The sequence below is a fragment of the Centroberyx gerrardi genome, chromosome 20 (genome assembly GCF_048128805.1).
Source record: "Centroberyx gerrardi isolate f3 chromosome 20, fCenGer3.hap1.cur.20231027, whole genome shotgun sequence".
NCBI lineage: Eukaryota > Metazoa > Chordata > Actinopteri > Beryciformes > Berycidae > Centroberyx > Centroberyx gerrardi.
The window spans coordinates 15,896,932-15,957,879 of NC_136016.1; the positions used below are offsets into that span (position 1 = coordinate 15,896,932).

General features: G+C 40.7%; 6 protein-coding genes across 10 annotated transcripts; 1 reads left to right on the forward strand and 5 right to left on the reverse strand.

Moving 5' to 3' along the window:
- Window positions 1-1,875: 1,875 nt before the first annotated feature.
- Window positions 1,876-15,802, forward strand: LOC139913207 (MAGUK p55 subfamily member 3-like). Of its 3 annotated transcripts, none has more exons than XM_071901173.2 (19): window positions 1,876-1,912; window positions 4,015-4,133; window positions 4,860-4,937; window positions 5,163-5,243; window positions 5,947-6,084; window positions 7,424-7,505; window positions 8,145-8,230; window positions 8,344-8,418; window positions 8,607-8,803; window positions 9,117-9,181; window positions 10,165-10,182; window positions 10,713-10,754; window positions 12,239-12,310; window positions 12,609-12,767; window positions 13,351-13,431; window positions 13,918-14,011; window positions 14,400-14,508; window positions 15,072-15,191; window positions 15,623-15,802. In XM_071901173.2, the coding sequence occupies exons 1-19, from the start codon at window positions 1,876-1,878 to the stop codon at window positions 15,800-15,802; spliced, it is 1,833 nt and encodes a 610-aa protein (XP_071757274.1). The 3 variants fall into 3 exon arrangements, with proteins under 3 accessions (XP_071757274.1, XP_071757275.1, XP_071757276.1); XM_071901174.2 differs by having other exon boundaries at window positions 12,245-12,310; XM_071901175.2 differs by lacking the exon at window positions 12,239-12,310.
- A 777-nt stretch (window positions 15,803-16,579) lies between these two features.
- Window positions 16,580-20,705, reverse strand: psmc5 (proteasome 26S subunit, ATPase 5). Its single transcript, XM_071901168.2, has 12 exons — window positions 20,650-20,705; window positions 19,846-19,917; window positions 19,678-19,747; window positions 19,464-19,561; window positions 19,300-19,356; window positions 18,701-18,931; window positions 18,373-18,499; window positions 18,062-18,252; window positions 17,580-17,678; window positions 17,284-17,394; window positions 17,088-17,174; window positions 16,580-16,770 (listed from the first exon to the last, which is right to left on the reverse strand). The coding sequence occupies exons 1-12, from the start codon at window positions 20,671-20,673 to the stop codon at window positions 16,717-16,719; spliced, it is 1,221 nt and encodes a 406-aa protein (XP_071757269.1). The 5' UTR covers window positions 20,674-20,705; the 3' UTR covers window positions 16,580-16,716.
- Window positions 20,706-22,823: 2,118 nt separating this feature from the next.
- smarcd2 (SWI/SNF related BAF chromatin remodeling complex subunit D2) lies at window positions 22,824-32,176 on the reverse strand. 2 transcript variants are annotated; one of them, XM_071901171.1, is made up of 13 exons: window positions 31,612-32,176; window positions 30,287-30,501; window positions 28,831-28,873; window positions 28,599-28,721; window positions 28,115-28,234; window positions 27,319-27,414; window positions 26,508-26,609; window positions 25,964-26,125; window positions 25,577-25,674; window positions 24,650-24,785; window positions 24,372-24,494; window positions 23,501-23,602; window positions 22,824-22,980 (listed from the first exon to the last, which is right to left on the reverse strand). In XM_071901171.1, exons 1-13 carry the CDS (start codon window positions 31,762-31,764, stop codon window positions 22,927-22,929), a joined length of 1,527 nt encoding a protein of 508 aa, XP_071757272.1. In that variant the 5' UTR covers window positions 31,765-32,176; the 3' UTR covers window positions 22,824-22,926. The 2 variants fall into 2 exon arrangements, with proteins under 2 accessions (XP_071757272.1, XP_071757270.1); XM_071901169.1 differs by having other exon boundaries at window positions 24,650-24,788.
- Window positions 32,177-33,231: 1,055 nt separating this feature from the next.
- Window positions 33,232-38,285, reverse strand: atxn7l3b (ataxin 7 like 3b). Of its 2 annotated transcripts, XM_071901176.2 has the most exons (9): window positions 38,152-38,282; window positions 37,535-37,592; window positions 37,298-37,421; window positions 36,957-37,089; window positions 36,478-36,649; window positions 35,948-36,048; window positions 35,788-35,810; window positions 35,335-35,380; window positions 33,232-34,254 (listed from the first exon to the last, which is right to left on the reverse strand). In XM_071901176.2, the coding sequence occupies exons 3-9, from the start codon at window positions 37,346-37,348 to the stop codon at window positions 34,175-34,177; spliced, it is 606 nt and encodes a 201-aa protein (XP_071757277.1). In that variant the 5' UTR covers window positions 37,349-37,421; window positions 37,535-37,592; window positions 38,152-38,282; the 3' UTR covers window positions 33,232-34,174. The 2 variants fall into 2 exon arrangements, with proteins under 2 accessions (XP_071757277.1, XP_071757279.1); XM_071901178.2 differs by lacking the exon at window positions 37,535-37,592 and having other exon boundaries at window positions 38,152-38,285.
- A 234-nt stretch (window positions 38,286-38,519) lies between these two features.
- On the reverse strand, window positions 38,520-45,272 carry LOC139913198 (upstream-binding factor 1-like protein 1). Its single transcript, XM_078290858.1, has 17 exons — window positions 44,902-45,272; window positions 44,486-44,661; window positions 43,957-44,028; window positions 43,468-43,611; window positions 43,295-43,359; window positions 43,064-43,175; window positions 42,674-42,771; window positions 42,082-42,223; window positions 41,796-41,837; window positions 41,643-41,711; window positions 40,805-40,863; window positions 40,452-40,641; window positions 40,303-40,350; window positions 40,119-40,190; window positions 39,954-40,025; window positions 39,151-39,225; window positions 38,520-39,051 (listed from the first exon to the last, which is right to left on the reverse strand). The coding sequence occupies exons 1-17, from the start codon at window positions 44,927-44,929 to the stop codon at window positions 39,010-39,012; spliced, it is 1,506 nt and encodes a 501-aa protein (XP_078146984.1). The 5' UTR covers window positions 44,930-45,272; the 3' UTR covers window positions 38,520-39,009.
- Window positions 45,273-46,135: 863 nt separating this feature from the next.
- Window positions 46,136-56,929, reverse strand: slc4a1b (solute carrier family 4 member 1b (Diego blood group)). The gene is made up of 18 exons (XM_071901161.2): window positions 56,854-56,929; window positions 55,084-55,130; window positions 53,875-54,055; window positions 53,341-53,476; window positions 52,861-52,933; window positions 52,201-52,243; window positions 51,905-52,089; window positions 50,950-51,160; window positions 50,303-50,506; window positions 50,036-50,184; window positions 49,564-49,758; window positions 49,071-49,319; window positions 48,763-48,852; window positions 48,450-48,616; window positions 48,088-48,329; window positions 47,731-47,900; window positions 47,171-47,344; window positions 46,136-46,990 (listed from the first exon to the last, which is right to left on the reverse strand). Exons 3-18 carry the CDS (start codon window positions 54,029-54,031, stop codon window positions 46,910-46,912), a joined length of 2,526 nt encoding a protein of 841 aa, XP_071757262.2. The 5' UTR covers window positions 54,032-54,055; window positions 55,084-55,130; window positions 56,854-56,929; the 3' UTR covers window positions 46,136-46,909.
- Window positions 56,930-60,948: the final 4,019 nt, after the last annotated feature.

Here is a 60,948-nt window from a genome sequence, read left to right on the forward strand (position 1 = left end):
ACCTGCTCTACCTGCAGTATATCTGCCATTTTGTTGTTGTTGTTGTTGTTGTTGTTTTTTGTTTTCATATGCCTTAAATTGGCCTTTCAAAGAGTTACTGAGACAGATGATCACTAACGCTGTTCATGACTTAATATAAATCATAAATCATCAAACTCAGCATTCTGAAATGCACTTATACGCTGGACTTTTGGATTGTTAGTTTGTTAAAGGTCTGTTGTAAATGTGAAATCAACCATATAAGACTTTTGTACTCATGTCTTAGAGGTGTTTTTTGTGAAATATATATATAATTATATATATATAATATATATAATATATATAATTCTGGTGCACTAATGTACCTTCTGGGCCCAAGTTCATGCACACTTGCACTGCCAGCTCCAGGCATGGATTCCCCAAAGCATCTTAGCACTGTTCATCATCTTAGCATTTAGCATTGCTGTCATCTTACTAAGTTCATAGATAAGCACTGAAAGCACAGCTAATTGCTTGTAATGCAACCAGTCTTTCTTTGTGGCTCTTGGCATTTCAGTGTTATCAGTTCTTAATGTTTTACACTGCGTTGGCAGTGGTGACGTCCACATATGGCTCAAAAACATCACACAGGCTTACAAAAACACACATTAGATATTTGATTTATGTGCAGTGACAATTTAAAAACATAGCTTTGTCTTTACTGGTGTTGTATGAGAAGGGTAAGAAGTGCAGTGTATCCATTGTTGGGACATGGGATGGGCAAACCTCAATCTAACACCGCTCAAGGGCAATGGCTTGCAGTGGCACAGATATGATCTTGGGCTTTTGAAAAACCTGCCTTGATCAATATATAATAGATGGTCACAAAAACTCTTGTATTGATATCAGACTGAAGCAAAACAACTCAATATTCTGTATACCAAGCCAGTGAAGTGAATAATGTGAGACAACTCTGATACAATTCATTCAATCTCATCTCTAAGCCACTTGAATTGACTGTTACCATCGTCATGGGAACAAACAAGATGAAGGATCCTATTGGACAGCGGTGGTCAGCATCGCCCGCACGTTCTTCTGTTTCTGGGTTGACAGTGACGCGTTTTGAGATGAAATTGGTGCCTTACGCCTCAGTAGTGACAGAAACCATTACCTAGGATTAATTATGTGGAGGCTTCACCGCAGTAATGGGGTGGATTCATCACTGTCAGAGGGGTTACAGCATGGCTGGTTGGTTGCCCTATAAAAATGTAAATACAGTTTGCAGCCATTTAAATGAGAAATGATATACTTTGCTAAGTGAGTTCTGGTTTAGTGAAACATATCTGTATTACTTCACTGTACTCAATCTGATGTCTTTAGTCTCTGGCTCCATCAGAGGCACAGAAATCTGATTTTTATGGTGTAGATCTGATTTCCATGGCTGTCTGAATGAGAGAAACCCCACGGAATCAGATTTCCTGTTGACATTATTACAAGAAGATCGGATCTGCTGTTCGTTGATGTGTGTAATAATAATAATAACAATAATAATAATATTCTTTATGTCAAAAAGGCTTGATTTACCCAGGCAGAAAAGATGTAAATTATAACTCGTTCATCTTCTCATGACTGTTTGAACCCACATGGAAAATCATTTCTCTTGGTTTAGATACCCATGAGAAATATCACTTACAGTATGTGTCTCAGTGGGTTTAACTCTATACTGCACACAAAAAGCACTGTTATTTTTTCAAGCCTTTATAGAGTGTATGGAATCATTTTCACTCCCTGTTGTGTGTCTGATTTGACAGCTTGGTCGTAGCTGAGGCCAGGAGGAGGAGCGGGAGGAGAGGAGTCGCCCTCTTTATTTCCCTTCCTCTCCTGTTCATCCCATCTGGCCCCTCCAGTCTCCTCTAAATGATTGAAGCCATGCCCATCGTGTCCGCAAGCACAGGTACAGTCATGCTCTCTGATGTATTATATATGTTTCAGATCCATAATGCATGTGCTAATACATCAATCATGCATAATTGATGCTGTAACTTTGGGTTTTTGTGTATGATCGGTAAGGAATGTTTATACTGTGAATGAAAAAACACACTCTGAGTTCATATGTATCCCACTGCCATGTGTACCATACAGTGAGATAAAAATAACAAGTTCAAAGATGACAACAGTGAGGTTACTGCAAGTTTTCATGTGGGATAGACCATCATTTTTTAAAGTTGGCTTGGACCAGCAAACTGACATCGAAGCAACCTAGAATCAATGTTGGTTTAATGTTAGTTTCACTGAATTAACACTGCAACCTGATATGATTCACCATCTTGTTGCTTGACACTGATGCAACATTGAAAACAGACACAAAAATCAACATATTTTGGATTAAATTTCAATTTTGTTTTTGGTTGATCTATCATTGAAATCTAATACTAAGCAGCATTTGTTTGCCAATTGATCTAACAGTGATACAACTTTGAAAATGGACTGAAAACAGACACAAAACTTTTTTGGTTGATCTTACACTGAATCAATCCTGCTTTATGAACAGCTTTATCTATTTTTATGGTGACATGCCAGCAGAACACCATGACAATTTCAGCTCTTCTTAGTCTGGAAAGTCAAGGCTAAGTGGTGCTGCAACTGACATGATTTTTGACATGACAAGGTCAGAAAAAATACTTTCAACAGGACACGGACTCAAAAATTGTATTAGGAAGTCAAATTCACAAAAGTACACAAAATACACAAAATTCAGTGGACACACAAATACATTGAAGTTATTTATAAACAAACAGATAATGAAATCCTTTTCCTCAGGCTGAAGTGTTGGGTTCAGCTGCTCTGAGTTTTCCTTCTCACCATGTTTGTTGTCTGAAAACATCTGAAGAACAAACCCAACCAGAGAGAGAAAGGACCATTTTTCATTCTCAATTGGAATAGGAATAACATACTTTTCATTCTATTATTGCACTTCATTAAGCAACTGTCACAAAAATGTGTAAATTGTCACTGGCGCTGACTGAGAAATGGCTTGTTAGTATCAGTATTCAGTTTTCATCTTTGGCTGTAACTCTGTGCATCTGTTACGATCCATTCCCATTTGTGAGTGTGTGTGTGTGTGTGTGTGTGTGTGTGTGTGACTGCACTTCTAGACAGGCGGAAATTAGAGAGCAAACTACTCTAACAAACAAACGCAACCATATGCCTTTTAAATGGGAAATGTTTTGAGTTTCTGGAAGGTTTCAGGCTTTTATTTTGACAGTAACAGATGGATTTGGTTTCTGTTGAGCCTGGCGAGGCTTGGACTTGAATCAGACCTGAACAAACCTTGACGATATACTGACTTATCTCTTTGTCACAAGTGCAGTTGCATACCAAAACTTGATCTATCTATCTAACATTTCCAGATTGAAGAAGAAGAAGAAGAAAAAATAATACATGTGCAGTATTTTACAATATATTCTTTGCACTGTCAGTGTCTAACCCTTCTCTACACCACATAGAATCAACAGTGTGCCAAAATTATTCAGACCAAATGCATTTGACTCAGAGTGTCCCATTAAAATCCCTTTTAAAGAGGAATAACTGCACACAAAATAGACAGTACATTGTACATGGTTAATAGATATGGAAAGAGTGAAATTTTCATTGCAAGGGCACATTGGTTTCAGTAGTGATGACACTTTTCTAATGCTAGAAACAGTAGCTCATTTTTTGGTTTGTGCTGGAGCAAGGAGCAAATGTGTCACCAATGACAATGTGTCAACTAGTACAACGGAAATATTTTGCTATATTACCATGTAAGCTGTTGGAGCTCACATAAAACAATTGTGAATGTAAACACAAATAATATACTCAGCATGTGCTTCTTGTAAGTGTCCATTTAACATTTCACTTAGCCGTTTCTTAACTTTAACCTTTAAATTACTTGCGAAGGAATGTTGTCCTGGTGAGATCATATATTGGCGTTTTCATATACCCAGTTTGAGTGTGTTAAACAGGTGATTTATGGATTATTGTTGTAAACAAATGGATTGTTTTGTGTGATTGCAGGGCTGCATGAGACTCTGGCTCTGCTCACCTCTCAGCTCCACCCTGATGCCAACCATAAAGAGGACCTGGTCTTCCTCAAAGATGTCTTCAGCGAGAAAAGCCTCAGTTACCTCATGAAGGTACAGCAGCTTTGTTTGAATAATAGTGGCAACTTGTGTGAGCTGGTGGCTAGACTGTGATTTGACAGAGTGCCGGAGTCCAGCAAAGATTAAGTCTTTTTGAATCCATTGTGTAAGGAGGATGATACATTAGACAATTTTAAGGGAAATGTGGGTGGGCAATATTCCTCAGAACATCTATACATACTGTATTTCCTTGCAAAAAAATGTTCCCATAAAGCCACTAGAAGGTGCAAACCTCCACCAATGCTGAATTCTCCAACTTGCAAAGCCTTCATAATGGTTTATGTTTGGTTAGCATTTGTCTTCTGGGTTTGATTTTCCAACAAAATAACATGTGAAAGCTATGCTGTTTAGCAGGTGACTCAGAAGTCCCGGATGTCAGACTTTCCCACCAGCATGTGAACGCAGCATAATAGTCATGGCTAAAAAGCGATAATCGTCTAATGGTGGAAATCCCAGATCACCACCAAAATGTAAACAACTGATTCTTGGACCTGGTTTTCTGTCCACCACATTTCATCCAAATCTTTTTGTTACTTTTTGAGATATCTTGCAAACCAACAGACAAACGGGCAGCAGTGAAAACAGAACCTTCTTCCAACTTTGTTGGTGGAGGTAATAATGCTGAGTTGTGCTGTGCATCACCATCCTAACTGTGTGTGTGTGTGTGTGTGTGTGTGTGTGTGTGTGTGTGTGCATTCATGTGTGCCTGTTATGTCCCAGATCCATGAGAAACTGAAGCAGTATGAAAAACAGAGTCCGACTCCAGTTCTACACAGCGCCTCCTGTCTGGCAGAGGATGTAAGTGCAACAAACCTTTCAACAGATTTTATTTTTTCAATATCAAAACAAATATAAATATTAAATATGATCATAAAGAAATACATACATACATATATACATGAGAAAAAAAGAAAAAATAATATATATATTTTTTTTAATATTGATTTTTTCCTTTATTGGAAGAAGTGGTACAGCATAGACACAGCTATAAATATTTTTATTAATGGTTTTCTGAATCGCCAGCTGGCAGAAGAGCTTCAGAGTGGAGTGATGGAGGATGATGAGAGGGAACTGCTGCTCCTGCTGAGCACTCCTCACCTGAAGGTACACACACACACACACACACACACACACACACACACACACACACACACACACACACTCTGTCTCTCTCCCTTAGTGCAACATATTGAACACACACACACAAGCTGACAAATGCTTGCCAATGCCGTTTCCCTTTCTACCCGCACACACACTGATCTCTTGAACATCGGAGCCTCTCACTCCTTTTCTGAACCGTCTTATTTTCCCTCTAAGATGATGATCATCCATTACATAATACCAGCCTCGGCGCTGCTGTCTGTAACCCCGCCCCGCCCCTCAGACGCAGACATTCCTGCCTAATCACACTTATCAAGTGATTATGTTCAATTTATTGGCTTTGTGGGGAGTGGGAAGGGATGTCGGCTTGTGACACTTACACAGCAATTTCTTAAATGGGAGCGCCCAGCGGGGACGTTCTCTCTCTCTCTGTCACTTCTCTGCATTTCTCAGTCTTTTTCTGCTTTTTGACCCCCCCTTCCCCTTCCCATGGCTTTCCATGGTGTCTAATGCTATTCACTTTTCTTGCTCTCTTTCTGTCTTTTGTCTGTGTGTGGTCCTGTTTCTCTCTCAGACTCACTCTGACCGTTCTTACTGCATTTTCCATCTCAGTGTTCAGTGTCTTCACATGCCAAGTCAGTCAGCCTGTTAAATTGTATCTGTGTGTGTGTGTGTGTGTGTGTGTGTGCATGTGTGTCCTCTGCAGGCCGTGCTGTCAGCTCATGACACGGTGGCCCAGAAGAACTTTGACCCGGTGCTGCCGCCGCTGCCGGAGGAGCTGGACTACGACCTGGAAGAGGAGTCGGTGAAGATCGTCCGCCTGGTGAAGAACAAGGAGCCCTTGGTGAGAACTGGCATCACACCTGAGAAAAACGACTGGGAAACCAACGACCAACTGGGAAAACAAATAACTAACGCTCTCCCCTCCCTCGACAACTACTGTCGCTGCGCCCTCAAGCGAGGCTTTTAACCCCATTTGCTTCAATAGAGCTGCTTTGAGGCCAACTAGGATCCCAGGTGTGAATGCATGTAACTGTGTCATCGTGAAGCAGGGTGATGCTAAAATAAGAGCATCCATGCTCAGCAAAAACCCCTCGAGCAAAGGACAAAAAATACATTCGCAGTTAACAAGAAACAAATGTTGAGTGGGACCAGAGAGGAAAAGTAAAGACCTGTTTCCTCCTTCACACATATGTTAAAATGTCCATTTTCTCACTTTGATTGCAAGCTCTAATTTCTTTTTCTGAATTCTTACAATATAGAAAAGCATAATAACTTTTATATATTTGGATGATGCTATTGGGGAACAAATGCAAAGCCATTAAAATCACCTCAAGCTCAACCACTGAAATACTAGCTATGAAACTTTCAAATGGTCATGCAGTTGTTTTACAACAGCAGCAAAAAACATATGTTAAAAGGCAAAATATCTGCTATATAGCTTATTAAAAGTACAATTAGAACCGAGTGATAGAATGGGAGCTTTAAAAGCTTAATGCCATACAACCTCCTGTTTTATCCTTCCAATTCCTTTCACAATCTCTCTGAAAAACAAAGTGTTTGATTTATCTCATCTTGCAAGTGATACTGCCGCTTCTGAGTCTGCTGAACTGTCAATCACACTGCATGGAGATCAAATATTTTAAACCTTATTCAAATATATGGAATGTTTGGTCTCAAACCTTTTAAGGATTTAGTAAAAGAAATCTTCTCTGGAAATAATCACCGGTTGATGCTGGAGCACAGCAACAATAGCTGAAATGGGAGAGGAACAGACAACAAATTGATGGAGAGCAAACCAGTGTAGAAAAACACTGATTAAAAGAAGGAAAGTGGGTTGCACAGCTGTTGCTACGATACAGAAATATGAAATGTAATCGCAAAATTTCAACAGAATAGCAGCCTTTGTCAGGGGAAAAAAAACATAGCTCACCAAGCTTAAGTACCAGTGGGGAGGTGAGCCTGAGGATCAAGTATCAAAAACCCCTGTCATACAGAGATTTGGCATACTTTATAAATTGGTCCGTATCTTTCAATTCTGTTTACATTGAGCTGCAAAAGCCACCAACCTGCACACTTGGAGCAGGTGGCAGCCACAAACAGTCTGCCAGAGGATTGTGTTAGTGGACTGAAGGTTAGGTATGAACTAAAAAGCCGGTTTATTGGTTGGTCTCTTCCACCAGGGAGCGACTATTCGAAGAGACGAGGTGACAGGCGCTGTGATCGTGGCCAGAATCATGAGGGGAGGAGCAGCTGACCGCAGCGGTGAGAGCAACAACACCTACACACATTACACACTGCATACGTACACACACACACACACACACACACACACACACACACACACACTCTCATGTCAAATATATGCTTTTATTTCCTCTAAAAAAGAAACAAATGAAGAATAACCTGGCTCATCACCCAGCTATCCAATTAAACATCACATTATTTGACAAAGGGCCTTAAGCCATTTCTCTGACTCTTAACTCCTAAAATGAATTCATCTCTGCTCTAAGATATTGAATGGGAACAAAGAAAATGCCCTTCCCACCACACCGGACTTTCTTATCAATACTGACATGCTGATAGAGAGGAGAGGAGATTACGTTGTTGTGTGACCCCACTAAAATGGAAGTAGTTCAACACAACTGTCAACGGAGATGAAATCCTTGAGATTAGTGCCATGAGATTGCATCTTGGGAGATTACAAACAGGGGTTTGCTCGTGCCCGTTGCCATGGCGATATCATGGACTTTATGGCGATGCAAAATTATGTCTGTTTTGTTCATATCTGGGGTTTATATTTGGAAAATACTCTCAAAATACTCTTATTGGCATTACACATACTGGGATATTCATTTGTGTGTGTGTGTGTGTGTGTGTGTGTGTGTGTGTGTGTGTTTCCAGGTCTGGTGCATGTGGGGGATGAGCTTCGAGAGGTCAATGGAAATCTGATAATACACAAAAGGCCAGATGAAATTAGTCAGATTCTGGTAAAAGAAGCATTTACATCTATTGAATTGCAATGTAGTATCAAACTGGTTCAGATACTGTGTGATTATTCACTGATGACTAGTTGATGGTGGATGATGATGTTTTTGACCAGTCCCAGTCACAAGGCTCCATCACCCTCAAAATCATCCCGGCCGTCGGAGAAGACGACAGACTGAAGGAAAGCAGGGTGAGTTCTCCAACATGAAAAGGGAAAAAGGATTCTATTTAATTCTTGATATTTTGAATAATTTTCCAGATGAAAACTCTGGTATTGGTTCTAATGGCTGACTTGCACCTTTACCAACTGTAGATCTCTCATCATGAACAGCAGGATTTATCTCTCGATAGTTATTGGAGTTACTGTATCTGCGTCAGGTCTACCTTCGGGCTCTGTTCGACTACATGCCCTTCGAGGACAAGGCCACGCCCTGCCAGGAGGCGGGACTTCCTTTCAAGAGGGGGGACATCCTCCAGGTGGTGAGCCAGGACGACGCCACCTGGTGGCAGGCCAAGAGAGTGGGAGACTGTAACCTGCGCGCCGCACTCATCCCCTCCACACAGTTCCAGGAGAGGTAGCCAGGCCTATCCGCTTTCAATTGAAGAATGTGTCAATAATAAATTAGCCAATAATAAGGACGACTTAAGCATCTAAGAATTATTACAGAAAACAAGCTTAGAAATTGCGTTTTAAAAAGTGTGATTCTCAGTTGTAATAAAGCATTTTGTCATGATGCAGTTAGTCACAGACATGATACCCAGGTTGACAGGCACATGATTGGATTTCACAGTTGTAACATCAAGACTCACAGACACATTTAGAGTGTTTTCCCAAACAAATCAAAAATAATAAATTCTCTTTGATCTTTTCATTCATTTTTTCCCCAGGCGCCTGAGGTACAGGATGAAAATGGGCTCCTTCCCTGCTGCAGTGTCCCCTAAAACTCCCACATGTACGTTTATTTTACCTTGGCATGTTAGTAAGGGATCTTACCATCTTTACTTATCACAAATTGTACTCCATTATCTATAAGCATGGATGTACATGAAGCTGTTATTCTTGGATCTATACCACTTGTATTGCACATCTAATCTAATCTAGCAAAGGAGACACAGAAAAAGAGATTACAAACAGAGAGCAGGGAATCTGAAATTAATCTCTAAAATACGTAATCCATCGTTTCATTCGCACATCCAATTTTGAGGTAAAATGAAAACAAAGTGGTTGGGCAAACAAAGGGTGGCAGCCCAGCCGGCTGTCTCCTTGTATCTGCCTGCTTCAAGTGACCTTTTGCTATTCGATAATCTGCCCATGAAAAGATGTGTGGATTCTGCATATCTGCCTGATGACAATATCATTCTATACCTTTCTCTGTGTAGATGCTGAGATGCATAAAAAACAAGATGAAATACTTGTTGAAGTAGTTCCTCTAGATACTAGCATTTGGGGGGGAAGGCTAAAAATGTTTTGTTCATTAAATTGCAATTGGCTTATATTTGTTTGAAGATTAATTTTAGTCAAACATTTTTGTCATTGTTGTTTTGTGGAGTATGGATGTGGTATTTGTAAAGGTGTTACACTGAATGCACAAAATATTAGGGACACTTTCTTTTTTCATGAAGTACATGGATGAGGTGAATCCAGGTAAAAGCCATTATCCCTTATTGATTTCTCCTATTAAATCTACACTAATCACAAAGGAGGAGATGTAGATAAAGAGAAGCAGACGAGTTAGAGAAGGATTTTTAAGCTTTGGGACAGCTGAGATGTGGATTGAGCAAAAGGGGCTGCAACTCGATATCAGGAAGACGTCCCTTATATTTTGTACATCAGTGTATAATACTTCATAATCTTCTACACCCACAGCACCATGTTTGTAATATTCTGTCACTCTCTACAGTGATACTCTGTCATTCCTTGCATTGCTAACCTCAGATGATCGGGCTGACAGAGGTAGGTGGACTGATGTGAAGGGAAAACAAAGCTCTTATCCCAACACGGCATGCACTAACAATGTGTTTTAATGCTTAAGAATTTCTCAGTGAAATTCTATTGTCACACTTTATTTAGGTAGTCCAATGATGATACTCAACTTCTTACCAAGTGACTGTAATGTGTCACTAAAAAGTCGATTCAAGTGATATTCTACATCGACTTTTTGCCACTTTGCAACACTGGACTATCCAAATAAAGTGTTACCAATGAACACCCCATCTTTCACACACTATCTGAATGGTGTCCACGGAACTTTCCCCCACAATTAACCCTTTGTTGACTTTAATTGCCTTTGTGGCCACAACCCCCCATCTGACCCTCACTGTTACCACACTTACCTGTTGTGTTCTAACATCAAAGCCCTCTAACCTCTAACCTCAAATCCTCGACTGCCAGACTGCTCAGCGTCCGACCTGCCTCTCCTCCCTCCCTCCCTCCCTCCCTCCCTCCTCTTACCCTATCTTCTCTTCTTGCTTGCCGCCCTACAGAAGACTGTGACAGTGAGGGCACTCTGAATGGACAGGACATAGGTGAGGAGGCATGATGAATGAGAAATTTAGGAATCACCTCTGCACTGCATCTCCGCTAATCTACGCACTAAACCATCCCTTGTTTTTAACATTAACAAGATATTCCTTTTAGGGGAAGGGCTGTAGCAGGGTGAGAGGGTAAATCCTTCTTGTTTTGTCCTGCTTCGTTTATCAGTTTTGTTTGGATTTCATTTTGGAAAGCAGGAGGCTAGTGTCAGCTGAACAAGTCCAATTAATCACAGTTTGAAGCATAAAGGGTTACTTCACCAATAGTTAAAACAACACCAGATGTAACCTGACTCAGCAACTGTTAAAAGCAGATGGAAAACCATACAGTGAAGAGAGAGGTAGACTGTTCACCTACCTGACGTTGTCTTCGTAGTCCAGTGATCAGTCTCACCATTTTGTTGGACAGGCTTCCTGGCTGCTCTTAACACTGTGACCGTGCTTCTGTGGGTTTTGTGTGACATGTTGTGGCTCAAAGCATTTCTCTGGGCCATTTTTGACTTGGACCATATTTTCCCATCTTTTCCCATCATACTGAACGATTCTGACCAAAATCTCGTCAACTGTTTCTCTATAGAGCTACTTGGCGTCTTGCTTGCCAGGGTGTGTGGCTCTCTAATACAGTCCTACAGGGCCAATGGACTCTCACAAAAGTCAACCCCAAAAGCATCCAAAGCGTGTTTTTGTCAACATATTGACTGAATTGATGTCAGTAAAAAGATGTAAATGGAAATTATCTCAAGTCCTGCCTTTCTCATACAGTTTTGAGCACTTCCAGCAGCCAGCTGCTGGTACCTGCCTTTCTACATGCACCACTGTGTAAAGTAGTGCAAAATAAATAGCGAAAGTTGTCAAGTCATGGATAAACTTAAAATTAAATAAACATGTCTCATTACAGAGTGAGCATCAGTATTTGAGGGCCATGTACACTGGCAAGCAATTAGTAAGTAGTTCTATAGTGAAGCAATTTCGGTTTGAATTGATCGGTATGATGGAAAATGATTGGAAAATAGGGTCCAAGTTGAAAATGGCCGGAGTTATGCTTTAACAGTTGCTAATTCTTCTACATTTTTAGATTGAGTTCAGTTTGAAATAGTCAGGAATTGATCATGAAAATAATGAAAAATGTAATGGCATCGTTGGTGATGTGTTATGGGTGTTTTTACCCCCTCTCACTGTATAGAAAAGCTCAGCACTCTTTGCACTATATCTACGGGTCTGTGTGTTTCTAGCAGGCTCTGGTGCAAAATGCTACAGCCACTGAGCTTCTCACAAGGTCTTCATGGCACCTCATGGCCGCTCATTTATGTTTCATTATGCTTCACAAATGACCTGTCTTCATGCTACATGCTACAGGTTCTTTGTTTTTGGCAAAGAGGTTCTTGCATCGGTAGACACAGCATGCATGGCTTCCAAGCTCACCTGCTTCTATGCTGTTGATGAGATATGAGCTGGTTGAATAAATGGTCTAATACGAGCTGTAGTCTCTCCCAAGAGTAAGGCAGCCCCTGCCTTCTGTGGCCATGCTTTCTCATGGGATTTTTACTCAGGTACTCTTACTGATTTCTACTGGTGTTGTTCAGTGTGTCTTTGTTGTTTGGTGTGGCTTTTTGTCTGCAATGACATTGATCAGGATTTCAATTTTAATCAGAGAGGCCAAGATATAATCCGTGATTTAAAAGTGAGGGAATTTTCAGTACCTTTAGTTAGCTATTTTTCAGTTCCAACTTCAAGGTTTCAAAGTGGCAGTGTGGGTGTCAGGTATCAGCAGTAGACTTTTCAGAGAGTTTGTTTTGTGTGTGGATCTCTGTCTGTCCGCCTCACCTGTCTGTCTGTCTTTGACCACAGCCGGCCTGCGCAGAAGTTTCCGCCTCAAGAAAGATCGGCAGGGTTCACCGGGAGAACCTCGCACTCCGGACGCCAACCAGGCAGACTTTCTGATTTATGAGGAAGTAACACAATATCTGCCACGCCGCGGTGAGAGGCCCCGCCTCATAGTATTGATAGGTAGGTCCATTACGGCTTTAAAGAGACTATGCTTTTACTCTTAAAACAGCAGTTTGGTATTTGCTATTAAAGCTACACTTGGCAAGATTTTTATGTAAAAATACACTCATCTTGTCAGCTTAAATCACAAAATGGGGCTGCAATAGAAAAGAGAATCCCATCCCTTCTAATTGAGACCCAGTAGATTCGCCCAATTTGCCCAAATTAAATTTTATGCAGAATGGCATAAAACTAGTAAAAATTTGGCTTTTTTCACATCTGGCTTCTACAAGACTTCTTACCAGAGATTTCTTGGGGTGTGTAAATGTTCAGAGTCTGGCTTCAACTCTATCTTTGGACTGACAATCTGGATTGAAATCTAGGCTTCAGTATGAAATCTCTGGAGCTAGTGGGCCAGAGCTAGAAGTTTGGTTCTGCCTGTTTACACGACTATCTCCAGTTAGAAGTTGCTGAAGAGCCAGATGTGGAAAAAAGACCACAGAGCCTACAATCAGGTAGTACTATTTTTAGGAGAGACCTCAACCTGCATACATATTTGTTTCTTGCGTAACTGTGTATTCTATGACTGTCTGTCTGGCCCCAGGTTCCCTCGGGGCTCGCATCACTGAGCTCAAACAGAAGGTGATCACTGAGAACCCTCGGCGTTACGGTGTGGCCGTGCCTCGTGAGTCCTTTCTTTACATTTCCCCCCTGGCTCTTATTTCTTTACCTTGTACTTCTCTATCATATGCTGTCATTGTAGGGACGCAGGCTGCAGACATTATTATCCCCTCTGGGTTTGAGCATCAGTAATGTAAATGTAAATATCATCTCTTACACACCCACAGCTAGCTACGGTGTGGCAATATATGCAACGACCTTGACCTTTTCTGCTTTTCACCAGAAACAAGTATAGAGTAGATGTGTCACTCATGATTGCACATGGCTTGTAAGCACAGCCTTGATGATTTGCTGTCTGGGAGTGGGAAAGACCATATTGCACACAAAGCCTACAAGGCGATTCCTTTGCCTGAAGTTCAGCATTGACTTTGCACAGCATTCATGCCAGGGGACAAAGTAACAAACAAACATCCTCAACTCCTATGATCCAATCCAAATACATCAAAACATTCAGTTATTCATTTTTTTCTTTCCTTGGTGCGGCCCGCAGACACCACTCGATCCAGGAAGAGCCACGAGAGAGAGGGAGTGGAGTACCACTTCATTACTAAAGCAGCCTTCGAGGCAGACATCCAGAATAACAGGCGAGTGCTCAGACTGGATATTATAGTGGTGATCAAGCCATAAAATGCATCAAATAGTTCACTTTTTATTCTACAATGATTCAGAAATATAAGGAGCACAAGAATGTGGCCTATCAATGAGGATTAATTGAAGCCTTCAGTAAAAAAAAGGCCTGTTTTGAAATTGTTGGAGTAGTTGAACTTGACTTTAGTCACTTCAGACCCATATCACTTGAATTATGAATGTTAAACATCACTTTCATAGCCAAGTCCATAACCTTTACTATTAACCTCTACACTCAAATAACCTATAGCCTACTTAATGAGATTGAAAAACATCACTCATCTGAAAAGTTAAAGCAGGCTTTTACAGTTCTTCATCTGAACTATTCATGATGTATTTCTGCAGATTTATCGAGTATGGGGAGTATAAGGACAACCTGTACGGCACCAGTCTGGAGTCCATCCACAGTGTTTTAGATCGAAACAAAGTGTGTCTGGTGGACGTACAGCCAGAGGTTAGTATCATAACCAGCTGAGGGGCGCTTTTAATCCCACTGTCTAGACTCAAGAGTAAAGGTGATTTTTTCCACCAGGGCAAAAGCACAATAGGCAAAAATTCAACAAAGTGTCATCTTTTTAAATAACTTCCAATTTTACTGACTTGCTTTTAATTGTTTTGTTTTTTTCCCCCCACTTTTTATTCTAGTGTTGTTTATGTTCATTTTATGTATTTATTTTTTATTTTTAACAACCTTTCTTTTGAATGTCTTTCTCATTTTTATTCCGTTCTCATATATTTTACTATTTTTTTTTATAGATTATTGTAAAGCACTTTATAAACTCTGCTTTTTTATAAGTGCTAAATTAAGTCTTATCATCATCATTATTGACAGTTTAGTTCCACAGTACATACTGATACACTTGGTTCAAATACAACAGGACTTCATACAGTGCAAACAGTAGACTGTACATTTCACATTACATGTATCCCTAAAAATACGTTGTATTTTGTAGCATTTGCTGTTCTGCCTGGTTGGTGGTTTGGGTTATTAATGATGGGTTTTCTCCCCACCTTCAGGCGTTGAAGACTCTACGCACCGCTGAGTACAAGCCATATGTTATCTTCGTGAGACCTCGGATCCATAATAGTCAATGCAAAAAGCTCGGCTCCTCCTCATCACTTAGTGTAGGGATCACGGTGAGTTGCATAAGAAAACTGCCCACACCAAAATTGGCCTTCTTGGCAAATATGAACACACACACACAATACAGAATGTCTTGTTTGTGCAGTATTTGCTATGCACCTGCTAGTTAATGGTGCTAATTATTTAAACCATTATTGGCTTTATATTCACACAGACCTTGCACAAATACTAGTAATTTGAAATAATTGTTTCACATACTCTAAATTGTCATCTATTCATAAATATCTCTCTACTCCAAAATTAGATACTGGATCAATGTACTTGAAACTTAAGACTTTTCACAAGCAGTTACACCCACACATTTTCCCAAACTTGTTATCAATTCACATACAAATAATTCCCATCAGTGCATACACTCTGGACAGTGTAGTAGCATCTAAAACACTGCTCTAAATCAACATCCCTCCCTCCTGCTGCTGACTAGGAGGAGGACCTGCAGGAGATGATGCAGTCGTCGGAGCGGGTGGACGAGCGCTACGGCCATTGGGTGGACTACGTCCTGGTGAAGGAGGACCCAGTCAGTGCCTTAGCAGAGCTCCAGGCCGTGCTGCAGAGGGTGGAGGTCGAGTCCCACTGGGTGCCTGTGTGTTGGGTCAGGACCTAGCCCGGTCATTTACTTGAGCTCGATTGGTTCAAGTTGTAACGGCGTACTACTATGGAGCGCAGTGTGAGGAGGACAGATAAAACTGTGGGGATCCTCTGGAGGTTCTGATGGTTTGGGTGATCCAGTGTTCACTGCCATAGTATACAACCATCCCACCAATACAGGTGTGTGTGTGTGTGATATTTGGAGTGGAGTCAGTACCATAAAAGAACACTGATTTGCACTGACTGAGGTTTGAGAGCCGCATTTTCATCCATCTGAATATCAGGCAAGCTTGTCCATTTTAGACTGTTCAGTGTGAAATGAGTGGGGTAGTTACACAGACAATGTGCTGAAGTAAATATATCTAAACTGTACAAATCGTAATTGGCAGTGTAACGGCTCTTAAAGGGCATGTAGTACATGCATGCAGGACAAAGGTCCTAAAACTAACTTAGTCTAAGAGTTGTACTCAGTATGGCAAATAATTTAAAATATCCAGTATATTGTATCATCTATAATGGAACAGTAAAGTGCCATATCAAACAATATGTAAAACTCACGATAGATCTAATCAGAAAATGAAACTGAATAAATCTGCAGACTATCTGTTCATGCTGGAGACTATGCTTATGTTTATATTACCAAAACATGAATTCTGGCAATGACAAAATTCCCTTGAATAAAGAGAAAGTGAGCAATGTTCACATTTTGAATTTCTCTTCTATCTGCAGGCACTGTCATTTTGCTATTTGAAGGTATTTGATTTTGGAAAAAAGGGTCACCACGCATCCAATATAATTTGGAGAAACCATTTACTTTAGAATGACTTTTATGCAACAATTACAAACCAACCATAAACAAAAGAAGAAAAATATACATATGTGTGTTTGCAGGGGTGTGTCCGCATTGTGTGCAAGAAAACACAAGGCTTTTTACTTCCAGAGCTTCTTGATGGACATGTTCTTCTCGCTGTCTTTCTGCATCACCTGATGAAGATAACAAGGAAAAAGGTTATGGGAAAATAGTAGTAGAAATGTTCATTATCAAACTACAATAAGATTGAAACTATACATTATTGCACGATGGGTGGGGAGTGAAGATTATGTATTCTAAATATAGAAAGGTGTGATGTGGAGCTAAGCCAAACGGTTAAGTGTTTTTCAGAATGATGTAGGTGGGTGGAAACAGAGCCATTGGTTTAGAAAAGCTATGGAAAAAACTGCTGAGCCAACTGGAAGCCCATACACCAGAAGTGCCTGGATACAGAGCCGTGACAGGCTAGAGAACTAATGGTCATACTAACCTTTGCCACGGCCATCTCGAAATCCTCCTGGGTGACGTGAACTCTCCTCTCTCTCAGAGCGTACATCCCTGACTCTGTGCAAACACCCTGACAACACACACAAGGTAACAAGGTGAAAAGAAAGGCCTGCTGTATACTTACTACCTAATTGGTACCATGCAGTGAGATCATTTTAACTAGTGCCCTAGCCTCTCACCTTAACCTCAGCACCCGAGGCTCCAGGCATCAGCTCGGCGATCTTCCTCAGGTTAATGCCGCGTGTCAGGTTCATCTTCCTGGAGTGGATCTTCAGGATGTCCAAACGGGCCTAGTGGTGGAAAAATGAGCTCAAAGTTGAATCCAAAAAGCCAGAGTGCCACAATAACTAAACTTTGTAAGGAAATTTGTAACTTTTCTATTGAACTGGCATAAACAATACATGAATAAACAACGATCTTGAAGGCTGCAAGGAAACTGAGCAGTGCTTAGTGCAAATTTGGGGACAGTAACTACCTCCTCATTGGGAGGGGGAAACTCAATCTTCCTGTCGATCCTGCCTGGCCTGAGCAGAGCCGAGTCCAGGATGTCGATACGGTTGGTGGCCATGATGACCTTGGAGGGAGAGACAGAGAATATTTTAGTCAACTGATTATTCAAGAACACAGAACACACTGCAATAGCTGTAGAATAGTTTTTATGTTCAACTTGCTTAAGCATCTTCAGTATCATAGACTACCTGGGCAATCTGCCAGTAATTATGTACACATACATGTAGAATAAGTAGAACCAATAATTGGGGCAGGGGTTGCCCTTTGCAAACCACATTAAAATATGTGTAATAAATATCTGCTTAGATCACTATATACTGGAATGCAAACCAAGGTACACACTAGTGTAGTTATATTCATACATCTTTAAAGACGTGAAAGGAGTTTCCTGTAATCAAACAACACAAAGTAAAATGAATCTTCAACTCCTGTCTGTGTGTGTGTTACCTTGATGTTCTTGGTGGCCTCAAAGCCGTCCAGCTGATTGAGCAGCTCCAGCATCGTCCTCTGCACCTCGCTGTCTCCTCCTGAGCCGCCCTCCAGGCGAGACGAGCCGATGGAGTCGATCTCGTCCATGAAGATGATGGAGGGAGCGTGCTCCCTGGCCATGACGAACAGCTCACGCACCATGCGGGCGCCTGGGACAGAAGAGGGAGGAATCAAGGTCATACAACCATAAAAAATTAATCTAGAATGGAGGTGAATTCAAATGCATCATAAAAAAAAAAGAGACAGCAGAAATGCCACTTGGAGCTCACCCTCTCCGATGAACTTCTGGACCAGCTCGGAGCCAGACACCCTGATGAAGGTGCAGTCAGTGTGGTGAGCCACAGCTCTAGCCAGCAGGGTCTTCCCTGTGCCTGGGGGGCCGTACAGCAACACACCCTGCGGACACACAGAGCAAAACAGAGATCACAACCGTCTACACACTGGAGAATTCATACACAGACAGCAGGGTGGCATAGGGATTAGGGAGAACAGGGGCAAGTGAAAAGAGAAATTTCTCTGACAGAATTGACTATTACAACAGTACATGGGGTAACAGCTCTTTTGCTTCAATCGTTAGCTCTGTTGTCGATCACCCACCTTGGGCTGTGCAATGCCCAAAGCCTCAAAGAGCTCTGGGTGCTTGACAGGCAGCTCAATCACTTCCTTGATCTCCTTGATCTGCTTGTCCAGGCCACCAATCATCTCATAGGTGGAGTCTGGCACCTTCTCCACCATCATCAGGGACACCAGAGGGTCTACCTTGTTGGGCAGGATCTTGTGCAGGGTGTAGCTGTCATTGCGCAGAGCCACGCGGCAATTTGGAGTCACCTGGTCAAAGAATGACAAATTAGGGATGATATGAATCTATTCCGAAACTCATAATATAATATTTCCCTACAAGAATTCCTTTCTTTATATTATCAATCTATTCCTTATATTATCTTATTGGGTGATTGTGCAAGGGAGCAAATACAGCATGTTTATTATTTTTGTAACTTCATTGTAGCATTTGGTTATGTTGTTTATTCTGTCTCAAGTGTGTGTTGCTGCTGTGACAAATTAAATAATATGATAATATGAATTGCTATACAATTGTTCTGCTTATCCCTACATCAACATAAAAACAATAATGGGAAAACTAAGCATTTGGAATTACAGTCATTAAATCAACAACAAAACAAAACTACAGCACTAACATCATTGATGTCAATGTTCTTGTCCACATCCACGACAAATTTTCCTTCTGGATGAACCTGAAAATGGTGAGGAGAGAAGTTAGTTTAAACTGTCAGCTAGTGGTCAATTTTAAGTGTTTTGCAAAGTATTTAACAGTAAGTAAGCAACCTAGTATACAGCATACCTTGACCAGCACTTTCTTTTTGTCCATGACCCTAACCACTTCTCCTACATAGGATCCCTGCTCCTGTAGTAACTGCAGCTCCTCACGAAGTAGACGCACTAGGAACAGAGCAAAAGTTGGACTTAAGTTTTCACAGCCCAGTCTCTATGGAGCTTCATTTGATAAAGTGAAATCACACTTTGTTAAAGGTTATTATTACAGGAATGAAGCATACCTTTAGCATTGAGTTCATTCCTCTGCGCCTGCAGACGTCTGAGATTCTGGCTCTTTTCATTAACTGTCAGCTGGAGAGAAAACAGTGGTTCCAGTGAGACAGGCAAGAGGAAATGATGCGGAGTCAGATCAACAGTTTAATGGTTACATTGTTATCTTGTTCTCTTACCTGTAACTCTTCTATTTTAGACAGGTAGTATTGCCGGAGACCTGAGCCACCTTTACTGTCCCCCATTTCCATCTGTCAATAGACAAAGCATCAAACTTCATGAAAAACAATACTCTCTAAAAGAGCAATTAATGATTCTAATGTCATATAATTGAAGTCGCTGTCTAACATTAAAATAAACTTTTGCAAAACCTTCTTACATTAGCATTAAAGACATTTACTGAATTACTGTGAACTCTGACTGGCAACAGTTTCAAGCAATGCCTATCATGGTGACTGATAATTGAGTTAAAATTAGCTGTCACTCCATATGTAGCTTGCTTACTAGCTAGCAAATACGCTAACATCCACTTTCATCAAAACTGCTAACTCGGGAGCTAACTGTTAGACTGAGACTGGTTAGCTGGGTGACAAAGCTATTAGCTTGAATTAAGGCTAATGTTAATTGTATTCCAGCCAATTTAGCAAGCTACGCGTGTTCTAAATGTTAAAATAATAACGACGACTATCGCTGGCATAACGCTACTAAACATGCAAAGTAGCTACATATTTGACAGTGAAGTTCAGCTAGCCAGCTAATGTTAGCTGTCTCTTTAGCTAGCTACAATGAGACAGCAAACCGGCAGCATACTGACTGAGCATTCATTGTTATGAATGATCTGTCATTTCAGTACTTTCGGCAGAGTCGCACCAACGTTTTATCTCACAGATCATTCCCATAAACGATTCGATTCGAAGAACTGAGGTAATGTTTCGTGGAAAATATATCAGTAAAGTCAACAAAAGTGCAGAAAAATCGCTTACATGGTCCATCCCGTCCACCTCCATCTTGAAATTTCAGCATCCGTTGGACTAAGTGCTGACTTCCGACAGACTCTTCTTCAGGAGGATTTTTTCTGAAACGAATGCACACACTGCCACCTATAGCCCTGGTTGGTAAATACACATTGTTTTTTTTTCTATCCTGAACAGTCAAATGAACTAATACTAAAGTCACAGTACTGACTTTAGTAGTTAAGTATTTGGATTTGATGTACAGCATATTGCATGTATTGTCATAATGACTCTAAGAATATTTTTTTAAATCATTAAGTGTTTACTGTACCTCTAGACACATGGCTCCCTACTTTCATTGACCAGTATCATGTTACAAGCTGAGACACAGGCCTGCAAACTCTGAGCTGCAACCCCAAGGAATGTATTTACTTTAGCCGTTATTTTTAGAGCGGTAAACAGGTATTATAAACTCTTTGACTGGGACAGGTAGGACCAGCCATACCTGTTGAGACACCCCTATTCTCCAGAGGCATTTGAGCTTCTCAACCAGCCTGAACATGAACACTCACGGGATGACCTCAGCCCGTTACTGTAGGCCGCATCAGAGTGCTGCACATATTAGGTCAATGTAATAAGTGTGACAGCTTATATAGATGGCATAACACATACAGCTGTCAAAATAATGTGTTAGTCTAATTCATTATTTTAAGTGTTGCTTGTGAAAACACTGTTTCAAAAGTACTGAGTGTTTCAAAAGTAGTTAATCATTTTTTAATAGTAACAATAAAAAACTGCCATGATCTCAAGTGTACCTGGAAAAAGGAAAAATATTTAATAATACAGTGCCTATTAATAATGTATATAAAAATGTATACCGTACTTACTTTTGAAACAGGCTGCATATTCTGAAAAAAAAAAAACTTGAACATCATGATCATTTGCAAGTATATTTATTGTACAAAATACTCCAAATGTATAAAAAGATAAAGGCTTTTGATTGATGATACATAACATGCAAATATTTTACAAAGATGCCGTAGAAAAAAAACAATAACAAACAGCAACATTTCTCAAAATCTAAGTGCCTTTGGCACAGTGCCGTGTCTGTTATTATGGAATGTTCAAAGACATTTGGAGAAATCCCTCAAGTAAAACCCCGCCAAAACAGCATTTAAATGTAAATGTAAGCTAAAATGAACATGAATGAAATTATAAACTGCACTAAACCATTTGGTGCATTGTTTAGTTGACATACTACTATCTGCATTCCTATTTTATTAAACTTGTATCTAACTTTCTTAGGAGGTTTGAATCAAATGTATTGTTTCCAGGGAGACCCCCTCTGACCCACATAGCTGGCCACAATTCCCTCTCTTGGCATTAAGACAATGAAACACCCAAACAACAAATGAAAACAGCATGTAAACATTCAAGAAGTACAAAAACTATGCTGAATTACAACAGCTGGACTGAGTGGACTCATGAGGAACTCCCAAAACATCATTTCCCAGAACAAAGCTTTCCTGAAAGTCCTGGTTTCTTGCATAATATTAGAAGAGTTTCATTCCAAATGAGTCATCCACCATTTGAAAAAAATTGCATGTACACTTATAAAATTATTGTTGGCATGAAAGTAAAGCACTTTATGGGTTACTATTTAAGTTATGAACAACCTTAAGACTTACAACTAACAACGCAGTTATGTTTTTAATAGAATCTGAAATATTTTTGAAATGAATGTTTTTGAAATATTAAAGAGAATTTCCCCAATATGGATATGTAGCATTTTGGACTGAAACTCTTAATTTCTACCATGCCTCTCAATTGTTACCAGATGTCACTGTTCCTATCTAAAAGGTTATGGCTTTCAAATATTAGGGTAAACAGACCCTTTCAAAATGGCACACAACTTATGGCAAAAAACACCTTGAAAGCACCAATGCTTCAAAACTGTACCATAAAACAAATATGAACATATTGTAAATAAAGGCAAAGATTATTTGAACCAGCTAGCGGTTCAAAATGGCAAACATTGAAAGGCAAAAGTATTATTAAAACCATGTAAATCATCACCTTGGTCCCATATACTCTGGGACGAGAATAAAGGCCATTTACTGTGCTTAGAAGCTGGTATCACATCATGTCTGTGAGGATGGCTTTGTGACACGGAGAACACTTCAGCTGCAACATTAGCTTGTTGATTTTCAAGCTAATTTCAAATGGAAGATTTTGATATGTGTGAGGAGTAAAACTGAACCATTTTTTGACTTGGCTGGGATACTGATATACACATATATTATGTCTTCAGGTGAGTCGGATGCCCAACACCTGCTCCAACTCCTGTCTTCTCTGCTGTACCTGAAACAAAGAAGGGGGTAGTGTTAATGCAAAATAACTTCTTTAAAAGCAATAACAATGTATACACTACCAGTCAAAAGTTTGGACACACACAATTTTCCTTATTTTTTACTATTTTTCACATTTTAGAATAATAGTAAAGACATCAAACAAACCAAAACTATCTTATATTTTAGATTCTTTATAGTAGCCGCCCTTTGCCTTAATGGAAAGGCAAAGGCTTTGGAAAGAAATTCATACATAGGCATCAACTTCACTATTTATATTTGTCTAAGAACAAAAAGCATAAGCCTTAAGATCAAAATGGCTTTAAGATAATGAAAATCATAGTACATTCAATCAGGTGTGTCCAAACTTTTGACTGGTAGTGTATGTATATGGACAAAAAAAACTAAAAATGTCTCAAAAAATACAGTAAATAATAATTAACTGAGGCCTTACAATTAAAACATCTGTTACTGATCAAACATATACATTCTTCAGCAGTACATTGGTCGATCTGCGCTCTGTGTTTGCCTACCTTGGTGTAAACGTATTTGCCCACTGCCTCTGGTACCCAGGCCGCTTGGTAGAACTCGGTCCTCCTCTCCTCCTCCGGGTTCCCTGCCACATCTGTCATCAACTGGTAAAAAAGAAATACAGCATGGAGACGCGTTATACATGGAAGCATGTGGAACCGAACCACCATTTCATAACTATACCTGAGAAAAGAAGATACAAACTGTTTCATTACAAAGCGAGGTATCCACCATTACACCTATACTGATAAAATAATCCCTTGCAGTGTTTCCCACAGGTTGCAAGTTTACTTCATCAGCATCGGGGGGAGGGGGGTTATTGACGACTTGTTATTGACATTTCATTTAGCAAGCCCAGTAACTCATAGTTTTTCCAGGCACTAAAGCCTCTCCATCTAGTATAAACTTATGTAAACATTAGCTGACTATTATACATCCATCTGAATATTGAGGTTACATTTGTCTCTCCATTCAGTTTGAGTCAGCACTGACACACCACAACAAAGGAGCACAGATGTGCTGCATCATAGATCCAGAGAATTATCTTCATTGTAATTCACTAACACGCATTCGGCGGTTGGCAGTATTAAATCTTGATTGAAAACTACATCGGCCAGAAGCACCAGCTTCATGCATCACAGCACACAAAATGAATCTGAGACAAAAATTTACTTGGCCGGCTGTTAACTTACCAGGACGGGCCGCCCAAATATTAACATTGTATGGGAAACATTAAAGTAAAGATTTTTACTTGCATTAAAGTAAAAAACAATTGGGAACATTACTGAAGTTATTGATTATCTTGAGACATTTGCATACAAAACAGTTTTATTTATTTGAAATATCGCATGTCAGGCAACGATTCTGGTTTACCTTCAGATCTCTGCATTGGGACTTCAGCCAGTCCTGGATGAAGTCCTGTGGATTGTTGCTGAAGCTCAGCATGAAGTCTCTCTGGGTCTTCAGCTGGTTGATGGACTCAATCGTCTCATGGATCTGGAGGGGAGACAGAAAACAAGGAGTGATCAATTTCCTAGGCAATGTGTCAAGTCAAGTTTATTTATACAGCCCTTCATCACAAAAGCATGTCTCAAAGGACTTTACAAAGAAAAAACCTACCGAGATCTAAGTAATCGACAATCAGCCCGTACCTTCATCTCCAGAGCAGCAATCTCCTGCTGGTTGGTTGTGGAGGACAGGAAGCTGTTCATCTGGCCCTTCAGCGGGTCGTCCACCTCCACGTCGATGTCGTAGCACGCCGTCTTCTTCTGATCGGTGGGGTCCACACTGCTTATAGAGAGAACACAAGGTAAAGACGGGGAGACAGAATTCAAAAGTCAGATTATAATAAGGATTATAATAGGGAGGATGAGTGATTTAGATTGCAGACTGTTAAGAGTAGACACGTGTAGCACTAGGGTTGAGTATTGATAGCCCATTCTGTAATTGTGGACAGTTTACAAGAATCTATAGGGATCATTGAGCTATGAGTAAATGATCCATTTCTGTTATTATATTGCTCATATAACTGCACTATGGAGAGTGAATTAAGTTAGTTAAGTAAGAGATAGATGTCTCCTTGAAAAGTATACCTCAAATTTAGTTATGGTGACAAAGAACTACTACATGTTGAAGGCTATTTTACTACTGAAATGTGTGTTACTACATGCATGTGTGTGTATGGCTATATGGATTCTGAGCGGTTGACTATTCTTTAAAATTATAGTGTGAGTGTTGTTGAAGCAATAGCTTAAGAAAGTATAGTCAAGAAATTTACAACTATTTCCCTGAACACAAAAAATGTGGTGTTTTCTATAACAAAATCATCAACCATTTCAAACCATTTCAGCTAATGTGATTCGATGATTTTATACAATTGCATTTGACTTGAAAATGAAAGGTCATAAGTAAAAACTTGGTGGAATTTCCCTTTCAGTATTTGAGAATAATTACTGAGATCCTGACAAAACCCAACCCCATACAGCATGCACGCACACAGGCAAACAGGCACGCGCACAAACACACACATACATGCGTGCACATACACACAGAGAACCATGTGACACATACACCCCTACCTAATGATGTGATTGATGATGATGGGGTCGGGGTGCTGAAGCAGGCCCGCCAGTTTCATGGGGATCTCCGAGAACCTCATGCGAGGACAGCCAAAAATCTGCACAACATTAGGTAAGAAAACAGAGTGAGCTGGACACACTGAAGGCAAAATTGTGTATCAGATTATCTTGTCACATGCAATAAACTACGACAAAGTCAATATAAAAGAAGCGTATATCAGCTCATCTCCTATATGGTCACATTTGACATGGTATAAATAATACAAATTCCTTCTAAATCATTTGCAGTAGTGAAAATATTATTGGGAAATGTAAGCTTCTTAAAGTGGTGAATATGGATCTAGTGGGGGCGGGGGATTTTTTGTGTCCTGAAATCTGTTGCCCTACCTGTCTGAAGTAGCGGTTGCAGTTGATGTACTCCTTCTCATGGCTATCCTGCAGCTTGTTGTTCTTGATGTAGAGCCACAGGGCCTGCATGATGCTGGCTCGCGTCTGGGTGTGCACACCCAGCAGACGCGCCAACCGTGGGTCCAGTTTGTACTGAGGTGGCTGAAAAAGAGCAAGGCAATGACAGGCGATGACAGAGTTAATGGGTAGAAGGTGGAAAGGAAAAGTGGAAAGGGTAGGAGGCTGGTAACATCCTTTTGGTGCTGTGTAGCCTAATAGGTATTGTACTGCAATGATGCAGCATTACTGATTTGATTCCCAGAGGAGCATCCCACAGTGTAAAAAAGGACACACTCATGGTACTATGAAGTCCTTTTTGATGGAAGTGTCCACCAAATGGCAGATTTAAGCCCTTGGGAATCTGTGGTCTCTACTTCCTTATAATGCAAAAGGGTTGAAAAAGTCATATTACCCAGGCACAAAACTATTATTTGCAAGATGATAACTGAACTGATAACTAAATGGTGTGTGCACACACACATACCTGGTGATCAAGCATGAGCAGTAGGGTGCATTTGACGTTCACATCGCCGGGCCTTTTGACCTGGAAGCCGTCTGTCTCCTGAGTGGTGGGCATTCTGTGCCACTGACAGAAAAAAATAATATGCAAAGGGTTAAAAATTAATCTAGAATCTAAAATTAATCTTCACCATCTAATGAATGATTAGGGAAAAGTCACTGTAGGTAGACACAAGCAAACACTGCAATGATGATATTAGTAATATTGATATTGATGATATTGCTTAGGTGCCAGTATCACTAGATGGTGCTATCATTGCAGATCTGTTGCCATGACTAACTGCTATTACCATTGCTGTTTTATTGTGTGTGAGATACTCAACAAGTAATCACTCATTCATGTGAGTTGAATATGTTGGTCACTTAACAAGGTCAAAACAACCATTTGGAGTCCAATAAAAAAAAAATCCTATGGTATTATTACTAAAATACGAAAGAACTTTGTTGGAATCAAACAGATTTTGGAATACACTTGTTTGATCCTTTCCAAGAGTTGAAAATTCAACTCGCACAAGGTTGTTGGACTGTATATAAACCCTGTAGGACATCCTTGAGGTTCTTTAAGGGCTCTTAACAATCCCATTGCACTGTCTAACAGGCCCCGAAAGGATTCGTTCCAAAATTTGAATGATTCCAGCTGAATTCTGTTTTTTGACCAGAGTTGGAAAACGGACTGGGGTTGGTGAACAAATAGCAATCAGACAACTTTTTTGTGTCCATGTATTTCAAGTGCACGGATGTGGTTGTATCAAATGCTTTCAGAAGTAAAGTCATACCTCTACTAAGTGGTTGTCAGGTCCATAAAGCTCCTTGTCAAGCTCAATTACCAGGCTCTTGAAGAAAGATGAGAACTTCCTCTTCTGCTTACCGGGCTAGGAATAGAAATTGCATAAGAGAGTGTGAAAACAGAGATGAACAAGACTGCGAATTAAGTTTTATTATTATGCTGTGTCGGTCTGTACAGCTGCATTGTTTTGGCTCTGACCACATAGGGGGTGGCTGAGGCTGGGGAGGCACGAAGCTGTGGAGAACTAGCAAAAGCTGTTGCACCCCCCACCCTCTCCCCAGCCCTGCCGAAGTGAGTGTTTGCGCAACATGCCCCCTCTCACCCCTTCCCTCACAACCCTTTCTCTTTCTGTTCCTCCCTCCAATACTCCTACGCATGCCTAAACCACTGAGGCAGAGGGGGAAAAAAGAACAGGAAAAAAATCCTCTTTTTTCATGTGGCCCCAACTGACACAATGAGTTTGAGTTGATGGAGGGAGGGGATACATGTCAGCTCATGGCACGTAACGGCCAGTGGTTTCAATTCCTTGTTTCAAAAAGGGAACATGAGCTTGTGCGCGTGCATGTGTGTTTGTGTGTGTGTGTGTGCATGTTAGAGGGGGTGGGGGTAAACACACATCTGGTTGCGTGGTGTGAGCCAAGGACACAGGCCAACCAGGGCTGAGTGACTCTGAATTTTTCAGAAACACAATAACAGAGCCTGAAATACTTAGAGTCAGACAATGCTGGGACCAATGTGGAACAGTGAAAGAAGACTCAGATGTAGGGGTTGTGTTATTCACTTACATCCTCCAGAAGTTTGCCCTCCACCCTCAGCTCCCAGGAGGACACCTTCTCCGCCTCCTCACCCTCAGGCTTGCCGGGAGTGTACGTGTTGGAGATGTAGATCCTAAGCTTGCGCTTTTGCTGTGGGATGCAGGATGTGGGCACACATTAAAAACTAGACATAATCAGGAATTCCATTGAAAACTGTTTCTCAGAGGAAAAAAGTGACCATGGACACTCACCATGAATCACACCATGAATCAGATTCATTTTGAGAATACGTTTTAAAATTTCACTTAGTGAATGGTGCAGATGCCTCTTGGACAAAACAATTGACTAATAAATTATACATCCAAGACAGCAATTTAATGTTTTCTCTTCCCTTGCATGTGCACAAGCCCGCAAAAAGTTGCGATGGCGCAGCTCTACACAAAGCCTGAAAGTTATCTCAAAATATCCCCTTCATTATCTCAAAAGCTGACAATTCACTGTTATGGAGCAATACCGTAATGGGCTTCTTGATGGCCTCCTGGATCTCCATGCGTTTGCGGGCGATGGTCTGATCCAGTTTCCTCTCAAAGGCCAAGAGGTCCATGTAGGCCTGGGACTCTGGGACCAGGTCTCGGATCTAAAAAGCCAACAGTGCGACTTCAGTATCAAGGGACTACGGCCAACCACAATAAAAATGGAGGATGGATCCATCTAAAATGTGATTCAAGGGGTCAAAGTTGTCTTACCCTCTGTGGGAGAACTTTGTCAGCCATTTTGCGTCTTTTTGCCCTAAAAGATACAGTAAAGACAATATGAGGAGTTAATTTCCAAAGCATTACATGTCCATTTTGGAAAGACATTACCTGAGACTCACCATTCACTATCTCTAAAGTTTCAGTTTATAAAGTTTTTTTTTTTTAGTCAACCACAAACTTATATAGCCTACTGTCTCACTGTTTCTGAACAAACATTTTCATATTTTCTTTCAACTGATCCTGCTATTTTCAACCTGGACAGCTGCAAAGGCCGCATAAAAAGACCTTCACAAGGAACTGACCCTCCATGGACACAAGGAAGATGAAAGGAAAGACCTTTCATTTGATTATCAATTATTTGTGAAAACCTCATACTGTGCTTTCAAAATCCTGGCCACTGGTATGTCTTCATTAACTCCTTAGGCTGACAACCTCAGGCTCCCACTTATCACTACTGACTTAATAAAAGCTCTTTTCCTCTAATTAAATTACACAGTTCTCTCTCATTAAGAGTAAATTTAATTCCCAAGCACTTTCATGAGAACTTAAAAAGTCACTTTCAGGCCTGTGGCTCCCTAATCCTCCCATACTGAATATATCATTGATATGAGATAAACCTCAGAAGACAAGAGACTGGTTGTGGATGAAATTGTAAGCACTGCTTTGCATCATGGCTCACCAGATTTATGAGCAAGTGGCGTCACTGAGCATTTTGAAGCCAAAAATACCCACTAGTCTTTCCTGCTTTGAGGGCATTAAGGGCCAGTCATGAGATGCTCCTATCTCGTGTTGACGACACTTTGTGTGATCTGATCTGTGCTTTTCGCTGTACAGCAGCTCGACAAACAGCCTGCAGACTGCATCCTGGATGCAGAGTGGCGTTGCCACAAAACCACTTCAATAATTCTAACAACAAAACTCTTGCTGTTAACAATTAGGGCAAGCATAGCCTATACGTATTGCTAAAAGTAATGAGGAAGAGTTAGAGTACTTACTTAAGAGTAAGTAAGAGTAACTAATTTAATATGTAAATAAAGAGGGAATTTTATTGATGTTTGTGACAGCATTACATTATAAGCTCCTGACAGTAATCCTGCTTACTGAAAACTTGAGATGGGGATAAGGAAGAAACCCACCCAATTTCAAAATGACCCTTTCCTCCTTTTAGCAACTGCCTCTTTTTTTTTTTTTTACACTTTAGCAAGATAACCACAATGTAAAAAAAAATCCCATGTTTGAGTTTCCTGTGGCTTTAAGCAGGGGCAGGGGGTCATTTGGTTTAGTAGCCCGTGTTAGCTATGTCAGAAATGGTGGTTATTTTATCTCGAAGATATCTGATAAGATGCAGAAGTTGCATGAATGGAACGGAAACGTGAATTCCATCAAGACACTTATCCGCATTGGTCTCTTTCTCTCTCTCTCACACACACACAAATCCACCATTTACCCGCGTCTCAGGCCTCCCAGTGCCCCTTGCTGCTGCTGCTGCTGTTGTTGCTGCTGATGAAGGAACCGCTTCCTTGAGGCGTCCATGGTCAGGGGCCCCATGGCTGAACGTATGGGCATGTTCCCACCACCATAAGAGGGCCCAGGCAGTTGGCCCCCCATTGACCCCATCACCGCCATGGGGCCCCCTCCCCTGGTGGGTGGCATTCCTGGGCGCTAGAGAAGGCGAGGGGAGCTGAGGTTATGATTTTTGATTGATGACAACATCAAATCAATGGAATGGAATTAATTCTGGAAGCAGATAAACAACATGACAAAATAAAAGTAATAATGACGTGACTGATTGATTCTTGTATCCAATTGATATAGGATGTTTGGTGGGTATAGGACAAAGGATGCATCGATAGTACATTTCTTAACATTTGCATAAATACGTTTTGAAACAGATTAATGAGAATTTACAAGATTTGTGCTATGCCAATTTCTTCTTTGTGCCAGCGTATTTTCTGTCTCTGCATCTAACTACTCTCCCCTTTTTCTTTCTCACTTTTTCTGACTAATTTATTATGAAATATTTTCATTTTCTGTCTCTAAATTTGCTGCTGTCGAACTTGGCCTGCTCTCTCTGATAAAAAAAGAAGCAAATCTCTGCATCCATATGTCCCTAATTGGGATCTTTAAAAGTGTAAGTTAGCAACAGATAATGTGAAGCTGCAGATGGTGGCAAAAACTAAGATAATATATGCAGGCTGCTTTGTTTGTGACAGATGGTGGTTTTAAAATTACAAACTATTGTTTTCCAGCAAACTGACAGGAGGCTAGGGGCAGCCACGTGATTCTCTATCACACACACGCACATGCACAAATATACAGTTATGTGTTACTACAAATTAGTAGCAGTATTAACAAACCCAGAGACTGATGGTATATAACCATCCATTATTACTATAACAGCCACCTTTAAAAAAAATCAATTTAAGTTAGGACCACAGAAACTACAAATCTTTTTCAAATGCGGAAGTATTGTTCACACCCTGACATTTCAAGAATAGTGAGCTATGAGATTGCGCTCTCTTCTTTTTTTGATAGCTCTCACTCTATTTCTCTTATTTAATTGCCTTCAACTGGGCGCTTTTGCATACCACCAAATGTAGGACTGCATTTAGTCCAACTTACTTAAACAGGGCTGAGCAGCCCAAGGTAAGGAAGCCAGTCACCACAGCAGAATGCAACTTCAACCAAGTAGTCTGACTTTCCGTTCGTCACCAAAAGTTATCATATTTAGCTCGTTAATTGTGGTAAATGCAATGTAAGCAGCAAACCAACCTGGAGGTACTGGGGAGCGCTGTTCATGGTCCGGGGGAATCCCGCCGGCGGCTGCGGCATTCCTGGTATCCTCATGCCCGTAGCATGCCCAGCGTTCATGGGGCTCAAATTTGGATTCATCGGAGAACCCGAAAAGCCTCCTCTTGAAGCCATTCTTCAGAGCTACAAGTGGTTAAAAGTTGAGGAAACTTCTACAATCTCGGTCCAATGAGAAGTCTAACAGGCTGGTAGCTGAACGTCAGAGCTACAACTCCGAAAGCACAGTTCCTTTAGATTAGGTCAGGTTCGGATCTGACAGCAAGCACACTGTCAACAAAAAGCTAGCTAATGTTAGCTAGTTTGCTAGCGTTTCAAGTTCCGGGGTTTGCTTCCCTGAGTATGACTGTTTTTTTTCTTCTTGTTTTTGGACACCAAGTGGTGGCCGTTGTCTTTGTCATCCCCTCCCGCTATCCTCGAGTTTGCCAAATCTAGCTATCTTTTCAGTTATTCCACTGTTTGGTTCATGAAAAACGTTAACGGCTAACTGCCTAACTAACAAGTATTCATGTAGTGTAGCTGCCTGCACTACGCTGTGTAATGCTTAATGCTACCTCCAAGTGCTGTCGGAAATATCGTAATTCCGAATTTCAGTGTACATCAATCTCGTCTGGCATGACCAAGAAATTAAAGGAGGCGGTATACTACTACAGTTTACAGTGGTATACTTTGTTTAAGCGCACATAAACAAACCAACGGAATCTTCAATGATAAAGTTGCCGAGATATGAGGTTTAGAGGGCGGAGAGCATTAATAATAAAAGTGATGTATCTTATGTGTCATTGTTTGGCATTTTATGTAAATAACTGGTATTGCGTGTTCTTTTCACTCTATGTAACTTTTGTCACACATATACAACAACTTTTGTCTAATAAATCAAGACATAAATCATATGCCCGATGTGTATTTTCTCCTCTTCATGTTGCCTCTACAGGACAAAATGAGTCTGTGCTACCTGGTTTCTAAAACAAAACAACAGCCACCCCAAAATTATTTTTGTTACATGATCCATTTTCTTAATATTTCTTACCAAATAACTCGAATGTACGACCTATGTGTGCGACAAGCATGGAAGAAATCGAAGTCGTGTTTGCAACTTGCGAACTCAAAAGTAGGAGCTCAGGAGGAGCACTGGAAGGCAGCATTACCTGGCTCACCCCGATGGTTTGCAGTTCTGGGAACTGAACCCAGAACAACTTACTTCGAAGAGCTGCAACTGTAACTGTGAGCTTTGTGTTTACCATGGGTTCCCTACCATAAAATCTACATTGGTACATCCCTAATACAAACCCTTTACACAGTAACACTAATCCATCTCAGCCAATAATACTATTAACGCTATTTTAATTGCAATCATAGACAGAATCAACAGAATCGAAATTGTACTGTCTGTATATCGATCATCATTTAATCAACAGCCTCCCCTACTGGCAGTTCTATGCCAGACAAATGGGAATCAGACTTACATGATCTTTCTAGGTATTTGGGGCAGGGTACTGAGGTTTCTTTGTTGACGTTGTTGTTTTGTTTTATGGGGGTTGTTTTTCTTTTACTAAAATCCACACTCAACGCATGTGCAGAGTTCAGTCAACAACACACCAAATGACAGGTAACAAATCATTTATTATGCTAGACAGATGAACAAACTGAGCCATGATAGCAGCAATTCAACTATTGGAATATTTACACTATCACATCACACCAAGGATACATGTAACCCTTTACAATGTAAACACATGATACAAAGACATTTTTGAATGCTAGAAAACAAGCCCAACTATCCACCAAAAAATGAAACAAAAGAAACCTGCTTTTCACAGCAAATACTGTATCTGCTTGCTTGTACAATAAGGGGTTCATTTGCTGAACATTTCGAAACATGTTTCCACAGGTGAATAACAACTGTCAAGAGTTGCTTCTCACACACACACAGTATTGTAATTTCATTAGCTGGAGAATTGTGATCTTGATCGAGTGAATGTGAAAATAAAAGACAAACCATTAGTAATGATTGTCTGAAAGGTAACATGACAACTTAAATCATTAATTATTTTTCAAAAATGAAAGATAAAATTGTGAGGAAATATATAATTAGACCTCATGCCTGATAACAACGTATGTGCACACATAACCAGACCTTGTAAGAGCCGAAGCTCTTTGCGCAGCTGCCTCTGCTTGGCCGCTGGACGACTTACACCAGCATCTACCTCTGTGCAGTGAACATTTCTATTGCGCTATTCATTATTTTGGACTCCAGCAAATAATTTACAAAACAAAACTGAAAAAAGAAAACAATGAGTGTTGGTACAATGATTTTGTGGAAAGAACAAATGAGTCAAGTATACAGTGGGAGGTCTGGACTGCTTCTGCAGAACAGGAAACACCATAGATGTCACCTAAAACATCAATGTCCATTGATTTGACAACAAAAAGAGCCATGGGTGAAGTGTTATTGGTCTTCCCCTTGTGTGTGCATTTGTGTGCGCACACACAATTGTAAGAGTATGTGTGTTTGTGGTTGAGTGTGTTACTGAGGGAATGCCTCGTCTTTCATCAGCATGCGTGGGCTTTCCTGGTTGTCCATACGACGTCGAGGCCCCATCATGCCTGGGGGAATAAAAAACAGGCTGCATGTCGTTCAGTTCTTCATAACAACCAGTCAAGCACCGATTTAAATGAGCACTTATTCGTTCCACCATTATCTTGATCAATGGAAGGCACAGCGAAGCAAAGCAAAGACACAAATATTCACAGCATCATCTATCTGACGACGTGAGAAGAATGAACGAAGGCCATACAATAGGCATGCCTTTATTATAGAGTAAATGTGTTGGGTTTCAGTTTTTCCCTGCTGAAATCAAATAAAATGAGTAAACCTTAGCACTAGACAAGATTTTTATGTAAAAAACACACCTGCCTTATCAGTGTCAATTATGAAGTGGGTCACGCATATTCGCCTTATTTGGCCAAATTAAATTCTAGTGTTGGGTGCAGACACTAGCGGGAAATCTTCTCCACCCACAGCAAGTGACACATTGAAACTTAAGAGTCAAATCCAAACTGTGTCTCTTTTGCCTCTCTCTTCCATTTGGCATCATTTGATGTAAAGCATCACAGACCGGCCGGGTCGGTCAACATGAGTGTGCTGTGTGCAGTTTACTGATGTCACGTTATGTGATTTCTGGCTATTGAACTTCAAATTTTTCAAACAGTCACCACATGCTGCCATTTGCAGTCGCCAACATGCAAAATTGCAAAATTGTTTTAACCGGCATGGAGTACAACTGATGGAGCTTACAGCATCAGGACTATTCAGATTGTGTCAGGTAACTTGTCAATCATACCATATTATTATTCAGAATGCTATATGTATACTAAATGGACTTTCAAATATTTTGCTATGATTGTCTAAATATTAAGGCATTCATTGGATTGCTCTACAATAGAAAACTCCACCATCTCACTTAGATAGAACAAAGCATAAAATTATTTGCAAATATTTATGCAGGTCTATCTAGAATGTGTTCCTGATGTGTTGGCATACTTCTATACTATTGCCACAAGTGCGGCCAAATTTCATAACAGGTTTTATCAAAATGGCACATCCATTTGATCAGAATACTATACAAGCCACTCCATAACAAACAATGCCATCAAGTAGTAGTTAAAGGATTCATGTCAACTTACTGTTCTTATGCTTGAATGATTTGGATCTTCTGGGCGAATTTGGATTCTGAGATGCAAAGAGAAAAGAATATTTTGTTTAAGAGTGTATTCCAGTAATGAAACAAAACGGGTGCACACAAATCTTAGGGTATGATCAATAATATCCCCACTTTGTTTAAACTGCTTGATGATGGTGATAGTGGCATTTAGTGCAATGCTATGCTCAAATGACTCCTCTTGTAAAACGGCTAGGGGCTGCGATCTTGCACAATGGCTGTGCTGCTTTCAGAAACAATGATCATATTCCTCCAAAACTCAACTAGATTTCCCTTCATGTCAAGGCCTGATACTCAGTGAGGGCACTGGATTTCATTTAGAGATAAAGTAGGTAGGACATCAGAATACACAGCCATCTAAGGGTTATGCAACATTCCTGCAGATTGAAAGAGGCTTTTTCAATGAATATGAATGTACCTTATCAGATTTCCTTTTCTTGGCTGCAAAAGAAGAAGACATTCGATTTTAGATTTTGACAACATTTGAGGAATTTCATACATGTCTAGCTGTATTAGAGTACTTGTATTAGCAGGCAAAACACTACATCAGCAAAAAGAAGTCAAAAGTAGTACATCACCTTTCTTTTCTGCCCCATAGGACCAGTCATTATCATTGACGTCGTCGTTATCCTCTTGGTCGCTCTCTGACTTGTTGTTGGTGTTGTTACCGGTGACTATTCTGCAAAGGAGGAAAGGACGGATGACGCACAGTGACTCAGCATTAATTCCACAACTCACTGGAGATCACAACTTGCATATAAAACAAGTGCATTCTGATCTGAAACAGTCCTTTTTTTTTTTCTTCGGCGGCTACATCTGCAGTTTGAATGACAATGATAACCTCTACACAGCGAGAAAGTGTAATTACAACACTGTCAGCCATTTTCCCCCTGTATGTTGACTATCAAATCCCTTGCCTGTCTTAATTTTCAAATGAGAATGAATTTTATTAGGCCTACAGCACACAGGAAGAACTGAACCTCTGCTGTACTCATTTTCCATCTGCCTCATGCACATCAGAGTCCAGTTTCCTGAAAGCATCTTAACAGTGAGCCCATAATGGTTTTCAGTCTCGGGGCCAAGATGGCTGGCTGGTTTACTCGCGTACCTGCGGTTGGCTATGCGGCTGCTGTTGCGTCCCATCCCCAGGCATTTCTCCAGGTGCGGGGCAAAGCGCGAGGCGGCAATGCTCCGGCTGCAGTTGGGACATACACACTCTTTGTTCTTCCACTGGTTGTACACCTGGCCAAACACATCCACTCCCGGCTGGTCCACAATTTCTGGAAATATAAAAAAAAAGGTGTATAAGCATTCAGACAGTGTTCCCTCTTTATAACGGAGTGGCAACTTTATCAAAAGCAAGTTTGGTTCCCATGGAAATCACAACACACAAATCTTGGGTTACAAACAAACATGGCACATTAAAACCTGGGGGAGAGCATTGATTGGGCCATAGCATAAGAAACCATTGTCAACAAATTGTGAATTCACACTACGTTTCAGTACCCAGAAGTAATAAAGTGGCAGTGGAGGTGAGAATGAATCCATCATTATTTCACTGGGCAGACAGAATGTGTTCATGCTCACCAAAGTCCCTCATGCTTTCTTGGTCCGTGTCATCCAGGAAAAAGTAGCCCTGCTTGACGGCCCGGTGGACCTCGAAGCAAAGGCCCAGGCACGCATCCTCCACCAAGTCAGACAGGATGTCCTGAGCTAGGCCCTGGCAGGGGACAAACAGGGAGAACTTCAGCCAAGAGACAAGCTATTAGAAGAGATACAGGGCCAAGCTGTTCCCTTCACAAGGCTGTTGTATTGTTATCACTGTCTCAGTTTGTATTCAACAGTTTTTGCACTGTGTGCTGTAGACATAATGTACAATTCAAAGGTTGCTTGAATAGTCATTGTAACGTGGCCTTGCTCTACTGTACCTCCAGCTTGCTGTTGTCCAGGCTGGACATTGAAACCTCCTCCATTTTCATTTGCCAGAACTACAAGATGAGCCGACACTGCTGTGGTCATGCTGTAGCGCAGCAAGCATTGGCCAAAACAGGGCTGCAGCAAGAGGGAAATATATAGTTAACAACACTGTGTGATAAAAAATGTTTTAACCAATGAATGTATATCAGTGTGTGGTCTAACCGACGCGTAAAATGTGATGGACTTACAACTGCACGTTGAATACTGCCAGGGAGTTAATTTCAGACTTCCCACGTTTATAACCTACTAATAACACAAAATAGAAAGATAACTTAACGTTGCAGTTGTAGCACGGCATCACTTCAATAAACAGACACGACACAAAAGATAGGCCAATTTACAAACAAACTGCCCAGCTGATCCGAGCGTTGCTGTCTAATGAAGGTAGCTTAGCCAAAATCTTGCTAAACAAAACAAAGAGCATGGCTATGAATAGGCTGGAGGAATTGGAAATGCCAAGATCATGGATTAACGTTACAAGAGGCGGTTTTCTCCCGTACGAAACCAGCAAGTCAACGGGAGCAAACACTAGGAATGAAACGTATCAAATGTATCGAGCTAGACGGAAGAAACAGAAACAATAGTACACATTACAGGCTCATTGAATGGTTTTGCTGTGGAAGAAACACATCTGACTGCTGCGAGGCTCTTCCCCGAACAGCAGTGCTGCACTGCGGCTGTGGGCTTTACAACTCTCCGTACAAGCCGTGAACGAGGAAAAACGACGCTTGTATCCCGATATAAAACGAATCTACGAAGAATCCGGCAATCACAGCCATGCAAATTGGTAATTGTGTTTATTTACCTAATTCGGCAGGCATCCATCTTTACATCAGAGAGATCAGGCAGTAGCAATCGATCGCTACACGAGTTTCCACGAAGTCCTTCCTTGCTGCACTGCTGAGGATTTTCTCAGTAAACTCCAACTGAGTGGACAAGTATATTTGTCACCCAGACCAACATGTGACCTCGTCTTGCCTCATAGTGGCATTTCGATTTAAATTTTACTTTTTGTTTCGCTTTGCAGTAGTGACTACAAACGATTTGCGTTTATTTCTTCCGTCTGGTTTGTGCTTGGTTATTTGAATTTCTCTAAATCATGCAATCCCCACAGATGAATCACACCATTATATAACATACATGTTTATTTGAGGCACATCTCAAATGCTGCAATGTATAGAACAAAATGAGCAAGGGTTTACAGCAATAAAAAGGATTAATTATAAATATCTTTTCCACAGTAAACTGAAGCAAAAATACTAAGTCTAGTAATGAAAAAACATAAAATCATAAAATTGTTACCCATAGCAAATAGCAAAATTGAGCTTCCCACTGTCTTTCCTCCAAGTTTCAACATAGACGCTCACCCTTATTTAACAGCACAAGTAGAAAAGTTGAGTTAACCATTCAGTGATTTAAACAAGAGTCTTTGTTGTCTCCTTTATTCATGAGCATATAGGAGCAGGCGCAGCTTGATTTAACAGAGCGAGCCACCTAAAGCGAAGCTGTGAAACACTGCAGAGGACAAGAGACAGCAACTTTCCAGGCAACATGGCCACCATGTTGTGTGTGGCTTTAGTTCATCTTCCTGAATTAGAGTTCCGCTCTGAAGTAGAGGTGGGTACAAGGCCGCTGGTGTGGTTCTCCATCTCATCATCATCATCTAATTCTGCCATATTATCTCATCCTCGTCTTCATCCTCAACCTATGCATCAACAGACAAATGTTATTTATAACGCCATGACGGATGGTTGCAAAATGGAAAAAAAAAAAAAGAAAAAAGAAAGTGTTCTGGTATGCTAACCTCAATATAGCCTAAATCTTCCCCCTCTTCTTCTTCATCACTGCTGCTGTCCTCAATGTCTTCATCTTCCGAATCCTGTGTGTGAACAGACAGATGTGGATGCTTAGCTTTGAAAATAGGGCTTTTAACCCTAAATCAGATGACATATCCTTTCAGTACATAAATTATACAGCAGCTCAACCAGAGATACAACACTGGACGGACGTAAAGGCATCCTCAACAGAATTAAGCAGTTGACTACTTCCTGTATGAGTGAGGTGACAAATCTTTTCTGGGAACGTCAAGTCTGAAGGCAGGACTGAAGGAGATATGACCATCAGTGACCCTCACAAACAACTTCAGCAGCCTACAATACATTTTGCTTACTGTACTTCAAGTCCCCATGAAATGAACTCCCATTACGTTTACTTCCTGGAAAACAGAGTATCTTTAATGGTGACCTCATGCTGCACCCTAGGCGTAAATATCAAACCAAGGAAGTAAAGATGCCGTTTCATGGGGTCTTTCAAACTTCACAGTAAAACTAAGACCCAGAGCTTTTCATTGGTCTGGTGGTGATGTAGGGTTGAGATTGTTCTATTAAACTTCGATGGGAAGAACACAAACCCAGCGAGGTGCAGTCATGAGGCTTTTGTAAAAACCACTATGAACAAAATTCAAGCCACACGCTCTTCTCTTTTCTTTTAGTTTGATGCTTCACTGATTTCACCAAACGTTTTTGGCTACATATCCTACATACCCTACAAAGACTATGTAGCCAAAAACTTTTGTTGAGATTGTTGCATCACCACATGTCAACTTACAGATGGTCTGTACTTGCTTGGTCCTTCTTCGGGATGAATACTAATTTGTTCGACATCAAGGAACTGACATTTCTGCAAAGAAAAGTACATTACAAATTTGAGAACAAAGGCTATGTAGCCAAAAGCTTTTGTTGAGACTGTTGTATCAACCACATGTCAACTTACAGATGGTCTGCAGTTGCTTGGTCCTTCTTCGGGATGAATACTAATTTGTTCGACATCAAGGAATTTACATTTCTGCAAAGAAAAGTACATTACAAATTTGAGAAAACAAAACAAAGCAACCTACAAGACATCTTTATAAAGAAACAAACAAGAAATAAGTACTTGAGTTTTCATACATACTTACCCTGGGGTTATTCTGCAGGTAGTCTACCTGCTCCACTGCCGGCAACATCTGCAGAATGTAAACAGTGACCAATTATAACAGAGAAAAAAATGTAGGCCTCGATCAAAAATCAGCTCATCCTGCCAGAAAGTGGAGGGGATTCTTTATACCTTAAACCACTTCTGTAGCTCCGCCGTGTATTTCACGAAGTTGCCATTTGCTTTCTCCTTGTACTTTTCCTTCTCCAGTTTAGAGAGGCCCTGCCACATTCGACCCACATGGGCCATGCGATCCCTTGTATATGGGATGTCACTCTTCAGAAGCTCCATCTGTTTTCTGCAGAACTCTACATTACCCGCTCTGTGTGAGGAAGAACAATTCAGAGGCTCAGGTTTGTCTTCAGTAATGCAACTAAGGATTAGATTTGTTGAATGTCCTTTGCTTTGGACTTATAATTAACCCTGGGCATGGCGTCTTGAAGGCACGATGTCTGTATGGTCAGATATAAGTCAGTTATGCTCACCGAGACGGCGTCTTGGGCTCGCCGAGGAACGTCCTTAAAGGCTTTGCTTTTTTGAAGCGCTGTATAGTAATCACAGACAAGTTTCTAATTAGGCAATCAATTCACATTCTTTTAGAGAGAGAGCGAGAGTGCACCATCTATCCCCCTTCAGTATTAGCTTTTGTTTACAGAAAGTAAAGTGAAAGGCATGGAAACTGAAATGGAGTTTCAAAAACAAGCATTCAAATAAAAAAGGTACCACCTCATCTGTTTACAATCCGCCCTCAGTATTGAAGTGTTAATACATTGTGACAGTTTTAAATTTCTTTTTTTTGCCCTTTTTGGAACTCTAAAGAACCAGGACCCGGCCACTTTAGTTCTTTTGGTGAAGACTGTGAGGGTGAGTACTATTCCTTTTAAATAGCTTTCTGGTCATTTCTAATCATGGGAAAACAAAAGACCTTTCCTAGATTGTGCCATAAACAAAACTGTTGCACACAAGTTTAAAGGATAGTGATGCTTCCTACTTAAATAATTAAAAAGGGACCTGAAGGGATGTAGCAGCCCTCTTATATGATGGCCGTGACAAAAGAGATTTTGGTGGATGTTCGATATGATGTATGCTGATAGTGGCTGGGCAATATGACTGTCAACTAGGCCACATCACTAAATAGCTGAAGATTATTCAATTAAATTATCTCAATATGTGAAATGACAGCGAGCCTACAACTGGTGAAAATGTGTAGTCGTGTATTGAGACTGAGCAACACTTTTCCAGACTTTTCAAGACCTGGAAATGATCAAATTCATTTTCCATGCATTTCCAGACCAGTGTAGGAACCCTGAACTAATTTCTGACCTTTGGCTGCTTAAGAGTCTCGATGCCATTCTCCTTTAGGATCTGCTGCTGCTCCTCCCCCTCCAAATCCTGAGGAACACAAACACCTTCATAATCACACAATGTCTTTGTCAGCATCGGCTCACATGTTGCAGTCGGAGGAATATTACTTACACATAGATAATCACTCAGCTTGATCTTATATTGTCTCTTCAACTGAAAGAAATGAACATTATTGAAGTATTAGTGTTGTGTTCAGATTCAACAACTCAACATGATAAACTTGATTTCAGGGTCATGTGGTGAGTGTGGTATGGCAAGTTATTACTGTGTTAGATTGCTGTGCACCGTGTGGAAAGAACAAGCAATTTTATGTAGCACTTTCCAGGACAGAAAGAGTGTGTGTGTGTGTGTGTGTGTGTGTGTGTGTGTGTGTGTGTGTGTGTGTGTGTGTTCAGACCTCTCTGCAGCGCGTCTTGTACTTGTCCTTCTCTCTCTCAGGCAACTGTCGCCAGCGCTGGGCACACACAGTTATATAGTCTTTACTGGAGACACTTTCCATGGATGACTTTTGCTCTTTACAGAAGAGATTATAGCCATTGCTAAACACACACACACACACACACACACACACACACAAACAATACTGTTAGCTGCAGTAATTCGCTAAACGGCGCTCAGCTGCCAGTCATTTAACTGGTTGAATTCTTGTTAGCTTTGCTTAGTTTTGTTTACTCGCACAGTGATGAAACATAGAAGCAAAGTGATAAAAAGAATGATAAAATAAAAAAAGATGATTATATACAAAATGACTTATTGCAAGTCGCTTTGAACAAAAGCGTATATATATATACACACACATACATATATAATGTAATATATGTAATATAATGTAATGTAATGATAAAAAACACAGAAAGAGATGCAAATTACTCATTTCTGAACATAAGATTAATAAAAAAAAAAAAACATGGGAATTTCTTATTCAATTCCAGTCATTGTAACTGCATATGTGTGTTTTTTATTGAGTTCCTCTAGTATTAGTGGCTTACATAGGGGGCTTGGAAGGTGTGCTGCCTTGTCTGGACTCCTCTTTGCTCCGTCCTCCTTCTGCTTCTTCTTCTTCTTCTACAGGATGCTGCTCTTCCTGCTTCAACAAGAGAGATCACATTTAGAGGTTCAATTTAAACAATTATAAACGGTAAGCTAACTCAGGAGCAGATCTGTCCTTGGCGCATTCTGTGTGCATCTGTGTGTCTGTGTGCCCACCTCCTCATATTAGCTCCAATCTATGAAAAGGTTGACCCATTTTATCTGGTGTATCTGATGTGTTCTTTTAGCAAATCTATTGCCATGTCAACTGTATTTGATCAACATGAAAATTAGATTAATAGGTAATTACAAGAAAAAAGATCAAATCCAGCTGTGTTTGCATCACTTACGTCTGGGTTGGCCTGCAGGAACTTCTCCCTCTGCTGGCTGGACCTGAGCCCAGTAGGTGTTTGGGGACTCTTTAAAAAAAGCTGACTAATGTCTCTAACTTTATGACGTTTCCTGAAAGACAAAGGATTTGCTTGACACTGAACTTATATGGGCAGTCTACTAGACCACCTAACAAGTGTATATGCAACTTTTTTTCAAATTAAATATATATATTTTTTTCCATTTACTACCTGAGATGCAGCATAGTTTGCTTATATTCTTCATTTTCAAGCTGGAATTTCTTGACATATTTAGCCTGTGATAAATGAAAAAAATAGCCAATATTTCATGATATAAAATTTGGGGTCTTATGCAATACCAGTTGAGAACCACTGCTTTAGCATTGGCCTCTCCTCGCCTGTACCTTCTTCTGTTCTGGGAGCTCCTGGTACTTCTTATTCAACAACTTAAACAGCTGTTGGCCGCTCAGGTCCGGGTGCTTCTCTTGATATTTGGCCCACTTTTCCTTATGAAACATGGCATTTGGAGGGATGGGTCTCTTCGGGCACTGCAGGAAAAGTCATTCACGTGTGTGGTGTTCATTAGCATAATCTCCGTCCAGTCCACAATACATCCAAATTTCTGCTTTTATCTGTTAAGTGACCCCTTACTGAGTTCAATGAGGGGCTTTTAACTTATGCAGATAGCTCCACAGTGTGCATGCATAATTAACAAGCCATATCACCATATAATGCTAGGAAACTGACCAGCAACCACTCATGTCTGTGCGCTGTTTGCAAGACCAATGTGCTATTGCTACCACTACCACTGTGACCTACGTACATGATACCTATAACCCCCAATATGCAGCTCAATACAGACAACACAGAGCTTTACATCAAGCTTTCCTCACCTTGTATAAAGGGCTATGAATGGCATCCTCAGCTTCTACAATGAGCTCTGTGAGCGTCCGAATCTTGCGCATCTGAGAAAGAAAAACATGAATATTACACTGTACCAAACTCGTGAGCCTGTCTTAAAGGAATACTTTGACATTTTGAATTCTAGTTTGTTATTTTAAGTATCAAATTATCACATTCAAATATTCTACCTTTAACCATTGCTGCAGTTCCAACAACAGTAAAACATGAACCACAAATAACACGTTTATGCACGAGTTCTCAACTGAAATATGCTATGTTATGATAGAACATTTCACATCAGCTCTCGCATATTCTCAAATCTAACATCTATTGCCAAAAATAGTGATATGACGCTCATATTTTTCACTGTGTCACTGTTAAAATATTTTGCCTATTTGAAAGTACTGACAAAAAAATCTGTAAAAAAACAAAAATCATGTAATGACGAAGGATTTCCAAGGCAGTTAATATCAGTGGTTGACAAGACAATGTGAAGGTACTAAAAACTCTGTCGCTCACCTTCTGTGAAACCTCTTGCCACTTGTGTCGACATGCTTCAGAAGAGTAAGGGTGGAAAGCCACCTTCTCCCAGTCAAGAATCCTCTGTCCTTTGGTATATATGTTCATTGTGTCACGTTTTGGGATGCTGTTTTTCATAGCATGCAGAAGCTTCTGCAGGTCATCCGTGGCCCACTCTATAGTCAAAGAATGGCCACAGACAAAACATGGAAATCCAAACAGCAGAAATACATGCCAAGATCGAGACATTCTGCAGTAAACAAGCATAATGTCATCTCTGCAAGGAAAGCCCAGATATAGTACAATATAGCTAAAAACTGAATGTATTTCAAACTTTCTAGTCATTCATGTAAATCAACTTAGGGTTTACATGGGCTCAGAAATGACAAGTTTATACTTTATCCCATTGAACCTACCTGACTCTTCAGTCTCCATTTGACTCATTTTCCTTCTACGGTGTCAGTATCTCCTACTGTAGCGATGTAAATCTTGGGGTAAACGTTAACTGTAAGGTAAAGAGTTGGTGTTCAAACTGGGATTCAGATAGGTGACTCCGGGAAGCTGTGCAGCAAGCCAACTAACGTTAGCTAGTTAGCTAGCTTGGCTTAGCTGCCCGTCAAAGCTTATTGGTTGCCTGACAGTATTTTACAAACTACGGGTACTACCGTGACGTTCGTTTCTATCCAAAACACTGCGTGAAACACGAAAATAACCAAGTTCAATATCCCTTGCATGTATATTATGATATAGCCCGCCCGATCTTGTGGTTGTAGACAACAAGCATGGCTCTCTCCACGTTTTGTAGGCGGGTCCCTGCTGAGGGAACAGCCAACCAGGCACGAGCAGAGAGCAGCGTAACCAGAGCCATTGACAGAAATGGCTCTCAATGGCTCTGAGCGTAACCCACTACAGTTTTTACGTAAGCGTTCTACGTAAAATTAAGATGCATTCGTTGATGAATCAATGGTCAGACAAATTTCAAGGTCTTTAAAGACACTTTTAATATATGTATAAATACCCTGAAAAATAGTGCAAATTGTAAACCCAGCAAAACTATCCATATGTGAAAAATGTTCTCTAATTTCAAGTTTAATTCCTGAGCATTTACACTTACAGTACAATAATACACTTAATTTTACACTTAATATATTTCTGACGATTAACCTTATTACCTTTTCCTTTAATTTCCCCCATGTTACATTATAATATTTGTGAACAAGTTTTTGGAATTCGCCATGTTGCTTGTATTCATGTTGCTTGCATGTCAATTTGTGGAGCCTGTATTATGTTTTGTGTCCATTGTATCACCCTCGTTGTCTAATAATAATAATAATTCAGTAAATACATTTGAAAAAACAAACAAACAAAAAAAAAAAACCATCTTATTAAAATTGGGATATACATTGGGATCTAGCAAGATCTGAAATCTCAGCTCATAAGTCAATATTTTTTTAAGTGGAATTTTTACAGTAAACAAATGTAGGACTAGAGAGAGAGAGAGAGAGAGAGAGAGAAAGAGAGAGAGAGATGAGTGTGTGTGTGTGTGTGTGTGTGTGTGTGAGAGAGAGAGAGAGAGAGAGAGAGAGAGAGAGAGAGAGAGAGAGAGAGAATGTGTGTGTTGCTTGTGCATGTCGGAGATGCAACACTGACTATTTTTGGAGGTAGTTTTATTATTTATTGAGAGATGACATGAAGACAGCAATATAACACACAATATAAAATTCAACAACACACACATATTCATTATTTTCTCTTTAAATGTTATTGTTACTATACAGTGGTGTTGTCCCTTTAGTCCCCCACATCAGTGTTACCATTTTGATCATTTCGGCTGGAATATTTACATTTTGTTTGTTGGACTGCCTCAATATCATCTCTACTGTAACATAATCCATATACTACTTAATTCAGAGTTCTGAATTTTCTCCAGTGTCATTACTATGCAAGTGAATATAACAATAATTTAAATGGCATGTGTTATAAGATTACCCCCAATGCATAATTGCTTCAAGAAATATGTAGGCTACAATTTTGCCTTTTAACAGTACAATATCCTTTTTTTCCACTCAATCTTTCCAACTGCAACAGTGTGGAAGATACAATGTATTTTACTACTATGAGAAACAATAAACAACATATTCAAAGAATTCACCTGAAAACTTTTGGAATGTTTGACTAAGGCAAATTTTTCCAGGACATTAATTATATATATATATATATATTGACCGTATATATTTGAAATGCAATGGTCAAGTGAAAGATAGGATCTATATTTGGGTTTTGCATTTTAAAAAACACTCAAAATATGTGTATGCTCATAAGTAGATTAAAAAACAATCAAAGACTTTGAGCCAAAAATAAATAAAAATATTTTTCTTAAAGTTAAGGGATGATGAAGGGATGATGAACTGTCATGGAAGACGTCTACAACGGCATCTGAGATTCAAAGTATACGTCCTGCCCCGGCTCCTCCTCGAATGTCACTTTAGCGTCATCTGCATCCAGCTGAAACACAACAGACACAGAGGATTGAGGACCATTCAGACACATACATACATACATACACACAAACAGCCCCTCCACACACAACCTTTCAGGCTCAGGTACCCATGTATTCCAAATAGTGCTGCTTAAGCCTGTATTTCCATGTTGTATTCATTAAAATGACAAGAAATTCAGACTTACGCATTTAATTTCCAACTCAGTGAAGAGGCGTCCGGTCATAAACATACGTAACGGGATGGTGAGGATGAGAATGAAGGGAAGTGCCAGGGAAGCTGGACTGGACTTAACAATCCACAGAACCGCAAGGCACACGATCTGGATGACCGTGAACAAGTGCATTCTGCCTGTGCTAACCTGCGGCCAACATGTAAAAATATTGAAGTTAGTTGAACATAGACATGCTTTTTGCCTCGCATTGTACTTTAGCGGGCTCTTGCAATGACTAGCACATAGTTAGAATTAGGGTTAGTATGACATGACATGACATGACACAGTATAAGATGACGTGACAAAACATGATATGACCAAAATATGACATGACATGACATGACACGGTATAAGATGACATGACATGACATGACAAAACATGACAAAACATGACATGAAATTACATGACATGACATGACATGACTGCATACATTTTTACTATCAGAGGCCAAAGTGGGAATCAAACCCCTAATCCTGGCAATGTTAGCACCATGCCCTATGCATTAGTGATGATGTCATCAGGAGACTCTTACCCTGGTGGCGTAGGGTTCATCAGGGTGGTACTTCTTAGGAACGAGGAGAAGCAGCATGCGATCCCACAACTGGATGCCATTGAGTGAAGTAATTCCCATATAGAGGAAGATCCCAAACAGGGCCGACATGGGAATCATCTTTAGGATCGGCTCCATCAGAATGGACAGACCTTGACACGAACAGACATTTATGATTTATTTATTTGATAGGGACAATAGACAATAAATGATGGAACTGTAAAGCACACATTAAGTCTTAACACATGAATTAAGTTCCATATCAACCTCAAATTACACATATAAGTCTAGATATAGTAGAAGAGATCCATGAAGACTGGGTAACCAGACTGCACCTACCAACCAGCAGGGCCACCAGAATGCCACTGATCCGCTGCTCCATCACCTTCTCAATCACAGGCTTTGGTCCTTTACTCATGACGGTAAGGGCGTTGGCGTGGGTAACAGAACGCACGGTAGCAGCACTGAGCCACGGCACGCCAAATATAGCGCCTATCCCTCCCATGCCCACCAGAACAAGCAAGTCGAAGTGGAACCCGGAGCCCTTGACCATCTTCCTCTCAGGTTTACTCACAATCAGACTGGTAAGAGATGAATACAAACGTTGGTTAGAGGGTGGATACATCATGTTTGACGTGGTCATTTCAGTTGGTTCATTGCAATAAAAGTGATATTGCTGTGGAGATACAACTTTCACTCACGTCGTGATTTGAGACTCTAGAAAGATCAGGATGAAGACGAGCAAGGCCGGGACACAGCATGCAAACATCACCCATACAGGGAAAGGCTGGTGCTCTCCAAAAGGGTTGATAAGCCAGCCTCTTTTGGCTGGGTTGGACACCATCAGGCCTTTGGGGACCACCAGTTTCTGCACAGAAAAGACACCAGTTTTGGCCAATCCGATCTACACATACTGTGTGTTAAGTTTAATACTTAAACCTCATTAAATGGGTATCGTAGACTTATTTAAAACAGAAACTGTTTGGCCTTGAAAGCTGAGGACCATGGGCCAACCTGCGTGTAGGTGTCATCAACGTTGATGTCCACGACAATCATGAGGAAAATGGCAATAGGCACACCAAAGTCACCAATCAAGCGTCTGACCTGGAAAGCACAGACCAGAAACATTCTTATTAATGCAAAGATTTTTCTCTAATATGGGATAGTGTCTCCCTACAGGATCTAGGAAAACTGGTTAAATCTGTTAGAAACCACTGGTGAACAGTAGCTAAAAGCAGTTAATTCCAGTGGGCAGAACTTTCTCTTCTGAAACCAACTGGGGATTGCCTAAGAAATATAGCATCAATGCTAACTGTACTCACCTTTCCAGGCAGAAAGGTCCCATTCTTGAACTGGCGCAGGAAGAAGGCGATAAAGAAACAGCCCAACATGAGGCACATGGAGAGGAGGGCTGTGTTGGGGTAAGCTCGGTTGACAGTGGTGGTGGCAACGGTCATGTTACCAGTAGCATTGTCGTAGATCTGCTCCTTGATCACCACTGGGTGCCAGGGATTGTCTACCGTCGAGTTCAGATGATGATAATTCAGGACCAGTGGGTGGGCCTTGAAGATCTAAAGATGTGAAGTCAGGACAGTGTAGATGAAGAGTGATTCTAATCTGCCTACGACAAACAGCAGCGTAATCATGGACATTCAAAAGAACAACTCAGGTTTCTGTGTAGCTTGAAATTTTGGGGGTTCCTTCAACTGGACAGGGGTGAAATGCATGAATGAATGTTAATGTCATCAAACAAATTTGAACAGAAAGGTGGGTAATGAAATGACTGAATGCGAGAAATGGTTGGAAATGGTATACCCTCCCCAGCTTGGCAAAGGTTTCGTAGATGAAGATGAGGGAGATGAGGATGGAGAAGATCTCCTGGGTGAAGCGGGAGATGAATCGCACCAGGAAGCTGCCCTCACAGGCTACAATGACCACCACGATGATGACCAGCCACACGCCAACCCACACTCTCCCAACAATATACTCAATGTCTTGGGACTTGCAGAACTGAGTGGGAATGACAAGGAGACTCAGTTTATCTCTGGCCAAGACCAGCATTGAAATTCTGCATATTATTTATGTAAATAGTAACTGAGAGAATAAAAGGAATGAATAAACAGAATGGATTACTCATAAGTTTAGCATTTATCACAAAGCAGTAACAAAGACCTACTTAAATTGCACACCATGAGTCATATTCATAGCTAGTTATTATGGATGTTTTGGCCAATGGAAAGCTCTAAAAGTAGCCTAGATGTGGATATGTTTCATTGGTATAACTCACAGCAAAGAAGGCCTCCTCAAACACCAATAGTGGACCAGAGAAACCAATGACCAGGACAGGCTGAGCAGCCACAAAACAGAAGATGATCCCCTGGATGCTGGTGGAGATGAGGAGCTCAGACACACCCATCATATTCTCCACCTTATCAGCTAGAGTGGCAAAGGTGACAAATATGGTTATAGGATTTACTGCCTAAATAGGTTAACAGAAATGCAGTATCTGCAAAACACAGACACGCACATAAAACTCACACAAATACACACACACCCAACAATCCGCCAAAGGTGATAGCAGGAGACAGGGCAGCGAAGTAGATGAAGATCACAGCAGCAAGGACCTGGGCATTGAGGGCATCTGTGATGTCGCTCTTGTAGTGCTGGTAGCGTCTCTTTATGTCTCGAATCATCCCGCCGAACGGCCGACCCGTACGGGCCAGGGGGTCCTCAGGTGGAGGCCCGGAAGATTTGGAAACTGGGGGAAAACAGTTTAAATCTGATGTGAATAGTCTTTCTACATAGGAAGTTTCATTATTTCACCTCCTATTGTGATGCACTGAAGATTACAAATTGAGAAATGAAAACTGGTTGGTTTGCAAATGTTACATCAGTGCAGAGCCTATAAAATCAAAAAAGTTAAATCTCATATTGTCACTGTCCAGTGAAAACCTCATGTCTCCAAAATGTCAACTTTTCAGGAACTCAGAAAAACAGACATGTTTTTAGCTTGACACCATGCATTTTTGAGTTCATGCAATTTGTTTTGAGGAGCATGTAATCTGTCAACTGAAGTTAAAACATGAAAATCACCAACATTGGAGTTGCAAGGTTTTCACCCGACAGTGACAATATCGTGACTGTTTTGATACGGTGGTGAGTGTGTATTTGTAGAACAGGTGAGTGTAAGTGAAGACCCACGCCTGCGAGGCTTGACATCCAGGCGCAGCGCAGGGTCGGAGGGCCGCAGCCGGTCCTGCAGCAGTTTCTTCTGGAAGCCGATGATTGAGGAGAGCATCGCCTCATTCTGGATCTCGGTGGGCGGGATGACGATGCTGCAGTCCATGAAGTCGGCCACAGCGTCCGTCAGCTCGCGGGTGGTCTGCGCCTGGAATGCTGCCTGGTTGAACACCTGGGATGGAGAGAGAGAGGGGAGGTGAAGACTGCAGCCTGTATCTGTAAATTCTGTAATGTTACAGAATTTCACAATGGATGTATATGTGCATTTCATATATCCAACAACACTGGTCCAGAGTGTCTATACATTTCAGTGTTCCAAACATTTCATTCTGCTAAGCAACTTCAATTCTTTAGAGTTTTAGATAAATGAGGATACTGTGTATTATAAATATGGTTAGCATTAGTTTATACATCATCTGAACAAGCTCTATTAAAGATGTTTATGGCAGTGTTGTACTCGAGTCCTGGACTCGGACTTGAATCCCAATTTTGATGAATCATGATTTGACTTGGACTTGAATATTGATGACATTGCTGTAAATTTATACCTGATTATCTGACTGGTTAACAATCTAGGCCACATGTAGGCTTAACCCATGAAAATGTATCTTACAACCACTGAAAGGATGATGTAAGATAATGGTGAGCATGTGCTGCCTGTCAAGTCCTCAGCATGGGAGCGCATGCTGAGGACTTGACTTGGTGACTCGACTACAGCACTGGTTTATGGACATGTTTGATATTTTCACATTTTGATTTCGGGCAACATGGTCCGAATGATTAGATTGTCCTGTAACCAGAGGTTCACAGGTTCAATCCCTTTCAACAGAAATGGTGTCAGTCATTGTTAGATGCTCTTGGAAAATGTGTCAGCTAAGTACCTAAATGTAATTATAAATGCCATTTCCAGACTCACTTTATCAGCCATGAGGGCTGCCATGGCACGGCCAGTCTCATGGAAGTCCATGTCACTCTTGGTGGGTCCCACCAGAACAAAGACAAAGCGTACAGGCACCGGGGCCTCCAAGGCAGAGTCCAGCACCGCCGCCGTCTTCAGACGCACAAACGCAACTGTAGGCCTTTCCAGGAAGTCCAGGGCTCCTGGTACAAAGAGAGACACATACATACAGGAATAGATATATGCACACACACACACACACACACACACACACACGCACACACTCCAGATCCAAAAAGAAAATGTTGGCTCACCTACTAGAACCATGGAGGCCTCAACAGTGTCAGATGCATCCCTCTGAAGGAAAACAAAATGCATCCATGAGCAGAGCAACATATGAACGAACCTCAAAGACTTTCCTATCCCTATTATGATCATGGTCATAATGCTTGTAAAAGAAATCAAATTTTGAATGTTGAAGCCTGTCATGATAATCTATGCTACTTGAAAATGAATGCAAGTTTTGATATTCTATTTGAATGGATTCTCTTCTCACCAAATCAAAGCAAAAGTTGTGTTCAAATACTTACTTGGACAATGTGTTTGCAATGACAGAAAATGTGTCCAAACTTTCAAGAGGATTTTTCACAACCTTTGAAACTGAGTAGGATCCACTGAGAATCCAAAGATAATTAAATGCCGATATTTAAAAGATCAAACCATCCAAAAGCGGAGATGGTGGAAAATAGAATAATAAAGTTGAATACCGATTTATAAAAATTCTCCAAAAAATTGTATCCCCTTTGACTCTCAATCGTTTGATCCTCTGAATGACTTTCCCAAGTGGTCTGATGCCAGAAGTCACTTTCTCTTTTAAGATCACTGCTATTGCCCCTGTTATCTGATCTCAGGAGCACTGTCATGTTATCAGCAATGATCCAATCACAGGGATGATCACATCAGCCACATCTTACCCTGTCTTTGACTGAAAACTTCTGCAACTCCATCCCATCTGTCAGGGCTTGGCTCTCTGGGTCACTTGATTGGCTAGAGGGAGAAAATTGAATGCTTGTCATTGACTGTGTGTGTGTCAGTCAGAAGACTGATTGGCTGGGGGGGGGACAAACACACTAATTATCGGTCGTCTGTATCCAGGTCAGAGCAGTGCATGCATACATTCACCTAACCAATATACAGTATTTTGGAATTGTGTTCCAACTTTATTTAACCAGGCAAATCAATTAAAAGCAAATTCTTATTTACAATGAATGATGGCCTGGAAGGAGGCAAAAGGTCACTTAAAGGGACCAAAAAAAAAAAAAACCAGAGACAAAAACCCCCAACCCTTCCCAGCTCACTCAGTGTAAGTTACTTGGAGCGGCAACTAAATGCCTAAAATTTAAATGGCAGGTAATTTACATTTGAGTCATTGGTGGGAGAAATGTGGAGGATACCTGCGGTTCTGGAGCAGAGATTTTAGCACTCCTTCCTTGTCTCCAGGCCTTATCTCCTTCTTGTTAACCATCTCACCCACCATCTTCTCAGCAATGCTGGCCAGGCTCTGCTCCTCACAGTTGAAAATCACCACACCTGGACATGGACATGTGGCCACAAACAACAATGTTACACATGGAGGTCGAGAGTCATAGGTCAGAAAAGAACATTAAGAGATGATGAGGGAGGAAGAGGAGGAGATAAAAAGAAGAAGAAGAAGAAGAAGATCTTATTTTCTATGCCTCCTTGAGGGCACTCGTTTTTAATCATTGTATGATTGTCTGTTTTTTTTCTTTTTTTTCTTTTCTTCCTTCTTATCGTTATGATTGTATATTGTTTTCATTTTTTGGTAGATGAGATACTACACTTCATTCATTCATTCATACTGATTCATTATTATAGTCTCATTCATTCATCACACTCATTCATTCATTAATTTATACATTCATTCATGAAACATTCATATCATTTGTTGATTCATATCCATGTCTGACCTGTGTTCATGGTGCGTCGGAGCTGGATGAGGCTCTTGAAGGTGAGGTAGGAGATGTGTGAGGGCCCCCAGGCTCCGGCCTGAGGGTCGAAGCTCTCCTCGTAGCCCGCCCATCGGCCCGTCTCCTGCCAGTAGGCCTGCTGGTTCTGGTCCTTCATCAGCTCGTTCAGCTCCACGTACACCTGAAAACACAGAGGAACGCAGGTAATGACTGGCTCATAAAAATGGGTGGCAGTTGTAGCCTAAATGCTGCATTACATTCTGGTCTATTGAGGCTGCTGTTGGTGGAGAAATTGTTATCTCTGCTTCTTCTATAAAGGATTTCTCCCTGTTTGACTGTTGAACACTGGTGCAAAATGGTGAGTCTAGAAAGAAGCCCTTGATTCTGACGGACTGATGCTGAAAGCTGACATTTACTGTTGATGTTTAGATAGCTGACAAAACAACAACAGTGTTAAACAGTTTTAGGGTGGATTTTTCCTTTAAATTCCTAAATGGCCAATACTGCAACCAACCAATAGTAAGGAGTATAAGGGTCAAAATCACAATAAATATTAACAAATATTCCTGTGTGTCTTTGTCTTTTTTTGGACATGTCTAATGCACCCACCCCAAAAAAGATGACCTCTGATCAAGTCAGGATCACAGGATCAGATAAAACCAAGTTCATACTCCACCGGATAACTAAAACATGGCCTTTGATGACATTTTTGGAACTGTTTTCCAGTGCAACAACCCATGGAGTATCACATCAAGTCATTGTCCTCTCCAACAACTTCATGGTAGCTCTTTCAGCGAGTGTGGATGTGGATCAGGCTAATGTGGAAAGGTGACGTGCAGGTGACACTTTGTGTCTACAAGGTAAACATGGTGGCTGTTCTGGCTGAGCCCCCAGCCGGCTCCAGGTCGCGGTCCACTGCTGGTTTCCGGTGGGGACACGGCCGACGGCTCTCCCTGTACATGTTTGGACTGTCAATAGCTGTCGCGTGCCTGGAGTGGGTATGCAGTGTGTGTGTGTGTGTGCATGTGAAACAGTGGCATAGGGGTTGACAGCAGAAATCTAACTTGCAATGTTGTTCATCCATGTCAGATCATTTGCTCTAAACTGATAGTTATAGAAATGTAATTACAGATGGACCTACAAGCTTGTGTTGAGTGAACATGATACCATCTGTGTGTGTGTGTGTGTGTGTGTGTGCGTGTGTGCCACCTGACACTCTCCCCTGGGGTTGGCGTTGGTGTTGAAGTTCCAGGCAGCTGGAACAGACACAATGGGCCTGGTTAGAAATCAATTTTTCCACAGGAACACATTTTCCAGATTTACAGTAAATATTACAATCAAATAGTGGATTCAGTTTTTGCCGCTGGATGAAGACCATGTACCACCCAAGTTTTCAGTCATTTAGAAAATAATTATTTTATTGTAACAAATCCTCAGCACATAGATAACCATATAAACTTTCAATTAATGCAGAAAATAAAAAATCATAAAACTTTAGTAACTGCAGTTTTCTTATTTTTTTCTAAATCTTTAGAATGCCAGCTGGTATATATGAAATTAAAATATATGGCATTTTAGAATTAATCTGCATGCATTCACCTAGCCTACATATTACAAATTACATATTACATATTTTTAATAAGTTTTAACACTGTCAGTGCATTTTGGTTATTCAAACATAGTGGAGAATGAAAGGAATGAATGAATGGATGGATGATGGATGATGGATGTTTGTTTTTATTGTCCACATAATAAAGACACACACGTTGTCTATATGTGAAACATGTATTCAGCTAATAGTCAATAAGTGTACTATAGCCTTGTTATGTAAAATGTATGATGTCCTATCAGAGCGGCCATATTGTCTCAGACTGGACCTGAGCATTGAAGTTGTCTATGACAACAGAATGATGTATTTCCAAAACACAGCTGAGCAAAGGGGTAGAAGAGCCAGATTAAGCTGACTTCACTGTGTATGTGTGTGAGTGTGTGTGTGTGCGTGTGCATGTGAGCGGTTGAGTGTGTATATGCATGTTCCTCTGTAAGTGTGCGTTTCCATAAGTGTAAATGTGTCTTCATTACGGAGTATGAGTGGGTGTGCATCCAGTGTGCACACATATTATACAGGTGCATGTGTCTGCACATCTATCTGTGCAGTTTTCTTTGAAGTGTCAAGTGTCTCAAATTGCATCCGGGTGACAATATTTTTGTGCGCTTGCATGCGTGTGCACATTGCTGCACAAACATGTGCACACACTTTAAAAAAGACACACACTTATAGATGTTTTAGAACAAAGTGTTTCTGTCTCCGATCATGTTTGTGATGAAGTGACAAACTTGCATCTACAGTATAAATGTGGAAGGATTTAATTCCAAAGAATAAATCCATGTAAAATGTTCGTTGATATTAATTCTTAAAAAAAATCTGAAAATAAAGATGATTGCACACACCAAAACACTGAACACACACCAAACCTTAAGACTTTTGCAAAGTCTTAAGGTTAAAGTTTTATAAAATTCCAATTTGGCAGTCAATTTATTTTTCAAATTGCTCATTTCACATTTTATAACTGAACAGTCATTTAAACACAAGTCAGGCTTTCCTTTGACTTTCTAGCAGTTGCAACATAACATTTAAGCTACACAAACTGGGATGTATGTTACATTTTCCCTTCAGTTGCCCCATATTATTCAGGAAAATGGCATGTCACATGCATGCTGCAACATTCTTCCAATATGGCTGCCTTGTTGTACATTATATTGTATTGCTTTGTAATTTAGGCATCATTTGAGTAAGATTAAGCACAAAATCCTGCATTAAGCTACAATCATTACTTCAGCATTGATTGTTAAACAATAATATTAAATGTATAGTTTTCAGTGCACAGTTCTCATATTATTCATGCTGCAATGTTACACCTGCATTTGTATTATTGCACTATTGTCATTCGCAATTCTAGCAGAAAAGGTGACACTTACCTGTTGCAGGCACCAGCCAAGCTGACAGCAGTGACAAGTGACTGACCCCACAACGGCAAAAAAGCGTGACTTTATAAACACCACCTCTTTAGAGCTGCCTGCATGTGTGTGTGTGCGTGTGTGCGTGTGTGTGTGTGTGTGTGTGTGTGTGTGTGTGTGTGTGCATGCTGTCTGATGATGGGTGGGACTATAATACATGCACGCATACAATCACACTCAGGCACACACTCTAATTCATACTCTCTCTCTCTCTCTCTCTCTCTGACACACACACACACACACATACATGCGCATGCAGGTACGCACACACACGTGCGTACACACACACACACATGCACACACACACACATACAACTGAGCAATGTGTTCTGGTCTCACCCATAATATTGATAGTAAATACAGCGACTTGATAAGCGCACCAGACCAGTCGCACTGTGTCATTATCCAACCAGCATCTTATCACATTTATTGTCCGTGTTTGGAGGACAACAAAGGCTAGGATTACGCTGCCAGGTCCACCCACTCACCTTCAACATCACCGGGAGAGATGGTGAACATTTGGATGAAGTCGCCTTTCACCAGCTCGTCTTCCTCCCTGCCTTCCTCCAAGACGGCAGACATCTCAGAGCTGTCCGTCTCCTGAAACTGAGGCCTGTAACATGACAAGAGACAAGGATCCAGCTTCTGAAACACCATATATAAGCTATCCATGCTAATATATGGAGGGACTGTGTGAAAATGTCTGCAAACTGGTATATTGCTCTTGTCCAGTTAATACCAAAAAGTCAGCTTTTCAGGAAATCAAAAGAACAGAATCATTTTCAAATTGAATGTTTGAAATTTCATCTTGGGTTTTGACTGGGTTTCAGGGGTCAGGGGGGAGTGGGACTTTATGGATGCCCGAGCTGGGGGAGTCCCTTCAGATAGGAGAAGTGATGCTGTACCAAGTTAGATGCATCAATGTTGGGGGTCAGAAATCAGCCACTGAATAATTATAGAGGTGTTATCTAGTTGTTATAGAGCTGAAATCTATTATAAAACCATAAGTTAGATCAGAGGAGTAGGGTTGAAGGTGGCAGAGCAGAAACTGTCACCAGTTTTCTTTGAGCAACACACCGTTGAGCACTTGTCTTGATTTGAACCCTGTTCATGATTTGCTGCCTGTCATAATGTTTAATCAAACCAACATATAAAACCTTTGTGGTATAAAATCAGCATTGATTTAGATAGAAACTTGCATCTTTGCTTTGCTTTACAGTAATAGGTCAACAAACTCATACTGAGTAAGTATATTTCAGAGTGGGGCTTCATCTGCAGAATCATTGGTTGATTAATAGTATTCTTTACCGGCTGTTAAATTGATTGATTTTCACATATGGGTTATACAGGACATATCTGGACAGGATATTATTTAGCGTGTTATATTTAAGCTATATTCAGCAAATAGCATTTTACATAATTTGTGAATGAAATAGCTTTTCAACTGGAAAATGCATTTCCTCCCTCCACAAATGAATCTCCTTTACGGTGTGTATCAATGGAGAGAGTCGTCATGTATTGACACAGTCAACATAGAGTAGGGAGGATCCATTCCAGCTAGTGGAGGGTCAGAGAGGAGAGGAGGAGAGGGACAAGGGACACAGCAACTTACCTTCTGAAAGCTATGCAGAGGGAGGAGTCCTGCTCCTCACACACTGTGCCATTGCTCTGTAACAGTGAAAGAAATAGATGGAGGGAGAGTATTATTATTAACATATGAACCTATTAGATCACATTTATCAGCCTTCTCAGACTTTAAATGGATAGGTCATGCAAGGGCTTCCTTCATTTTCATTCATTAGGATCCAACAATCTGATTCAAGATTTATGTTTCTACTCTGATGTTGTTGATCCAGGCCAATGATGTATGTATGTAATGATGAATGTGTCTATGTATGAACATGTACAGTGTGTGTGTGCGTGCGTACTGTGCGTGTGTGTGTGTGTGTGTGTGTGTGTGTGTGGGCGTATGTGTGCGTGTGTAGCAGAGAGACTGGGTGGGTGGTTTTACTTACAGTCCCGAGTGAGAGGTCAGTAGCCATCGACATATGTAACCCCAATCTCCTTTTGATAAGTCAGCAATATTTGAACATAACCTGCAACACATTGCGGCCTGTCATTCATTTTCCATAACAGCCAAAAAGAGCAAGAAGTCAAAGATGACGATGCTTCACTGTGTTTTTCCCAGGCAGGGGGCTTTATCTGCTTTTTGACACAGAGCTTCTTATCAGGATGAAACACATTGTGCAGGGGCTCTGCTTCAATGCTCCATTTACCAGCAGATCTTACACAAGAGATCACACACATATGCATGCACATACACATGCATGGCTGCATGTATGCATGCATACACACACTCACTCCCACATGCACACTGATGGCCTCCGATGGCAAAAGAAAAGCACTGGATACAACAAATGACAAACATGTCTTGTAAATATTCTCTACATGTACCTGTACACGTCATAAAATACCTATACAATCAACTTGAAAATCCATAGTCTTTAAATCTTCAAAACTTTATTGATCTTTTTTCATCAAAAGAGCAGTGTTCCAAAGTGAGATATCCACCATTTGACAAAAACCTGACTCTCACAAAAACAGCAATATCCCGGATGAAGCAAGGATTTGTGCTTTTGAGATATCAAGCAGTGAACTTTCAAAATAGATTTTTGGCATTTTGGAATGATACCCTGAATGAATACTGGTTTTGAAACATTTCCTTTCATCAAAAGGCTTCATCAAAGACTGGATGTGTTTGTGTTTATCTGCAGCCAAATAATCCAAATTAATCTTATTTTGAATGAACTGACCTCATATAAGCCTCACATTTGGAAAAGAGTAACTTAACTGTCTCCAGTCCAACAAAAACTTCAAAATGAGTAAGATTTACTTACTACAGTTAATAGGGTGCAACAGTGGCTTTTCTGTTGGGTGGTGTAGTATAAACATATTTTAATTGTAGTATATAAACTGAAACCTTTGCAAGGAACAGGACACCATAAACAGCAGTTGCAAGCATCATTAATTCTATAAGCAGAAGTTCTGTAATATTTGAGTTCTGTACAGCCTTGAATTTATTGATTTTATTGATTTTTGACACACCTTGTCAAGTACTGCAGGTTCTGATCAAGGATACATGGCACCATTGATTACAATATGCTCATTGTCATGTTTAATGTGTTTTGATCTTGATCAAATTTTAGGATCAATATGGAATGTGACTTTGATACAAAAAACATCTTTGATCAATGCAACAGTGAGTTACACAACAATGTAATATTTCACCCATAATTAATTACCACTAAAACAATAAACTACACATAATTACTTGCATTGTTTCCATTACAGGTCTCATGAACAGCCAGAGAGATTGATTGATAAAACAATCTCTCCTGAGAAATCATTAAATCCAGTCTTACCTGAGGAGAAGTAATCTAGATGTGGCGCTGTGCCAAGTCGATCAGGCAGTTCACTGGGCGCTGGGCGGTCGCCGCTCCCCTGATGCATAACAGGGGGAACCACCCACCCTGAGGTGCCCCTCGCCAAAACTCAGTATGACCCAGCACCTACTGATAGGTGATCAGTGTGTTCAGTTGTCTCTTAACTCTGGTAAATAGGAGATAGTCAATATAAAATGACCCCAGACCAGTGCTGACGTATGGGTCAAAAACCAGTAACATCCCTCCCTTCTGTGGATGTGGGGGGAGATAAAACCTGTCCAGGGGCACAGGACACTATCAGCCATCCACATCTGGTTCACACAGGGTGCTATCCCACCAAAGATGACCCCCTCCCTAACTCTCACCCCACCCATTCAGGGGCCATAGGTAGCCCATCTCGCGTACTATAACGGCAAAGTGAGAAATACACTAAAAATAGGCCACCATGCTAAGTTTAGCGGCTGAGGAGAGCGTGAGGCGGTGAAACAGGGGCACAGGGAGTGAAATAGGGTATGACATCTTCAGGTTTGGGTTATAACATCTTTTTGGCACTGAGCCATGGGGATTCCCCTTTTGAGGGGCCAGGTGAGGGTGATCTAGAGGTTTAACGTGC

Coding starts and splice junctions, on each gene's coding strand:
- LOC139913207 (XM_071901173.2), top strand. CDS start 1,876: ATGATTGAAGCCATGCCCATCGTGTCCGCAAGCACAG. Junction 4,938..5,162: donor CCTCCTGTCTGGCAGAGGAT/GTAAGTGCAACA, acceptor CTGAATCGCCAG/CTGGCAGAAGAGCTTCAGAG. Junction 10,755..12,238: donor TCTGAATGGACAGGACATAG/GTGAGGAGGCAT, acceptor GTCTAATACGAG/CTGTAGTCTCTCCCAAGAGT.
- psmc5 (XM_071901168.2), bottom strand. CDS start 20,673: ATGGAGGTGGACGGGATGGACCAT. Junction 18,932..19,299: donor AGAACATTGACATCAATGAT/GTTAGTGCTGTA, acceptor TTCTTTGACCAG/GTGACTCCAAATTGCCGCGT. Junction 17,679..18,061: donor AGGCCACCAAGAACATCAAG/GTAACACACACA, acceptor TCTCCCTCCAAG/GTCATCATGGCCACCAACCG.
- smarcd2 (XM_071901169.1), bottom strand. CDS start 31,764: ATGGCTTCAAGAGGAGGCTTTTCGGGTTCTCCGATGAATCCAAATTTG. Junction 28,235..28,598: donor CCATCAAGAAGCCCATTACG/GTATTGCTCCAT, acceptor TGCATCCCACAG/CAAAAGCGCAAGCTTAGGAT. Junction 24,789..25,576: donor ATCATCAATCACATCATTAG/GTAGGGGTGTAT, acceptor TCTCTCTATAAG/CAGTGTGGACCCCACCGATC.
- atxn7l3b (XM_071901178.2), bottom strand. CDS start 37,348: ATGAAAATGGAGGAGGTTTCAATGTCCAGCCTGGACAACAGCAAGCTG. Junction 35,811..35,947: donor CTATGGGGCAGAAAAGAAAG/GTGATGTACTAC, acceptor CTTCTTTTGCAG/CCAAGAAAAGGAAATCTGAT. Junction 34,255..35,334: donor ATCATTCAAGCATAAGAACA/GTAAGTTGACAT, acceptor TTATTCCCCCAG/GCATGATGGGGCCTCGACGT.
- LOC139913198 (XM_078290858.1), bottom strand. CDS start 44,929: ATGAGTCAAATGGAGACTGAAGAGTCAG. Junction 43,176..43,294: donor CAAACTATGCTGCATCTCAG/GTAGTAAATGGA, acceptor TTTGTCTTTCAG/GAAACGTCATAAAGTTAGAG. Junction 40,026..40,118: donor CAAGCAACTGCAGACCATCT/GTAAGTTGACAT, acceptor TTTTCTTTGCAG/AAATGTCAGTTCCTTGATGT.
- slc4a1b (XM_071901161.2), bottom strand. CDS start 54,031: ATGAAGGACCAGAACCAGCAGGCCTACTGGCAGGAGACGGGCCGATGG. Junction 52,934..53,340: donor TCTCTGCTCCAGAACCGCAG/GTATCCTCCACA, acceptor TTCTCCCTCTAG/CCAATCAAGTGACCCAGAGA. Junction 49,759..50,035: donor TTGAGGAGGCCTTCTTTGCT/GTGAGTTATACC, acceptor ATTCCCACTCAG/TTCTGCAAGTCCCAAGACAT.